This window comes from Nicotiana sylvestris, chromosome 6, assembly GCF_000393655.2.
Source record: "Nicotiana sylvestris chromosome 6, ASM39365v2, whole genome shotgun sequence".
NCBI lineage: Eukaryota > Viridiplantae > Streptophyta > Magnoliopsida > Solanales > Solanaceae > Nicotiana > Nicotiana sylvestris.
In genome coordinates this window covers 205885853-205957941 of record NC_091062.1, presented here as the reverse complement: position 1 = coordinate 205957941, position 72089 = coordinate 205885853, and the positions used below count along the sequence as shown (strand labels likewise).

The following is a 72089-nucleotide window of genomic DNA, read 5'->3' as shown; positions in this document are numbered from 1 at the left end:
CAGTGACATCGCACCTGCGGTCACCAAATCCGCAGGTGCGGAAACAACAGAGGCAACAAATTTTCTGCTGCAAAACCCCAAGTCCGGCTTCCCGATAACCATCCGAAACCATCCCGAGGCCCCCGGGAACTCAGCCAAAAGCACAATCATATTTTATAACCTTATTCAAACTTAAACCAATCTTCAAAACACTTCCAACAACATCGAATCAACCAAAACACATCGGATTCAATCCTAAGTTTCCAAATTCTTCCGAATCACGATTTTGATCAAAAACCCAACCAAACCACGTTCGAATGATTTTAAATTTTGCACACACGTCACAAATGACACAACAGAGCTACTGTAATTTCCGAAATTCCATTCCGACCCCTAAATCAAAATCTCACTTATCAACTGGAAAACGCCAAAATCTCAATTTTGCCAATTCAAGCCTAAACCTTCCACGGACCTCCAAAATGCATTCCGATCACGCTCCTAAGTCTCAAATCACCTAATGGAGCTAACCAAATCATAAAAATTCCAATCTGAGATCATATACAAGCAAGTCAAAACTTGGTCAAACCTTTCAATTTTCAAGCTACAAATTGAGAACTGTTCTTCTAAATTCATTCCGATTACCTTGAAGACCAAAACCAACGATTTACATAAGTCATAATACATCACACCGGGCAAGTCATGCCCGAGAACTGGCGACCAAAGTGCAAAAACTCAAAACAACCGGTCGGGTCATTACATCCTCCCCCACTTAAACATATGTTCGTCCTCGAACGCGCCCAGAGTTGTTCCAAAAGCCAACCAATCGCTGAATAACCTTACCATGAATATATACCCGAGGGTGATCCCACGTCACCCTATCTCGTATAGGTCCGATGACACAATATAACTGAAATTTCACAGTCCAACCTAGCCCATTAACCTTGGAACCATATTTCCACTTCTGAAATCATCCACAAGATTAGAATCTCACATCTATACTCTGAATAAGTCCGAATCAGCTGTAATAACCCATACCTGCAACCTCAGGTGCAATTACATGATATACCACATAACTCAAACACTTGTAGCGATAACTTCTAATCACAGCAGCTGCAAACAACAACCGAATACCGGTAGGAAACCTCTTATCAACTAAAGTCTTATTCCAACACTTTCATATACTGCTAATGATAAATAAAACACGTAGTAAGCCATAACCGTTTTCTCATATCAACCATTCACGAAGCCCCTTCTCCTTTGGCAGAGACCATAGCAAATTTCTGAGCTGAACCTCTATATTGTCCTTCCAACATGCTTAAATCAAGTATGTTTGCAGTCATTAAAGATCCCGACGATCTCATCTAATCCAACCCAACTACTCTGGTGCCATTGACACATCAATACAGACTAAATCCACGACTTGTGTAATCCGTGCACCAATAAGCCATAATCCGAACTTACTCAATTCATGAAAATGACTCAAATGAAAGAGTTGTACCGCAAACTCACCAGTACCACCATAACACAAGGTTGAGAACTTGTCACACATTATAGAAACAGAACACGTGAATCTAACCCGCAAGGTCATACCTCTACATAACTTCGCTCCAATGCGCGACCTCATCCAAACACTGGTCCACATGAGACACCTTAAGTTACTATGCTCAAAATCGACAACCGTGCGCAATATGATATCTAAAACCAAAGTAATCATCATAACCACCGTGAGGCAATTACATAACACCACACAACCCGAAAGGACATAACCGATATGCCATCCACCGAGTAATACCCAGTGCTCTTCCCACTTGAATTCCGCTGAGAGGCCCTAATAACACCGTGCCACATGCTCCTATAATCAACAAATCCTAATGGCTCGCAATACGGAAAGGTAACTCATAGATCCCCCTGATTAATAATAGCTCGATAATAACCGAATCAACACATCCCTCACCAATGGCAACTCGAAGTCAACAAAGCCGTCTCGATGCAAAACACACATCCATATAGGTCTATCAATGAACCACACATCAACTCTAGTCACACACAACAAATAAAAAATCCTCCGAAGGTTCACAATGACTGAATCATAGAACATACTATCATTTGATTAACTTACCCATATCTTTGCCGTCTACAACTACGAGGTAACCTGTATATGAGAACTTTCAGTCTCCAAGTCCATGAAGCACACGAATTACCATATCTGATCCCAATTCCTCCGCTCGCATATATAGCATACCTCTAGTACTCAATCATTCTACGAGAGATACTCTAAAATTCTTCTGTGTTGTCAAGCAAACTCGAATATCAGCAGTTGATCTGACAAGAAGTGCTGCAATACTACCCAAGTACCATCAACTTGATCACATTGCCTTTTTTGAAACATATACCCTCGTCAAATCACCTTAATTAGCATTACCATTTCCTTAATCATCTGAAGCTCATTTCTCTAATTATCTAAAACCGCCCGTGCTGCCTAAGAATTGTGACCTTTCTTTCCGAACTGATCTGTGACCTTACACATGCAAATCTAAGTCTTGCACAACACACTGCCTATACCATACCGTCCTAAGGTAAATATGAGAACTTCATATCCATTCCGAGCTGCACGCAACTACGTACTCAACTAGCTAAGAACTTTTCTATTAAACCTCAGCTGGGAAAAAATCACTATACATCCCATGCGCTTCATGTCGTGGTAAAATACACACCTCTAACCGTGGTAAAATCATCGAGAACTTTCCGAATTCCATTCTCACAAAACAAAACCGTCAAAACTGAATCCTTCCAACTCAACCAAGCTACGCAGGCCACTAAAACCCAAGAGCATTGTCGCTAAACACCTGTATAAACTTATTACTTCATAAGCATCCAAAGAACTAATCATGTCCTTACCACACCGATTCGGGCCACTACTAAGCTATCCCATCTATCCGAGTTCACTTCTGACTTACCTTCAACTTGATACTCATTCTTGCCATAACATCACAATTTCTCAACCCAGACTTACCACACGAGACCCAAGCACAAAACCACACTGTCTAAGACTCATAAGCCACTGAATACTCTTTTAAATATTCCCAAAAGCACCACCTTCAAAATACTTTACTCTGAAGAGACTTCCTACGAATCTAAATCTGTTACCTTTACCTTCCTAATGTTGACACATAGAATCTCATAATTAATATAGAAAATACCACAAGTCTTGACATCTTCCAATGAAAACTCAGTTCCTAGCCACACATACAACTTGAAAATACCCAATTGTTACATGTAAAATCTTGAACACATTAGAACCATTCTCGAGAGTCATTCACTCTACTCAAACTGCAATTAGCCTGATCAAACGAACAAAACCACTCGTGCCTTAATAGCAACCTAACACCGCAGAGTGTAACCTCATCCTAGAACAACCAAGAAACTTCTTGCTCTATGCACCGAGCATCCATTACCAACAACAACCCAAGACATATTGTAATTCTCATACACCTATGACACATGACATAACCTTCGTCAAAACTTTTCCTTTACTCGAGCCATCCTCAGTCTAAATCTCCGTAAGCCATAACTGATTCACCAGTATGCCTCACACTGGAACCAACATAGCACATAATCGTGCAATCAACTCATCAATAGAGGACTCCCCCACTTGGCTCGAAGCCATAGACCAAAACACACACAATAACTCGTAACGCATATACTCTATTGCTGCCATAATACCATAGTGAGATTTAAACTCAATCCTTCATAAGCTCGTGAAACACAGACCATCTGGTACTTTGAATCTTCTACAATCTCGCATTCATCCTCGCAACATTCAAGCCCACTCTCTTAAGCATCACAAATTTAAATTTTTAACACTTATATTTCACTTGTAAATGAGATCTTCTAATAGACAACATGCGGATCACACAACCTTAGAACACTCCGCAGGAGATAACCCCACCTATTTGGCCTCAAACTAATATTTATGTATAACTTCCAGTGTCATAAACATTACGCAGTCACTTAATCTTCTTGAGTATGAACTCATACTGTAACATGAAATTTATTTCACTCCCAACTAGAACACATGAAAAGATTCTTCACACACTCATAACTCGGGGCTATACCTCAAATCGAGATGAAAATAAAGCACCAAATAGTTCTTCTATCCTCCCGTAGACCCTTCTCGTCACTCCCAAATCATATGAATATATCTTGTAGTCACATCACCCTCATCATGTAACTATCCAGTCATTACCGCTACCAACAGGGCACTACCGAATGTATAAGTTCAAAAATACTTACTCACATAATCAGCACCTTGGTGCTCAAGCTATAGGCAAAAATCCGGCCCCGAGTCCTCCAGACTTGCCCAACATCAACAAACAGAGATCACATATTTCCCCTCGATCAAAAATCCGACCCCGAGTTCTTTTAAATGCACATCTGATACCGAGCGTTCATGCGCACATACGAACGCATGGAAGGAATTCCAAGGTTCATTTTCAAGATGAATCAAGGACGCACGATAAGAATTCAAGAATATGAAGTTTTTCCTAAAGGTTTTGCAGCCTCCCGAGGATAAGTACAGACGTCTCTGTACTGATCTGTGAGACCCTACTAAACCTGCTCATGACTCGTGAGACCTATGTAACTTAGGCTCTGATACCAACTTGTCACGACCCCAAACCAGATCCGGTAGTGATGGCGCCTCTCGTGAAGATAAGGCCAGCCGACACAATTCCCAAATCAACCATTTTCCATTAAAAGTTGTTTTTATACCATTTATAACTCAATAATCTCATAATGAACATTTAAAAGAAAAATGTGGAATAATTACACAAGCCTGACATCGGGGTGTCACTAGTCATGAGCATCTACCAAAGTCTGAATACAACAAGAGTCCAAAAAATGTACTAAATACAGTAATAAAATAAGAGGTAGGAAGCAGTGTTGCGAACGTCGTGCAACCACCTTTCTAACTCTAATGACTCCGCGTCTGAGCAATCAACACCCGCTACCGGGTTCCGAAATACCTGAATATGCACACGAGGTGCAAGGAGTAATGTAAGTACTCCAACCCAGTAAGTAATAAGAGTAAATAAAGACTGAGGAGTAGGAAACGATGAATCCACATTTATGTTAAACTCCATAAGCACAACAGGCTTTCAAATTGGGATACGAGTCAATCGTCTCATTTTAAACCTAGTTTTCGGTAAAAATCATTTGAAAATGCCTCCCAAAAGTTTCAGTAGGGGTTCAATCCCATTTATAATAAAAGAGATGAAAACCATAATCGACCCCTCGGGCAAAACATAGTTTGCATACCGCCCCTCAAGCAAAACAGAAATTTCACAACCCTTTTCATAACTTAGAAATTTCAGTTTAAATGAAAGATTATTTAAAACGTTTGTTCAACATTTTCAATAGAGGCTCGATTTAATAATGAGTGAAAGTAGTAATCAAATCAACATGTTCAATAGAAACTCGCTTAAAGAGGAGTGAAAACAGTAAGTTCATAAACCAGCCCCTCAGACAAATTATCACTCATGTACATGTATATCTATGTAGCCCCTCGGGCGAGCCTCTCAGTCACTCGTGACTCAACTCTTACCAATCAGCGCTCACACTTAACACTCACACTCAATAGGTATCATATAGTAACCGCGGCGGCGTGCAGTCTGGTTCATATATCGCTGCGGCTTGCAGCACGATCCATATATATAGTCGACTGTGCTCACTGGGGTGTGCAGACTCCGAAGGGGCTCCTACAACCCAAGCGCTATATCGCTGCGGTGTGCATCTCGACCCAACATATCGCTGCGACGTGCAGCCCGATCCATATACATATCGCTGCGGCGTGCAGCCCGATCCATATATATATAATCCTCACAACTAGGCTCTCGGCCTCTCTCAGTCATTAACCTCACAATCAGATTCTCGGTCTATCTTAGTCATCAACCTCACAATCAGACCCTTGGTCTATCTCAGTCATCAACCTCTCGATCACTCGGACCATCAGTAAAACAGGGAACTCAGCCCAAACAGTTTTCACATTTTTAAGAAATAAAGTGATAAAATCAGGTTTAAACAATAAACAGGTAAAATATGACTGAGGATATGCTTTCAAAATAAATAGAGTGAGAAAAAATAGTGAAAGTGGCCCTAAGGGTCTCAGCAGGTCGGCACAAGGCCCCAAACATGGCATACAACCCAAAATATAATATAAATCTCTAGAACATAGAATATCATAAGATTTCAAATCAAATATGCGACTTAACAGTCGTACAGGACGGACCAAGTCACAATCCCCAATGGTGCACCACTCCACGCTCGTCATCTAGCGTGTGAGTCACCTCAAAGTAACACAACAATGTGTAATCCGGGGTTTTAAACCCTAAGGATAGTATTTACAATCATTACTTACATCGATCTGGTCCAAGCTCTAGCCTGCGATGCCTTTGCCCTCGAATCGACTTCCAGATGCTCCAAATCTAGCCACAATCAGAACATAACTATTAAAATATGAGGGAACAAAGTCCACTCAAAAATATCCAATTTGCATCAAAATCATGAAATTGCTTAAACTCGGCCCTCGGGCCCACGTCTCGGAACTCGATAACATTAACATCAATGGAATTCCCATCCTCTCACGAGTTCATACATATCAAATTTACCAAAATCCGACCTCATATGGTCACTCAAATTCTCAAAATCCACTCTCCAATTTCAAGCCCTAATTTCCAAACTCTTCCTCAAATTTTCCATTGCTTTTTCATGATTAAATAATGAAATAATCACCATAAACACAAGGTATACATCCCAAGTAGCTTACCTCTATGGAAACACTTGATCCCATCTTGAAATCACAGCTTGGAGCTCCACAATCGCACAAAAATGGTGAACAAAATGACTGAAAATTGCGAAGGGGCATTTTTATTCATTCTACCCAGCACTTCCGCACCTGCGATCACATAACCGCACCTGCGCTTCCGCTTCTACGGAAAAACACCCGTTTATGCGGATTCCACTTACTCCTTCAGATTCCGCATCTGCGACCCAGGTATCGCACTTGCGGCCTCGCAAATGCGGTCAAAGTCTCCGCTTCTGTGGCCAACACCACTTTTGTGGTCTCCATTACGCACCAGTGACATCGCACCTGCGGTTACCAAATCCGCAGGGGCGGAAACAACAGAGGCAGCAAATTTTTTGCTGTAAAACTCCAAGTTCGGCTTCCCGATAACCATCTGAAACCATCCCGAGGCCCCCGGGACCTTAGCCAAAAGCACAACCATATCCCATAACCTTATTCGAACTTATACCAATCTTCAAAACACTTCCAACAACATCGGATTCAACCAAAACACATCAGATTCAAGCCTAAGTTTCCAAATTCTTTTGAATCGGCCTTTTGATCAAAAACCCAACCAAACCACGTTTGAATGATCTGAAATTTTGCACACACATCACAAATGACACAACGGATCTACTGCAACTTCAGGAATTCCATTCCGACCCCTATATCAAAATCTCACCTATCAACCGAAAAACGCCAAATCTCAACTTCGCCAATTCAAGCCTAAACCTTCCACGGACCTCCAAAATGCATTCCGATCATGCTCTTAAGTCCCAAATCACCTAAAGGAGCTAACCAAATAATATAAATTCCAATTCAAGATCATTTACAAGCAAGTCAAAACTTGGTCAAACCTTTCAATTTTCAAGCTACAAATTGAGAATTGTTCTTCCAAATTCATTCTGATTACCTTGAAAACCAAAACCAACGATTTACATAAGTCATAATACATCACACAGGGCAAGTCATGCCCGAGAACTGGCGAGCAAAGTGCAAAAACTCAAAACGACCGGTCGGGTCGTTACAGGATAGTAGGTTGAAAACTTCGTTTGCCCAGATTATCTAGAGAATATTGAGAATGACCCAAAATTAGCTAGTGGACCGTTGACCCACTCCGAGTCCAAGAAAATTTAAGGGTGTAACATCCTGGCCGGTCGTTTTGAGAATTTAAGTTCCGTTCAGCGGCATAAGGTATTAAGCAGCTTCGTATTATGTGTTACAACTCGCGTGCATGGCCGAGTTCAGTTACCGGATATCATTATAATATTAATCTCAATTTTACTATATGCTTGACTTGAAACTTTCTAATTATATTTCTATATTGTGCTAGAATATTAGTTTAATTAATTATTATCACTTCTATCTATTTATTATCCAAAGTTAGTTGTATGTCAATTTTGTAATTCTTACGAAGCAAAATTAATATACGATAACTATTGTCAAATTCTGTTAACATATATTGATTTTGACAATATTTATCGTATATTAATTTTGACAGAGTACGAATTGCCTCGTGCTTCTATTGCCATGATACCTCGTGCTTCTTTTTATTCCTTTATTTGCTTTATCATGATATTTTTATTTTCTACAAAATACTATTAGAAATATAGAGAATTGATATATATATATATATATATATATATATATATATATATATAATTTATTTTTATGTATATAATATATGGATATTTTATATTCATCATTATAAAACTTGTTGGTATTTTTAGACGGGGGGCCTCAGGTGTGTTTCGGATGGGCTACGGGTCATTTTCTCCTATTTTTGAATTGGTGAATCTGTCATCTGGTTTCCTTCATCGCGTTCGCATAGTGTTATTTTGGAGGGTGAAATATTTCCTTTTCACATTCGCAATCATCCTCTGGCGTTCGCGAAGTTCTGCCACTTCCTTCTTCGTGTTCGCATTCCCAATCTCGCATTCGCGAAGTGAAAACCAAGTCCCGAGCACTGGTGATCATTTTCCTCTTCGTGTTCGCGTGTCCCTTACGCGTTCACGTAAGTTCCTGTCCTTTGTTCATCGCATTTGCGTCCTTTTGCTCGCCTTCGCGAAGGGTCTTCTGGGCAGCTTTTATTTTTCTTCTTCGCGAACGCGATTGTTCTTCCTTGTTCGCGATGCATAAACACCTGGGCAGCATAATATATCTTCCAAATTGAGGGTTAGGCCATTTGTATCATATCTTGACTTGTATAGCTCGGTTTAGTGATTCTTTGTGGGTTTTTCAAGCAAATCGATTGGGTAAGTATTCTTTACCTAGAATTTATTATATTCCATGAGTTTGTCTTTATTTTTATAATTTAATTAGTGTTTTGGGTTGAGGATTTTGAAGAAACTTTCATAAATGAAAATTGATGTTTTGAAGGACCAAATGGTATTAGAATTTGATAATTTTTATATGGTTGAACTAATATCGGAATGGGTGTTCGGATTTTGTGAAATTTGTCAGGTTCCGGGGTACGGACCGGGGGGGGTCAACTTTTGGGGTAATTTTTAGATTTTGATAAAAACCGAGGCTTTATGATCCGGAATAGTTTCTTATGAGTTTTATTTGTTCTTTGAAGTTATTTTGGTTAGATTTGGGTCGTCTGGAGGTCATCTCCCCTGAGAAGTTCATTTTGAGTATCAATTTGTCTTCTTTATGGTGTGTATCTTGTCTAACTTCATATGGAGGAACTACCCTTTAGGATTTTGAGTCTTCTATGCTAATTGTAGTCCGTGTACGCGAGGTGACGAGTACATGCTTGAGCTTATTTGTGGAAAGTTGGCCTTTTAGGGTCTTAGGTTCTTGTATTCACTGAGTATAAAGTTGTTTTGTTATGATTAAGTTTTCTTAATTGCTAGTTTCACTCTACCTGCTTTAATTAGGTTTAATTGCTTTATGATTCACTCTTATTGCTTATTTGACTTTTATTTGATTTAACTGAAGATTTTTACCTCTTCTATTGTCATGCTATCTTTTCGTTGCTTATCCTTAAGTGAATGTGTTGTATCTTCTTCGTAATTGCTCAACCTTAAAAAAATTTAGACACCCTATATCTTAGTTGCCATGTCCTTATTTGGAACTATTTGACTAGTGTTAGCTCCCTTGTTATTGAACGTATATTGTGGGATCGTTGTTACATATCAATTTCTCCCTTGTTGAGTCGTTCTTATTACACCTGGTATTCTCTATTGTGGTTATTCCTTGTGAGCTAGTTCTACTGTTTCTTTGTGATAGAAAGTTCTTGAGTCGATTTACTTGACGTACTCTTGTATTTATTGTCATTGTTGCTATGGTACTTGTTATTGAGATGCACGAGGTTTCTATCGTGTGGTTGTTATTGTGATGTACAAGGTTTCTGTCGTGCGATTGTTGTTATTGTGATGCACGAGGTTTCTGTCATGTAGGTGTTATTGGGTTGCACGCAGTTTCTGTTGTGCTATTGTTACTATTGATATTTGCACATGCGGCGTGACAAGGCGGAATATATATATATATATATGGGTTACGCATGTGGCGAGACAAGGCGGGAACATTATTATACACGTGTGGCGAGATAAGGTGGGCACTTATTTTATTATTACACACATGGCGAGACAAGGTGGGTTGTGTCAGGGATTGATTTGTGATGACTTGTGATGGCCCGGGGCATTCTTGTTATTGATATTTGTGTAGTAGTGCACTTACCTGTGTGAGATCTATTTCATGGGAAATTGTGGAAAAACATTCTATGTGATGTCCGTTTCTTTTTTTCTATACTTACTAGCTAGCATGAACTATGTTAGGACACTTGCACAAGCATACACGTAGTTGAACACTCTTATCGTTTAAAGATGGATCTTGATATTTTTGCGCATTAAATTGGTAAAGAGGGAACAAAATGCCATGTACTTAGGGTTCTGGAATTGGGACCCGTGAATTATGATATATTCTAAGGTTTGGTACCTCGTGAAGGTTATTGGCTAAAACCTAGTGTGAAAGCGGTCATTTTTTTTTGAGTTGTTACTTGCCTTCTCTTATACTGTGGTTACCAGATTTAAACTATGTTCCATCCATTCTACTGTATCATTATTATGGTGATCCGCTGTTGGTTGTTGTTTTCCTTTGTTATTGCAAATTTTCGTATCATTTTGGTCATCTATGCGTAGCCTTATATAGATATCGTACGTTGTTGCTTCTACCCTTATATTTGTTCAGGTTATTTAGTCTAGTAGGTGTCTTGACTGGTCCTCATCACTATTCCACTGAGGTTAGTCTTGATTCTTACTATGTACCGATGTGGTGTACTCATACTACACTTATGTACATTTTTGTGCAGATACATATTTTTAACCGTTAGTAGTTGTACGGATCATTTCTGTGAAGACTCAAGGTAAACTTGTTGCTGCGTTCGCAGTCATCAGAGTCACCTTCTAGTTTTTGTAGTGCACTGTTTATCCTTATTTCTGAATAGTTGTATGTAGAAGTTTTCTAGAAAACACTCTATAGAGCTTATGACTTGTACTATCGGTTTTGGGGTTGTAAATTTTAAAGAGATTTCTATTTAGATTGTTAGATGTTATTTAATTATTATTGTTGTTTCAATTAATGTTAGGCTTACCTAGTCCCTAAGTCTAGGTGCAATCACAACACCTAATAGAGAGAAAACTGGGTCATACATGTATGCTTTCGGTTTGTTATAGAGGAGCACCATCCGTATCTTATTACAGTTCTGCTTATTGAGGTGAGTTCCCCTATTTGTTGCTTTACCTATGGGTGAGTTCATGACTTAGTATTCTATTTAAGCGTTGCCCTTGTTGGGAGATTCTATGAGTGAGTGGTAGCCGTGTCTATCGTTTGTTTTTATCCATTATTGAGAGTTACGAGACTAGTAGCGAATTCTTGTTGTCCATTACGATAGTTTTGATGTGATTCCTAAATATTTTAGTTGCAAATTATGATTTAGATGTTCCACCGATGTGGGATCCAATATGTGTTGTAATTTTGTGACGGAACTGATCTAATGGAAGGTTTCAGCTGGTTTGATGTATATTCTTCTTGTGATTCAGAGTTGAGGGTGGGACCCTCGCGATTTCATATGATTTGATATGTTTGAACCGGACTGCGTGTTGTAGTGGAAGTTATATCAGGATGAGATCCTTGTGATTTTTTCATGTACTTTAATTCTTCCTTTTAAATTGATTCGTAGGATGGTACTAATAGAGAGTTGTGTCTGTCGGGATTGTTTGATATTTCTCTTATGTGTTTCTCCTTACATGTTCAGTCATTTTCGTTCTATGCTCCCTAAGTTTTAGCTTGCGGGGTGTGTGCCCGAAGGTGTTAGTTGTGACTTATTGATCTGGGCGTATAGTTATGAGGTCTTCGTGTTTCTTGCACATTTCTAGCGTTGTGGAAGTTTGAAACAGGGTTCTAATGGATATGAGGCTAACTACTGGTGCTGGATTAGATTTCGGGCAGCTATTGTGATCGAAAATGTTATTATAGGCCTATGGGTGGTGTGTCATGTTGTGTGGTTGTACCTTATGGGTGTAGGCATAAGTTGTTGCAACTGGTTGAGACTGATACCGGGTATGAATGTAAGAATCAGATCTTTTAGAGATGAATGGAAGGTGAGAATTTTGACTCTAAGGCTTTTTGGTATTAATGGAAGGCGTAAATTACAGTTGAGATGGTGTCGTTAGTCTTATATGGATTGGGGTGATGTGGGGTCACCTGCGGGTGTATGTTGGAAGTGTGCATTCAGTGATTTGATGACTTCGAGGCAAATCTTGGCACGTTCGAGGACGAACGTTTGTTTAAGAGGGGAAGGATGTAACGACTCGGATGGTTGTTTTTGGTTGAGTTGTTACTTGCCTTATCTTATGTTGTGGTCACCAGATTTAAATTATGTTCCGTTCATTCTACTGTATCATTATTATGGTGATCCACTGTTGGTTGTTGTTTTCCTTTCTTATTGCAAATTTCTGTATCATTTTGGTCATATATGCGTAGCCTTTATATAGATATCGTACTCTATTGTTTTTACTCTTATATTTGTTCAGGTTATTTAGTCCAGTAGGTGTCTTGACTGGTCCTCGTCACTACTCCATTGAGGTTAGTCTTGATACTTACTAGGTACCACTGTGGTGTACTCATACCACACTTTTACACATTTTTATGCAGATCCAGGTTTTTGATCGTTAGTAGTTGTACGGATCTTTGTTGCGGAGACTCAAGGTAAACCTGCTGCTGTGTTCGCAGGCTTCGGAGTCACCTTCTTGTTTTTGTATTGCATTGATTATCCTTATTTTTGAGCAATTGTATTTAGAAGTTTTTTAGCGAACACTCTGTAGAGCTTATGACTTGTACTGGCGGTTTTGGAGTTGTAAATTTTAAAGAGATTTTTATTTCGATTGTTAGATGTTATTTAATTATTGTTGCTATTTCAATTAAAGTTAGGCTTACATAGTCCCAAAGACTAAGCGCCATCACGACACCAACGGAGGGAAAATTGGGTCGTGACAAAGGGACGCACATGAAGGAGTTGCATGATCTTCAACAATTGACTAGAAGATGTGTGGAGAGTCACTTGGAGGATTCATGCAAAGAATACTATGTTTGGAGTTTTGAGAATTGAAGAATCCAAACCCCAAGTTAAACCGTGTGACACGGTTTCACCAACCATTGGCTACGGTTCGAGGGGCCTAAAGAGTTGAAGAAAATAAGCTTCTGGAATTCGTCACGGTTTAGCTATGCGTCACGGTTGAGGCTACGGTTTGGCCTGACGAGTTTATTTGGGACATTAACTTCGAAACTTTTCCTATTTTACCCATTGGCTATTTATGGCAGCGTAGGATTATTTCATTAGGAAATTAGCATATTTTGACGTAAGAAAACTCTTGAGAGAGATTTGGAACCTCTTAGTTCGAGTTCGACTTTTGATTACCTGTTTTCAAGACTTTGGTTCTTGAGGGTAATCTTCTTCTCCTTTCTTTATATCTAGGGTTTCTAATTTGTCGTTCTTGGGAGGCGATCAGATAATATTTCGATCGTTGCTTGAGACGTTCATTTAGGGTTCTAGATTTTCTTCTATATTTCGTTATTCAGATTACTTTGAGTATCTTAATCAAACCTATCATTAGTTTTGCTCTAATTATAGTTATTTTCATATTCCATTATTTATGTATCTCGGATCATATCAGTTGGTATCAGAGCGAAGGATCGGGTATTGTTCTAACAAACCTACATTTCCCAGTCATGAAATCAAGATCCGAATTAGTATAAATAAATAAAAAGCAAAAAAAGAATTGTTCTTGAGTTTAAAAAAAAACAGAAAAAAATTATTATTGAATTGTTCTTGTTGATTGTTAAGGGAAGACTACTTTTGGATAAGAAAGATTCATTGGGGATTCTTGTTTAAGAACGAGCTAGTGCTAGTTCGCATTAAATCGTTCTTAATATTTAAAACTAACTATTTTTTTCGTGCCAATTCGTTCGTGCTTTTCTCATTATTTTCGTAGAAATTTCTTGGCTCTCGTCCTTAGTTTTTAAAAATCTGTTCGTGATTATATAAACTCTACTCTTAAATTACTTTAAAAAAACTCATTCTTGGATAGGTGATTTGTGAGTTGAGCACGAACTTTGAGGATTTCCAAGGAGTGAGGCAGAGATTATATCCCAAATGTGAGATAAAACACAAGAGGTTGAGTGGGCTTGTTTGAATCAAAGTACAAGAGGTGTGCTATTATGGGATTCTCTTATTACTAATAAATTTTTTTTCCTATAAGCATTTTTTTGCAGATTCAAGCGATTGGTGTGAAAGAACGGTTTAATATAGCGATGAAGAATACTGGGATTCCTATGATGAAGATGATGGAGGAAGCAATTCATGCAATTCTTGTGGGGATTACGATGGGAGTATTGTTTGTCATGATTCAAGTGAAGACTCAAGTGATGACGAAACATAATACGTTCTTTATCATAATTCATATGGTTATGATTCGTACGAGTATGTTACTAACAAGTATGATAACCATCATGCTAGTCATGGAAGATATGGAGTTGAATCAAGGAACGTGAAATAAAAACATGAAAAAATAAGTTACAAGGGAAGTGAGGTAAGTTTGATCCTTGAAAACTATAAGATATCGATACCCTTCTTTGAAGGAATTCATGGTCTGAATGACTACCTTAATTGGGAGAGCAAGGTGGATGATGTCTTTGCATCTTATCCATGTCCAGAAAGTAAAAGGTTGGAGATGGTTACTAAATCACTTCACGGGAATGCTTCTTTGTGGTGGTACAACTGTGAAACTACCTTTAAAGGTATCTCCTGTCCATCCATTGAGACTTGGAATATAATAAAGTTTCATTTGAGAAGCAAGTTTGCACCTTTGAGTTTAAAAGATAAGGGGAACAAGAAGAATAAGGCTTATAATAAGGTAATATTTATTTCTTTTGATTGCCCAAGAACATCAAAGCATGGAAGCATTCCAAAAAGAGAGCTTCTAACGAGAGGTTCTTCTTCATGTTTAACTCCATCTGCAACAAACAAAATGAGAGGTTGAGAGGTTGAGAGGAGTAATGTGAGAGAGATGTCAAAAGAGAAAAATTCGAGTGAAAGTAGAGAAGAGAGTGTTGCGAAAATTTTTTTAAGTGAGAATGCTTCTTGTCTTCATTCTGACTTGTTAACACTTTCTTTGTCTAGTGTGTATTCCTCTAACGTGCAGGCTTTCAAGGATACCTTTGGTAAATTGGAGGAGACCATTCAAGATGCCACTATTTCAAGTGGTCAGGGAGAGCCAGAGGATACATCATTAAAGCATATCGCTTCATTGCTTCATTCTTAAGCGTAAGAATGAAGGTAAAGAAGAACTTCCGGAAATAACTCGAGGTATAATGACTAATCATAACTCCTTTTCACTGGGAGAATCTGATTCTCGTATAAATGCTTGTGTAGTTGTGATTCTTGTAAGCCTAGTGAATCTTTTGTTGAAAATCATGAAGTTTGTTGTGATGATTCACTAGTTGAGCTCAATAGTCAGGATATCAATCACCCCTATGAGTCTAAACTCTATGGTCTTATGTGGGGTGACCTTGTGAATATTCTATTTGAAAAATGAGGCAAAGTTGAATGTGCATCTTATTCTGAGAGGATTGATGCTTTAAGTGGAGACATCACTCAAAGTACTAATGGACATGACCTTGTTGATTAATTATTTCAACTTCATAGTAACAATTATGTTGTTGAAAGAACTTTCTTAATGAGTGAGTTTATACTTGTTGATTCTTCTTCTCATGAGAATAATATGCTGCAATGTGATGAGAGCATGGCAGAAGAAAAGTTGAATGAGAAATGCAAAGAGAGCTCGAGGGAGCATTAACATTCTTCATTTATTAATCCATTAGCTATTTCTTCTTTTAGTATTATTTCTCCATTTATATAGGAATTTGAAAAGGATTATGAGGAAAAGGATAATGATGAGAATGCTAGTGGTCAAGTTAAGGCGTATTATTATAAGACCTTATGGGATGAGGAAATAAAACAACAATTTACCAATAAGGAATGAGGCCCATGTAGATTTTGGTTACTTAGATACCACGGGGATTGAGTTGAAAAAAGAATATAGTGACTCAAGTTTAGAGGAGAATGTCAAGACTGAAGACTGCAAAAATTAAAACGAAGTAGACCATTTGACATTACTTATAGTGTTTATATCTTTACCTATTTAGTTTCTAATTTTGATGAGTCATTCTCTTAGTTTATACCAAGAGATCTATGTTGAAACTAGAGTTAGATCCTTTTGACGATTGACATGATATTTTTTTAGGACCTAGAGATTCTATCATTAGAAAGAGGGATTTGAGTAATTATCTCTTTAATGTTGTGATGACCCAAAAGGTCATTTTATATTTTAGAACTCGATTCTATATTCCGAGGCCTTCAAAACCTCATTTTATTCCTCCTCGATTTGCATGCACAGTTCAGGCGTATTTTTGGAAAGTGTTTATGTTGAAAGTTGATAAAAATAATAATTTTTGCCTTTAAAAGTTGATTTAGTTGACTTCGATCAACGTTTTGAGTAAACAGACCTGGACTCGTATTTTGACAATCCCAGTAGGTCCGTATCAAAATATGGGACCTGGCGTGTGCCCGGAATCAAATTCTGAGGTCCCTTGCTCAAGATATGAATTTTGGATGAAAATTGAAAGACTGAAAATTAAATGGTTTTAAGAATTTGGTTAATGTTTGATCTTGTTGATATCGGGCCCGTATTTTAGTTTCGGATCCCGGTACAGGTCTAAAATAATTTTTATACCTTATATGTGAAATTTGGTGAGAAAATAAACTGATTTGACGTGATTCGGACGTCCGGTTATGAAAATAGAAATTTCAAAGTGTTCTTAAAAATTTCATGTTATTTGGTGCTAAAATCGTAGTTCTAGGTATTATTTCGGTGATTTGATCGTACGAGCAAGTTTGTATGATGTTTTTAAGACTTGTGTGCATGTTTGGTTTGGAGTCCCGAGGGTTCGGGTGTGTTTCGGATAGGCCAAGGAATTAAAATTTGACTTAGAGCATTGTTGGTTCTGCAATTTCTGTGACTGGTGTCTGATCTTGCATTTGCGAGATTAGTTTTCGCATTTTCGAACATTCCCCATGTTGGAAGACTCGCAATTGCGAGCAAATTCTTCGCATTTACGAAGTGTACCTAGGCCAACACTAGTTCACATTTGCGATCAGGAGGTCGCATTTGCGGGAAGCCAGTGTTCGCATTTGCGGACAAATCTTCGCAATTGTGAAGTGGGAGATGGGCAACAGTGATCGCAAATGCGATCAATTGGTCGCATTCGCGGAGGGATCAGAGTTTGCATTTGCGAACTATTCGTCGCAAATGCGATGAGGACAGGAATGTGAAACCTTCGCATTTGCGATAGGTTCTTCCCATTTGCGGGGCTCGCATTTGCGAACCCCAGGTCACAAATGCGACACCTGCAACTGATCAAAACTAAAGTTTGATGAGAGGTTCAAGAAGTACAAGCCCCCTGTATTTAGTGGTCTAGCATCGGAGGATGCTCTGGGATTTCTTGATGAGTGTTACCGCATTCTCCGTACCATGGGTATCTTAGGATCGAGCGAGGTTTCTTTCACTACCTTCCAGTTTTGAGGAGCCGCCTATGAGTGGTGGCACACCTATGAGTTAGACAATCCAGATGAGACTGCTTCACTAACTTGGACTCAGTTTTCAAATCTATTCCTGAGAGAGTATATTCCTTAGAGCCTCAGGGACGCATGGCGCGCAGAGTTTGAGTATTTGCTCCAGGGTGCTATGACTGTCTCAGAGTATGCTGTCCTTTATACTAGTTTGGCTAGGCATGCACCAGCCTTGGTTTCCACTGTTCGCGAGAGGGTTCGCCGGTTTATTGAGGGCTTTATTCCCAGCATCAGATCTAGCATGGCTCATGTGTTGGAGATGGATATTTCTTATAAGCAGGTGGTGATCATTGCTAGGAGGATTGAGGGTATGCATGCTAGGGAGAGAGAGGAGAGGGAGGCCAAGAGGTCTCAAGAGTCGGGCCACTTCTCTGGTGCTCGTGCCCCAGCTGCAGGACGTCATGGTAGGGGTTATATGAGTCGCCCTGTTCATTTAGCTCTTCCAGTAGCCATTAGTGCTCCAGCTCCTCCTAGATCTCAGGAGCCTTATTATGCACCACCGGCATCTAGCGCGCATCCTGCGCGGGGTGCTTTCAGAGGTCAGTCCAGTAGACCTGGCCCTAGCTAGTCACAGACACCATGTCCTCCCAAAGCTTGTTTTGAGTGTGGTGACACACGTCATATGGTGAGGGATTGCCCCAGACTTGGGAGGGGTGCACCTCTAAATACTTCTCAGCCACAGCGTGCCCCACAAAGTTCTCAAGCTATGATTACAGCTCTAGTTGCTACCCCACCTGCTCAGCCAGCTAGAGGTAGAGGTCGCCCTAAAGGGGGAGGCCAGGCCAGATACTATGTCTTTCCTGCCCGTACCGAGGATGTTGCCTCCGATTCTGTCATCATAGGTATTATATTGGTTTGCCACATAGATGCATCGGTTCTATTCGATCCAGGCTCTACTTACTCTTATGTCTCTTCTTATTTTGCTCCGCATTTGGGTGTATCTCGGGATTCTTTGAGTTCCCCTGTTTATGTTTCTACTCCCGTGGGAGATTCTCTTGTTGTGGACCGCGTCTATCGGTCGTGTTTGGTTTCTCTTAGTGGTTTTGAGACCAGAGCCGATCTATCATTGCTCAGCATGGTTGATTTTTATATTATCTTGGGCATGTACTGGTTGTCGCCCCATTATGCTATTCTTGATTGTCACGCCAAAGTCGTGACGTTGGCTATGCTAGGTGTACCGCGTGTTGAGTGGAGGGGTACTTTAGATCGCACTCCTAGTAGAGTTATTTCTTTCCTTAAGGCTCAGCGTATGGTTGGGAAGGGGTGTGACACATATTTAGTGTATGTGAGAGATGTCAGTATTGATATCGCTTCAGTTGATTCAGTTCCAGTAGTACGGGATTATCCCGATGTGTTCCCAGCTGATCTCCCTGGCATGCCGCCTGATAGAGATATTGATTTTGGCATTGATCTGTTGCCGGGCACTTGTCACACCTCCTTTTTACTTAAAGTGACAATCGAAACGGGATTATTTATTTATTAAAATCAGAGTCGCCACTTGGGATAATTTTAGGGTGTCCCAAGTCACCGGTTCAAATCCCGAGTCGAGGAAAAGATTGACTTTGTATTACAGTCTGCGAACCAGAAATTCGGGTAAGGAATTCTGTTAACCCGGGAGAAGGTGCTAGGCATTCCCGAGTTCCGTGGTTCTAGCACGGTCGCTCAACTGTTATAATTGGCCTATTATATGATTTTAATACATGCTTTAACCTATAGTTCAATTTTAACTTATTAACCGCTTTTATTCATTTTTAGGAAGATTGCAACGTTATTAAAACATGTCTTGAACCACGTTACATAAATGCACCCGCAGTCCTCGACATATTTTATCTAACATTGTTGAGATTTGGATTTGGGTCACATAAATGCACACCCGAGTTTAGGAAGGTAAATTATTAAAATAACGCACCTAAAGCAACTACGCGTTAGCAATTTGCAAGGGCCATGGAAATTCGCTAAATGGCATGCCTCGATTCCTAAGGATAAAACATTAATCAAACAAGGGTCGTGCAATTGAAATTTTTGTTTGGCACGACACACCTCGATTTATCCTATCTAAAGGGTTTCTAAACTAACTTAGGAGGGCCATAAATTACTAGAATTATATAATATGGCGCACCTCAATTATTAGGATTTGGCTAGTTGATTAAAGGGCATAAGAAGTTCTTGAATCAAACTCACGAGACCAAATTTAACCAAATTGCAATGATGGAGAATCGGACCAGTCATTAGCGTGGATATGGGCCAGCGACGGCCATTAATGCGAAGGCACCAATTCACAGTAATCAAGAATACAGGCAGCAAAACTCATTCCCTTTTTATTTTCCAATTGCTTTCAAGGCTTTGGGCCCAAATTGAGCCCAAACTTAACAAAAGAAAAGGACAACAACGTGTATTCCCCAAGGATCGAGTCTCTAAGGAGCCAAATCATCCTAGGATCCAAGACTCTGCTTTTTTTTTTACAAAGCCCCACCGGATCCAATTAACAACAATCATTGACATAATCAGGAGTAACTTGAACTATTCGATATGCAAAATACATAAGAATTCTAAACATCTCATATTCAAATCCTCATGTCTCATTCAAATACAAGGCAACATTATTTGGCTTTATGTCTCATTCTAATTATTATACCACATCATAACTAAATATGCTGGACTTTAACCTTGAGCAACACCTTTCAATAGACTATCAAATCAACTAATACAAAACCAAACTTAATTATATGTCATTCAAACACTAGTCAACTATTCAAATCAGTTAAAGTATTATTACCATTGTCAACTAAGACACTTCTTTCACCCATAGCTATTTTCAACACAACTGATTCTAAACAAGAAAATCAAAATTACTCAAAACTTCAGTTTTATGCTGTGACAATCAGCTCATGCTCTATTTACAAGTCAAAACATTTTTAATGATAAACATCACAAACGTACATGAAATTGAAAGGAAACGACTAAGATTCAATGGGAACATCTATAGTTCTTGATCAATTTTCAGATTCCAAACTTCAAATACACTTAAGTGATGTCCATAGTGTTTGAGAATACCTGGAAAGCAAAATGACAAAAAAGGAAGAAGATCAACAATAGCAGGATAGTGTCAACAGCAGCAATGGAACATTAGTCTCTCAGTAGTTCAAAATCAGTTTTAAAAACCAAAATCAGACCATCTTCAACCCAGATAAGTACTTGTGATCTTTCAAGAATTATAGCTAAACAAGGGGAGTTAAGAAAACTAGAAATCAGGACTCACAGCACAAATTCAGCTCAGAATCAGTTTTAAAAAAAAAACAAATTAAACCAGCCTCGTCCCCATGTGAATCAAAGATTGCTTCAGATATTCAAAACCTCAAGAATTATAGAAAGAAATCCAATGGAGCAGTAATTTTCTATGAAATTCTTAGCCGTTCTTGAGTTTCAGATTTTTCTCTCCCTTTTTTCCCCAAAATCCGACTTCAATATCAATAAAGGGTGCCTTTATAGGCAAAGCATTAGGGCTGCAGAAATAAACTATGTTTTGCACTTAAAACCTTCTAGAGTTTTCATTTTTTCTCAAATACCCCTAGTTTAGAAATCAGAACTCAGAATAGTCCCCCTCCCCAGCTTCTAGGAAGCTTCCTAGTCTGTTACTGAGATTTCCTTACCCCTAAAATTTCCAAATTGCCCTTTTAAACTTTTGTTTTTACCTTTAAGAACCTAGACAAAACATGGGTCAAATTGACCCAATGGCTTAAGCCCCAAATGAATGGGTTGTTCTTTGCCAATGGGTCGACTTTGAACCCAAGGCCCAAACATAATCAAAACCCTATGTTGGCTATTCAGTGAAAAGTCAGAAAAATTACACAACTGAACAATTTCACAATGGACATTTTAGCTAAATGACTGACTCCCTTTTAAATTAGCTAATGAACTATAATTAAACTAAATTACCACATTTAACAAGGGCCAAGTATACGACTGGAAAAACAAATCAGAAATTAAACGAGCCATATACACAACTAAACAGTATTCACGAGAATATCTACAAGAAAATTGAAGAGCTCACGGAATAAGTACTACCACCATATGAACAGAGACACCTATATTCAGTATTTAAATACTTTACCAAATTCAAACCAAGAAATCAAAGTAAAGAAAAAGAAGAAAGGGAGAGGGACAAGTAAAAAAGAAAACGGACAGAGAAGAGAAGAAGCAGAAGGATACGAGCATGCGAACAAAATAGAAGATGGAGACGAAAGGGCAAAAACAAAAGTACCTAGATGGTCATACGAACAATGCTTGATAAACTTCAAACAACTCTGATTTGACTTGAAACCGGTATTAGCCGTGTGTTCTTTTGAGAACAAACGAGCAATACTCGTTTCAAGTCCAATCGTTCACAAGAACTCGAGGACTTGAGATATTTTCTTCTTCTTTGATTTCAGATTTGAAACAGGCCTGATTTAGCGAGGATTTTGGGAAAAATAATGGTGGCTTAGGATGCAAGGAGGGGTGATGGTTGCATGGCCAGATTGTGGTAGTGGTTGGAGCTATCTCACCGGTGAAAATGGAGGACTCGCTCAGAGGCGGCGCTAGGGTTATCTATGAGAGAGATGAGAGAGATGGACGGAGGGGGGGTCTGTTTGGACTAAGTTGTCTCTGTAGGTTTTAGGACAGATTTAACTAAAATAATAGAAGTAGTTTCCACCGTTGGATGAGCTAAGATGAAAGGCTTAGATTATTCCATGACCGGGAACTCTAAACGACACCGTTTTGGGTTTAAAGAAAGCTGGACCGGGTTATAGCATTGGTTTGGGCCTGTTTGAGCATGTATCGATTGGGCCTGAAGGGATCTGAATGGAATTGGTCCAAAACTTATTTCTTCATTTTCGTTTGAATTTTTTAGTTATTTTCAAACTCTTTTTGATTTTTTTTCAAATTAAAACTAAAATAAAACCTAAACTAATTCCTAAATCAAATTAAACCTACCACATTGACTTTATTATCTCTAACTAATAATTACCACAATTAATTAAAATCCAAATTAAAGGAAAAACTACCAAAACTCAAAAACTAAATTGAAAAGTGCAAAAATAAGTAATCTTTTGTGATCTTTTCCGTTTTTATGAAATAACTAATTTTCTAATTAATCTAACAAAATGTAAAATTAAATCCTATAGGCAAATGCAGCATATTTTGTATTTTTCATGAATTAAATAAAATAAACATGCACAGACAAATGCAAACAATAACAAAATGCTACGAAAATCCACAAAATTGCAAACAATGGAAAAGATTGTATTGTTTTGAATTTGTGGGAGTAATTCATATAGGAAAAAAATCACGTGCTCACAGCACTCAGCCCATTTCTATTCCTCTGTATCGTATGGCTCTTCCTGAGTTGAAGGATCAGTTATAGGAATTGCTTGATAAGGGTTTTATTCGGCCTAGTGTATCACCTTGGGGTGCTCCTGTCTTGTTTGTGAAGAAAAAGGATGGTTCTATACGTATGTGTATTGATTATTGCCAGTTGAACAAGGTTACAATGAAGAACCGTTATCCTTTGCCTCGTATTGATGATCTATTTGACCAGCTTCAGGGCACACGAGTGTTTTCTAAGATTGATTTGCGCTCATGTTACTATCAGTTGAAGATTCGGGAGCCAAATATCCCGAAGACTGCTTTCAGGACTCGGTATGGTCATTATGAATTCCTTGTTATGTCATTTGGGCTGACCAATGCCCCAGCAACCTTTATGCATTTGATACACAGTGTGTTCCGGCCGTATCTTGACTCGTTCGTCATTATCTTTATTGATGATATTCTGATGTATTCCTGGAGTCGGGAAGATCATGAGCAGCACCTGAGGACTGTGCTTCAGACTTTGAGAGAGAAGAAGTTATATGCTAAATTCTCGAAATGTGAGTTTTGGTTGGATTCAGTGGCATTCTTAGGCCACGTGGTATCGAGTGAGGGTATTCAGGTGGATCCGAAGAAGATAAAGGCCGTGCAGAGTTGGCCCAAACCATCCTCAGCTACCAAGATCTACAGTTTCCTTGGTTTGGCGGGCTACTACTATCGTTTTGTGGAGGGGTTTTCATTGATTGTGGCCCCTATGACCAGGTTGACCCAGAAGGGTGCTCTATTCCAGTGGACGGAGGAGTATGAGGCGAGCTTTCAGAAGCTCAAGACAGCTTTGACCACAACCCCAATTTTGATATTCCCTATAGGTTCGGGGTCTTATACGGTCTATTGTGATGCCTCGAGGGTTGGCCTCGAAGCGGTGTTGATGCAGGACTGTAGGGTGATTGCCTATGCGTCCAGACATTTGAAGATACATGAGAAGAACTACCCTGTTCACGACCTTGAGTTAGCTGCCATTGTTCACGCCCTGAAGATTTGGCGCCATTATTTATACGGGGTTACCTATGAGATTTATATTCACCATCAGAGCTTGCAGCACTTGTTCAAGCAAAAGGATCTAAATTTGCGCCAGAGGAGATGGTTAGAGTTGCTGAAGGACTATGATATCACTATTTTGTATCACCCGGGCAAGGCCAATGTGGTGGCCGATGATTTGAGTCGCCGGGCAGAGAGTTTGGAGAGTTTGGCTTATTTATCAGCATCAGAGAGGCCTATGGCGATGGATGTTCAAGCCTTAGCCAGCCAATTGTGAGATTGGATCTTTCGTAGCCCAGTCGGGTTCTAGCTTGCGTGGTTTCTTGGTCTTCCTTATTTGATCATATCAAGGAGCGACAGTATGATGACCCTCATTTGTTTGTCCTCAAGGATAGGGTTCAGCACGGTGATGCCAGAGATGTGACTATTGGTGATGATAGGGTATTGAGGATGCATGGTCGGATTTGTGTACCCAATGTTGATGGGCTTCGGGAGTTGATTCTGGAGGAGGCCCATAGCTCGCGATATTCCATTCATCCGAGTGTCGCGAAGATGTATCAGGATTTGAGGCAACACTACTGGTGGATGTGGATGAAGAACGATATAGTTGGATTTGTAGCTCGGTGCCTCAACTATCAGTAGGTGAAGTATAGAGACCGGGTGGGTTGCTTCAGCAGATAGAGATTCCGAAATGGAAGTGGGAGTGGATCACCATGGACTTTGTAGTTGGGCTCCCACGTACTTTGAGAAAGTTCGATACTATTTGGATGATTGTGGATCGACTGACCAAGTCCGCTCATTTTATTCCTTGTGTACTACCTATTCTTCGGAGCGGTTGGTGGAGATTTATATCCGGTATATTGTTCATTTGCATGGTATTCCAGTGTCCATCATCTCAGATAGGGGTACTTAGTTTACATCACGGTTCTGGAGGGCCGTTTAGCATGAGTTGGGTACTCGGGTGGAGTTGAGTACATCATTTCACCCTCAGCAGGACGGACAATCCGAGTGCACTATTTAGATTCTTGAGGATATGCTCCGTGCGTGTATGATTGAGTTTGGAGGGTCTTGGGATCAATTCTTGCCATTGGCGGAGTTTGCTTATAACAACAGCTATCAGTCCAGCATTCAGATGGCACCGTATAAGGCTTTATATGGGAGGCGGTATAGATCCCTGGTGGGTTGGTTTGAGTCGGGTGAGGCTAGAGTATTGGGCACAGACTTGGTACAGGATGCTTTAGAGAAGGTTAAGGTGATTCAGGATAGACTCCGTACAGCCCAGTCCAGGCAGAAGAGTTATACGGACCAGAAAGTTCGTGGTGTTTCCTATATGGTTGGAGAGCGGGTTCTGCTTTGAGTTTCGCCTATGAAGGGCGTCATGAGATTCGGGAAGAAAGGAAAGTTGAGTACGAGATTTGTTGGCCCTTTTGAGATATTGAGGCATGTTGGGAAGATTGCCTATGAGCTTGCCTTACCTCCCAGCTTGGCAGGAGTTCATCTGGTATATCATGTTCCGATACTCCGGAGGTATCACGGGGATCCGTCGCACGTGTTGGATTTCAGTTCAGTCCAGTTGGACAAGGATCTATCCTATGTTGAGGAGCGAGTGGCAATATTGGACAGGCAGGTTAGAAAGCTGAGGTCAAAGAACATTGCTTTGGTAAAGGTTCAGTGGCGGGGCCAGCCGGTCGAGGAGGTGACCTGGGAGACTGAGCAGGATATGCGCAGTCGTTACCCTCATCTTTTCACTACTTCAGGCATGTCTCTACGCTTGTTTGAGGATGAACGAATGTTTATATGTAGGAGGATGTGACAACCCAGACGGTCGTCTTAAGAATTAATACCCCGATCCCCTATTAACTTCTTCCCCCGAGTTTATTTCTGGTATTTTGATTTGCCCGGATGTTCAATTTTATGTTTCGGAGAGTTTTGGGACACTTAGTCCTTAAATGAGAGCTTAAGAGTTGGAAAGTTGACCGTAGTCAGAACAATGTGAAGACAGCCTCGGAATGAAAATTAGATGGTTTTGTTAGCTCCGTTGGGTGATTTTGGGGTTAGGAGCGTGTTCGGATTGTGTTTTGGAGGTACATAGCTAATTTAGGCTTGAAATGTCGAAAGTTGAATTTTGAAAGTTTCCGGTTTGAAGGTGAGATTTTGATCCGAGGGTCGGAATGGAATTTCGAGAGTTACAGTAGTTATGTTGCGTCATTTGGGATGTGTGTACAAAATTTCAGGTCATTCGGACGTGGTTTGGTTTTTGATCAAAAACGGAATTCGAAAGATTTTAGAAACTTAGGCTTGAATACGATGTGTTTTGGTTGTTTTGATGTTGTTTGAAGTGTTTTGAAGATTAGTACAAGTTTGAATAAAGTTTTAGGATATGTTGATGCCTTTGGTTGAGGTCCGGGGGCCTCGGGGTGATTTCGGATGGTTAACGAGAAGCTGAGGAAATGTTGCAGCTGCTATATTTTTGCTACTTCTGGTATTTTCGAATTTGCGGTTTGGGGACCGCAGAAGCGGCTAAGGAGACCGCAGAAGCAAATTTTGGTCTTTTCTTCAGGTTCCGCAGATGCGAAAGGAACACCGCAAAAGCGGTGGCGCATCTGCGAAAGGGTGATCGTAGATGCGGTTTCTGGTCATTTAATGAAAGTCGCAGATACGATGTAGTTTCCGTAGATGCGGTCTCAGGGCCGCAAATGCGGAAATCGCTGGGCAGAACATATAAATAGTTGCCTTCGCGAATTTGAGGGATTCTTTCACCATTTTCATCCGGGTTTGAAGCTTTTGAGAGTGATTTTGAGGAAAACAAAGGGGAATCGCTTGGAGGTAACATCCTTGACTTAATAACTCATTTTTATGTGATTAAAGACCTAATTAGTGGTGAGAAATTTGGGGAAAATGGGTAATTAGGGCTTGAGTTTAAGATGCCTTTAAATGAGGTTTTGAGGGGTCATTTGGACTCCGAATTCAGTGTTCTTGTTATGTATAGACTCGTGAGAGTATGAGGTTTCTAAAAATATAAATTTTACCCGATTCCGAGACATGGTCCCGAGGGGCATTTTGTTCATTTTATCTAATTTCGCGTATTAGCTTAGAATTAAATTGTAGAATCAGTTACTTGAAGTGTTATTTACATTATGAAATTGAATTGAATAGATTTGGGCCATTTTGGAGTCGAGTACTCATGGCAAGAGCGTGGTTTCGGATTAATTTTGAGCCGGTTCGAGGTAAGTTGCTTGTCTAACCTTGTGTGGGGGACCTTCCCCTTAGGATTGTTATGTGTGGTAATTGAAATGCCTTGTACGCGAGGTGATGAGTGCGTACTTGTGCTAATTGTTGGAAACCGATGTTCTTTAAGTAATTACTAGTATGTTTCCTTTCCTGTTTCTATTACTTGCACTATTACACATGTTGTTAGCTTAGGAAAGTATGTCTAAGTGACTTACTTGTTTTATTTGATTCAACCTACCTTACTTGAATTATGTGTTGCATGCTAGGCTAGAATCACTTATTGCCTTATATGAAATTTTGCCATTTTTGTATATCTTCTTGCTGCTGCTGTGTATTTATTTTGGGACTACGGATGTGGGATTCTGGTAGCTCCCTGTTGTCTGTTTACTTTGGGAATACAGGTTAGATTCTCGGTAGATCCCCCTGCATATTTACTTTGGGACTACGGGTTAGATTCCCGGTAGATCCCCATGCACAGTTATATGCAACTACGGGAATGCACCCGGTAGATTCCCCCAGTACTGGGTATTTACATTTGGGACTACGAAATAGGATTCCGGTAGATCCCCCCGCACTATGAGTTGGACTACGAGACGGGATCCCGGGAGCTCCACTAGATATGTACATATGGGACTACAGGACGGTATCCTGGGAGATCCCCGGTTGTTATTATTGGTACTGAACTGTATTTCCTTTCCATGTTTACCTTATTTTCTGTATAGTTGTTGTTGTTATGTACATCCTGTGTTATTTTACTGCCGTACTTATTTATACTGTTCTGTTCTATACTGTTGATCTTTATATTTTATTTGACTCAGTAGGGCCCTGACTTTCCTCGTCACTACCCAATCGAGGTTAGGCTTGACACTTACTGAGTACCGTTGTGGTGTACTCATGCCTCTTCTACGCATTTTTTTCATGTGCAGATCTAGGTACCGCGCTATTCTGGCCTACCATCCTTGAGGGAAGCGACTGCTCTAGAGACTTCGAGGTATATCTGCCGCGTCCGCAGACCGAGAAGTCCCTTTCTATTCCAGCTATTTAACATTGCCCTTCTATATTTTTCTTTCTTGTTAGATATTCTGGAGTTAGACTGTTAGATATTCCAAAGGCTTGTGTTTCCGTGGGTTTCCAGGTTTTGGGATAATGTACTTGGTTTTGAGAATGTTGTGTTCTATATGCCAAGCGACATTATAACTATTGTTCCATTTAGATACGTTTTGGTTATTTTCTTCCGCAAGTTTCATTTATGTTCCGCATATTTAGGCTTACCTAGTCGTAGAAACTAGGTGCCGTAACGACAGTTCACGGAGAGCGAACTGGGGTCGTGACATTTCCATGGTAGAAATTGGGGGTTTAGGTAGAATTAGGGGTTTTGGGGAAATTGGGATTTACACCTCAAATTGGGGTCGATTTTCAAAACTAATTACATATCCGAGTTCGAAGGTGAATGGGTGAACAGATTTTGGTCCGAACCTTGAGTTTTGACCAAGCGGGCCCGGGGTCGATTTTTGACTTTTTGGGGAAAAGTTTGGGAAACCTAAATTTATGTGTTGTAATTGATTTCTTTAGCAATATTTGATGTTATCAAGTTAATTATTTCTAGATACGAGTGGTTTGGAGGTGAAATCTAGAGGAAAAGCGGTAATTGAGCGGTGAGTGGCATGTGGATCGAGGTAAGTGTTGTGTCTAACTTTGACTCGAGGGATTAGGAACCCTTGACTTAATTGCTATGTGAAAATCCGTGTGAGTGGCGTATAGGCGAGGTGACGAGTACCTATGCACTGCTAATTTATCTTTTATGCCTGTTTACTTCCCGTTCTTCTTATATTGTCTTTTCCTGCCTTAACGGTTGCATGCTTTATTTGTAATTACATGCCTAAGTACTACTTGTTAGACATTATATCTTTTGTTGGAAGTGTTAGTATTTTGTAGCTTCGTTGTCTCTTAATATTTGTTTGAGCTGGTTATTGGAACTTTCAAGGCATATTATGGATTGCTCTCGCTGAGTAGTATTACTTGTGCAAAGTCTCATAGTATTTAATCTTTCTAATGCTTTGGTTTGAAGTTGAGCCTTGTGAAGAGTTATGTGATTGAATTGTGTAATTTCTGTACTTGCTGAGTAAATGATATCGATATGGTGGGATCGGGTTGCGCACCGCAACATGTGTAATAAGGTGGAATGTGGTGTGATAAGGATGAATTGTGATTCTAATTATTATGTACGGTGGGATCGGGTTGCGCGCCGCAATAGATGTAATAAGGGTGGATTGTGGTGAGATAAGGGTGAACTGTGATAATAATTATTGTGATATGGTGGGATCGAGTTTCATGCCGCAACAATCTTTATGCTTATGTTTTCCTTTGACTGTGTTAGCTGAATGGTGGTCTTAAACCATACTTAAGGATTGGTTATAGCTGAGTACTAGTAATATGTTTCGAGAACTGTATTCATTCCTTTCAAGTTACTGCTTTATTTTACCCTGTCTTTTTTCCTGCTTTTATTATACACTATATGCAGATTATATTATAATTTCCCCGTCGTAGCCTCGTCACTACATCGTCGAGGTTAGTCCCGGCACTTACCAGTACATGGGGTCGGTTGTACTGATGCTGCACTCTGCACTTTTTGTGCAAATATTTTTAGTAGGAAGTGGCTGATCGAGAGGTCGGTTGCAGATATTTTCAACTAGGAGACCCAAGGTAGTCATGTTGGTGTCTGCAGGCCTTGGTGTCCCTTTCTATGCTCCTACATTTACTATTTTTACTTCCCTTCGTAAATAGTTGTATCTTCTTTCGAACAAATATTTGTAGCAAATCTTTGCGTGTTTGTGGATTGTGATACTGGGTAGTAATAGCAATAATATTGGTAATAGTATATACACAAAAAGGCTATTCACTTACTTCTGCATTTATTTCTACTTGTTTTAGCTTATTTATTTTTAATCACTGAAACGCAAAGGAAATTGGTTAATAAAACTCTAATGTTGGCTTACCTAGCAAGTGTGATGTTGGCGCCATCACGATCCCGATGGTGGAAATTCCGGGTCGTGACAAATGCATTAGCTTCATCTAGTATATATCGTATGTATAATGCATCTAAGAGAGATTTTAATCCTATGTATCTGGGTTGGCATAAATTTTATAGGGATGACGATGTCCATATGCTTTCTAAGGGAGTATTTATACTTTGGAGGTGTAATTAGGTCAAGTGGATGCATGGACACAATCTTATCTTGCTTTTACCAAATGAGTGTTGTTTATCATGTAAGTTCTACATCGTGTTGTGGTTTTTCTGTGTTGTAGGCCAAGATTCGAGGACAGATAGTTTTTTAAAGAGGGGAGAATGATATGATCCTGGATAGTCCGAGCAAAATGGAGAATATTGAGAATGACCCCAAATTATCTAGTATACCGTTAAGCTGCTCCAAGTCCAAGAACATTTAAGGGATGCACGCTAAAGAGCTACATGATCTTCAACAATTGACTAGAAGATGTTTGGAGAGTCACTTGGAGGATTCATGCAAAGAATACTATGTTTGGGTCTTGAGAATTGAAGAATCCAGACCCCAAGTTAAACCGTGTGACACTGTTTCACCAATCGTTGGCTACAGTTCAAGAGAGGCCTGAAGAGCTCAAGAAAATAAGCTTCTGGAATTCGTCACGGTTCAGTTGTGCATCATGGTTGGGGTTATGGTTGAGGCTACGATTTGGCCTGGCGAGTTTTTTTGGGATATTAACTTTGAAACTTTTCCTATTTTACCCATTGGGTATTTATAACAACCTAGGGTTATTTCATTAGGAACTTAGCATATTTTGATGTAAGAAAACTCTTGAGAGAGATTTGGAACCTCTTAGTTCGAGTTCGGCTTTGGATTACCGATTTTCAAGACTTGAGTTCTTGAGGGTAATCTTCTTCTCCTTTCTTTATATCTAGGGTTTATAATTTGTCGTTCTTTGGAGGCGATCGGATAATATTTTGATTGTTACTTGAGACGTCCAATTAGGGTTCTATGTTTTCTTCTATACTTCATTATTCAGATTACTTTGATTATCTTAATCAAAACTATCATTAGTTTTGCTTTAATCATTATTATTTTCATATTCCGCTATTTGTAAATCTCGGATCGTATCATAGGGTTAAAAAATAATGATTGAATGTTGGTTAATATAACACAATCCAGTACAACTGAGCAACTATATTTTTCAGGAGAAAAAGTGGTTGAATATAAGGGTTGAAGGTATGGTTTCAAATACCAAGATAGGGGTTGAAGGTAGGGTTTTGATTTGCAAACTGGATTTTTTTATTTTTAGTAATGTCAAGATGTGAGTATTTTAGTTCATATTTTTGTACTAATCTTAATCTTATCAAGTCTTTGACTTCTATACTAGTTGCAAATAGTCACTTTTTAGTTTAGTCCGCTAAATGTAAAGCAAGTAACAATAAAATGAAGCATTTAACAATGACAATGATAATACCATATGTTTAAACTCATTACAAAGTCAATAAATTCAAAATGAATCTATCTCAAATCAAATTAAATAAGTTCCAAACTTAAATCATCTCAAACTAAACGGTCAAGTCTTCCACTTCTAAGTTTGTTTTTTAGATCATGCAAGCTACCCTGTGGTGGTATTGTTGCATCATCTTGTTGTAATTAGAGTAAAGAAGACTAACAAGCATAATCAATGTATTTATGTAAAAAAAATAATTAATCAAATTTGTTATATTTTACCTCAATTCCTTCCACTAGCCGAGTAGTTCCACCACTTCTACCACCACTTTTACCACAGCCTCTACCGCCACCTCTACCACCTCTTCTACCACCACTTCTACCACTACATTTACCCCACCTATTACCTCTAACTCCACTTCCACCACCCATTTGTGAACTTCTAAAGTATGAATCAATTCGCCCTCTATATCTATTCAACCTTGGACGTATACGAGAAGCTACGTATCTAGGATCTCTTATATTTCTTCCTTCACCCTCGCCCTCACCCTCGTGTATATCTTCCAATTCTTAGTCTGGAACTATCATATCATCATCCCAATTTAAAAGGTCATGCTCTAATATGTTCGAATCATACTTAATATATTGCCTCATCACTTTACTATCCAATGCAGTATCATAAACTCGTTCAAAATGCTTCAATAGTTCCATGTACAACATGTATTCAGAAGTCATATGTGGGTAACCTCCTAGAAAGAAATATTTCAAGTGTGTACGAACAACATATGTTCTCCACCGTTTCAATATATACCTCTCACTAACGTTTTCAATCTTCTTATGAGACAACACATTAAGTATATGGCAGCATACCTCTTGTTTCAAACCACTTGCATCTGTAACTTAGATATTCACCAATAGGTGTATATTCAATCGTGAAAACAAATGGATCTCTAGTGTTAAAACTCCTGAGCGAATAATCAATTATAATGTATTTTTCCACTCCAAGGGTTGCTTGATGATCTTAACGGGTGCTGATTTTAAATGGTATAGTTACCTTAACTGTACTTGAAAAAATTCAAACACTTTGCGAGTATAACGCACTTGAAGTTTTTCCTCCCATGCGAATTCAGACAACTATTTTGGTTCAAAGCACCTAGACCTATATTCAGCTTCCAATTCTTTCTCAAACTTAGCTCTTAGGGCTAACTCATATTGCTGAACAAACAACTTCAAATTGGTTTGGTGGGTGATAAATCCATCAAAGAAAGTATGCATTCCTTCATTTCTCTGTGTGGACAACATTCTAGCCCAAAAGTGATCATTTATGTATACCGGAACCCTTTTTTCCTTCTCCAAATAAAGCTTATAAAACCTATCCCTTCAATATAAGTTATATTTTGCAATATAATTAGTCCATCTTCTCTCAAACTCAACAACATTAATGTTATCAAGGACTAAAGCCTTAAATTCTGCCTTTGTAGTCTTACTATCAAGAACTCCGCTTAACTTCATGTCACGATCCCAAACCGGACCCGGTCGTGATGGTACCTCTCGTGAAGACAAGGTCAGCCGACACAATCCCCAAGTTCATTTCAAAAGTTTTAATAAGTCAATTTAAGCCCTTTTAGTTAATCAGGTATTACATAATGTAAGTTTAAAAGAACAGTGCGAAAATAGATACAACCCGACATTGGGGTGTCACAAGTCACGAGCATCTACTACCACTATCTGACAATATGAGACCAACATGGCCGGGAAAATCAATGAATATAACTAAGGGAGAATGTAGAGGGAGGAAAGCAGTGATGCGGACGTCGGGCAGCTACCTTGCTAAACTCTAAAGACTCTGCCTCTGATCAACCAATATTCACTACCGGGTGCAGAAATACCTGAATCTGCACACAAAGTGCAGGGAGTAAAGTGAGTACTCCAAATTAGTGAGTAAAAATCATAACTAAAGACTGAGTGATAAGAAATCACGAAAAGTACATCAACATGTTGTATATAAGTAGTACAAAACCAGTAAGAAAGCAATGAAGTTGTGAAATCTCTTAAAACATCTTAGCTCAGTTTAAACTTCGTTAAAAATGACTTTTCAATAGTTAAGCAATTAAATGCAAAGCAATTAGAACAGATAAGCACAGAAAATTCGCCCCTTGGACACAAATACACAATTAAACAGGTAAATGACATACAAATAAGACAGATAAGCACATAAAGGATTGCCCCTCGAGCACAATGTCAACAATACCAGCCCCTCGGCCTATATCTCACATCACAATGGATGCCCGCGCTCACTGGGGGTGTGCAGACTTCTGGAGGGGCCCCTTACGGCCCAAGCGCAATATCAAGCCATCTCGTGGCATCATCACTAAGCTCTCGGCCTCATATCAACAAGCCACCTCGTGGCATACAAACTCAGGCCCTTGGCCTCATAATCATAATTAGTGTATCACCGTTGCAGCATGCAGCCCGACCCAAAGGTATCCTCACAATACAGGCCCTTGGCCTTACTCAATTAAAATCACATAAGCCACTCGGGCAACAGTAAAACATGGTCCTCAGCCCAAAATATTATTTGAAATATCATTTAGTATGTTAAAATAGAGTAAACATGGCTGAGTTATGAAAACAATACATTATAGCATGACTCAGTATAAGTATAAAGTCAAAAACAGTGAGGAAATACCAATAACAATCCCTTAAGGGTTCAAATAGTTGGCACGAGGCCCAAATATGGCATTCAGCCCAAAACATGATGTTCACAAATAGATTTCAGTCAAATACGCGGTAAAATAGTCATTTGGGACAGACTAAGTCATAATCCCCAACAGTGCACGACCCCACACTCGTCATCAAGCATGTGGATCACCTCAATATAGCACAATAATGTGCAATCCGGGGTTTCATACCCTCAGAACATCATTTACAATCATTACTCACCTCGATCCGGTCCAAACTCTAGCTCGCGATGCCTTTGCGCTCACGAATCGACCTCTGGATGCTCTAAATCTAGCCACAATTAGAACATAACCATTAAAATATGCTAAGGGAACAAAGTCCACTCGAAATCATCCCATTTACATCGAAAAACCCGAAATTGCTCAAACCCGGCCTCTGGGCCCATATCTCGGAATCCGACAAAAATTACATCAATATAATCCTTATCCTCCCACGAGTCTACACATATCAAGAACATCAAAATCGGACCTCAAATGGCCCCTCAAATCCCCACTCAAAGTTCTCTTAATCTCAAGCCCTAATTACCCGTTTTTGCTACTGATTTTCCATGGATTTCAAGCTTACAAATGTTAAAATTCATTATAGAAACAAGTTTAGGGTCCAAAAACCTTACCTCCATGAAACCCTCTTGAATTCCCCCTTCAATTAGCTCTCCAAAGCTTTCTCCCGAATGAAACATGGTGAAAACCCACTAAAATTTGCGAAAGGTGAAATATATACATTCTGACCCAGGCATTTTCGCATCTGCGGCCATATTCTCACTTCTGCGGTACCGCTTCTGCAGTCAAGATCACCGCATTTGCGTTCCTCACTTAAGTCCCCATTTTCCGCATCTGTGATGAAATATACCGCACCTGCGCCTTCGCAGATGTGGTCCCACAACCGCTTCTGCGGTTCCTGCCAATTCACCAGCTTCCGCTTCTGCGACCACCCTTCCGCATATGCGGCATCGCACTTGCAGTCTCCAATCCGCAGGTGCGAAAATACTAGAAGCAGCAAAACATTTGTAGCTCGCCAAAAACTCCAACTCTCCGTCAACCATCCGAAACACCCCGAGGCCCATGAGACCTCAACCAAAAGCACAAACATAACCCATAACCTTATTCAAACTTGTACCAATCTTCAAAACACCTCAAACAACATCAAATCAACCAAAACACATCGGATTCAAGCCTAAGTTTCCAAAATCTTCCGAATTCCGCTTTTGATCAAAAACCCAACCAAACCACGTCCAAATGACTTGAAATTTTTTACACACATCCTAAATGACACAACAAAACTACTGCAACTTTTGGAATTCTATTCTGACCTCTATATCAAAATCTCATCTATCAACCGGGAAACGCCGAAATCTCAATTTCGCCAATTCAAGCCTAAACCTTCCACGGACTTCCAAAATGCATTCTGATCTCGTTCCTAAGTCCCAAATCACCTAACTAAGCTAACCAAATCATAAAAATTCCGATTCGAGATCATATACTTACAATTCAAATCTTGGTCAAACCTTTCAAATTTCAACCTTCAAATTGAGAGTTATTCTTCCAAATTCATTCCAATTACCCTGAAAACCAAAACCAAAACCAACGACTTATATGAGTCATAATATATCACACGGGGCAAGCCATGCCCGAGAACTGGCGAGCAAAGTGTAAAGGCTCATAACGACTGGTCGGGACGTTACACTTCATAGGCAACTTTGTGAATATATGTCATAAACAATATCTATGTACCGTATTTGACATTAATGCATTGATGGCAGCCTTCATACTATCACATTGTTCAGTCATGATAGTTAATAGATGAACATTGCTTAGAGACCCAAGCCATGTTGAGAGCACTATTTTTTAACTTGTTATATCCTCACTAGACATAAGAGCGCATCCCAAAAGTACAAACTGCATGCGCTGATTGACACCAACAAATGAAGCAAATGACATATTGTATCGATTCATAACGTATATGGTATCGATGCATATTACATCATGGAACTCCTCATATTCACCCTTAGAGTGTGAATGAACCCATACAATATTACGAAGTCGACCAAAACTATCCACATCTACAGAGTAGTAAAATTTCTTATCTTTTTGTTGCATGTTATTGAAGAACTTGAGTAATGATTGTGCGTCCTCTTCTTGTAATTGAAGCTTTTTACTCTTTAAAATATAATTTTTACAGTCCTTTGGTGTGCAACCCAAATTTTCAGGGCCACCAACAAGTACTTGAACAACTCTTATATTTTTTGAGGGTCTTAAGCCAACAATATATTTGGCTGTGAGAGCTCTCTTAAGAGACTTACTAAGCAATTTGTGTCCAGCCATCAATCGCGATAGTGTTGGTTAAAGTTGATGATTATGTCTTTTAACCACCTTTGAAACATGCTATGAGCCATTCTCCTCTAAAATGTCATTTACTCTAGTACGACAATTTCTCCTCTTGATAATATGCTTATTCCTTGGTTTCCTAGACCTATTACAACCATATTGCACATACCTTACAATATCACCATCTTTTTTATTTGATGTTTTTTTTATAATACAAAATCCTGATAATCTTGCATGTTCTTTGTAAAAAATCAAACATAACATCCTTATTACGGAACCACATTCCAGTAATTAAACTTATTACTAGATCTTCTTCATTGAACTCATTAGACATTTTCCTGTCCTCTCCACCTTCTCACTCTTCCTCTAAATAATGGTTGTCGTTATCATCATCATCAGCAGCATCGTCGACATGACCTTCTCCATCATTGAAGTTGTCGTTTGAATCAATGTTGACCCACTCATCTTCATTTCTCAAACTGTCGTCCGAATTCAACCCTAAAGATAAGTGTAATGCATTCCTTAGTTGCTTCGACCTAGTTTCTAGGTCGTTATTCAAGTTTAATGGCTCCGATCTAGTTTCTAGGTTGTTATTCAAGTTTAATGGCTCCGAACTGGGTTAGTATTCATGTTTAGGTTAATGGAATGGTAGTGAATTATGTGTTTAATGAAAGCTCTCTTATCATATGTGTATGGTATAACAAGGTTACTCGAATTTATATACCATATAAATTTTCGGAAAACAATATATGTATACATGCAAAGGCTTTTGATCTGTCTATTCATATAAATTTTATTTTAAAAAAAATACATAACAGTATACGTATACATACGAAGGCTTTTGATCTTCCCATGAGAGAATGATGATTTTATGGGATCAATATTTTGAGATCATCAATAGTTATTAGTTTGTTTGGGAGGAAAATATTTTAGAGGGAAAAATCATGGGGTTTAAGGTAATTATATGGGTGCTGCCATCGTTGGGCCATTACTAATATGGCCAAATATCAACTGTCGTAACTCTTCATCTCTTCACCCCCTTTGTTGGAATTTTGGTATAGCAAGTTTTGCAGTTTGATGACTAAGTGAGAAAGAGGCCACATAATATAACTACACATAGTAATTATTTCCACATTTGACAGTGGAATTTTGGGTACTAAAAAGGTAACATATAATGTAAATTCAAAATCCCAACTTATTTAGTATAACACCAAACACATATTTATATTATATCCCGTATATCTTATTTTTAGTCTAATGAACCAAACATCTTCCAATAAAAATAATTCACCAAATAATCCCGTTATTATTTAATCCATATACTTATTATTATAAAATTCTAGATAACTTGTTTACTACCAAACCACTCCTTAAAGCTTATCAGCTAAGCCAAATAGGCTATTATTATAAAGTAAAGACTAACATGTGTTCAAAATGACTAAATTCTAACATGTGAATAAAGAAAATTGAATTTTCTGTTTCAAAATTGTTTAGCATTCTTACAGCTTGTTTGGATGATTGTTACCTGTTGTACCGTTTTGTTACTTTAAATACAATATTTGTTTTGAATGTTACTTAAATTTTATTGTATCATATCGTTTAAATTTGTCGTTACGTAACGACGAAAAATGTCAATTTATGAAATGACCGATTTGGCGTGGTCGCGTCGTTTTCTTTTTTCTTTTTCCTCTCATCTTGCCCTTTTTATTATTTAATAGTCATATTTTATCTTTTACCCTACCTTTTTATATAATAACTAGTTTTTAGACACGTGCGATGCACGTGATTCTATATCGTCGATTGTTATAAATTTCATATAAAAAATGATACTAAGTCTTAAAATGTATACATGTTCCAAAAGCATTTTTTAAAGTTATATAAAATTATTTTTCCATCGAAAATACATTTAAATTTTTAAATAAGCTGATGTGATCAACCACATACATTTTCACCAATTGTGCGTGCGTGCTTATATAGCATCCTTCCATGCATCTCATCAATTTATTACTCTATGCAAATCGGCCAAAAAATTTACTCACCTGTATTAACTATGCACCAATGCTAATAAACAAATGACACAAAGTTGTCTTAATATTTTTACTAAACGAACATTTACCTCAATATTTAGTCAAATAAAATAAATTCAAACAAAATAAATTCTTTTAGGAATAACAATAGTAAGTTGTGCTCCACATTTTATTTTATTTATAGGATAGTATATTGCCTTATCTTGATGGGGCTCTTTAAAATATCTTAAGAAGACATGAAAAAAAATAAGAAAGTGCACATCAACTAATAAATAATATACTTAGAACAACAACTATTTATTGCTATGGCTATATTCAAAGTAAGTTAGAATGCAGATATCACTATAAATTTTAGGAATAAAGATTGCTCCCAAAATTTTGTATACTATAAAATTAAATAATCCTTCCTTCGACTTTATTTTCCTCTTATTTGCAGACCCACCCGATCGTCTACTATTTCAACATATTTCACATAAGATAGTAAATTTATGTGAGACATGTTAGAATGGTGACTCCCTTACTATTTGGAGAAATAATGATTCTTGAACTCTTTTGTCAACATCAAATTCCACTACTATCTTCCTCTAATTTTTATTTTTTCCCCCTAATTTTGGACTTTTCGGTCACTTCACATTCGAGTGTAGTTGGATAGGGTCTAAATCCATTTATAATTTTACCTTGTGATATCCATAAATATAAATTAAAAAGATAAAAGATTTAGTTGTCAACAATTAAGACACACTTGTTAACCTTCAAAGAAATTAACACACTTGTTAGACTTATACTTGAATATGAAAGTCTTTGTTGCCACTTAGAAGCAAATGAAAGATCAAAATGTGATATTAATCATAGTAAGAAAAAATTTAATTAATCTAAATTCAACAAAATAGAAAAGAAATTAAAGCCAAAAAGTCAAAATGTAAACATAGATCTCCCTCACCCACCCTCTTAATTTTTTCTCACCTGGAGAATTATATTACCCATATAATGTAAGATGAAAGAAATATGTATTGATCCACCAAATTTACTTCTTTAAGAGTTTTGTCCCATACCTGACAGAAAATAAGTAATGTAACAAACTAAGAATACATTTGAAAAGTCTCCTTAAAGAAAAGAAATAATATAGAATACTTACACAACAAAATTCAGCAGATCAGAACCATCAAAAAGTGTATGTAAACTAATTCACAGAATTCATGACTTTTTCTCTTCCTTTCTTCCCTAACTTCCAACTAGGGGTGTTTATGGTTCGGTTTGGATCGGTTTTTCCCTAAAAAGAAACCAAACCAAGTAAGTCGGTTTTTCAAATATTAGAACCAAATCAAACCAACTAAGTCGGTTTTTTCTCGATTCGGTTTATGTCGGTTTTTCGGTTTTTTCGGTTATTTATCGGTTTTTTCTTAAATATAAGACATACACTACCAAACACATATTTCGGCGACCCCATTTTTAACGTAACACTATTAAATCAACTACCCATCGAGAGATCTATTATTTACCAAGATATATTGATGATAATTGAATCAAATAGTGATGAATAATTTAAGGACTCAATTAAAAATATATAATTTTATATTGAAATAGATTCTTACACTTAACAAAGAAAACTACCAATCAAACTAGAATATAAAGGTAAAGAACTGTACTAAAAGTGCAAACGATTAACATTTACTATAAAAAATTTGAAACTTTGCATAAAAGTATACATATATATATAGGTGTAATTCTAAATTTAAAATAGCTACTCCTATATTTGGTTTGGTTCGTTTTTTTTATTAAAACCAAAACCAAACCAAATTTGATCAGTTTTTAAATTTCAAAACCAAAACCAAACCAAACCAAAAAGTATCGGTTTTTCTGATCGGTTTGATTTGGCTTTCGGCTTGATTCGATTTTTATGAACACCCCTACTTCCAACCATTCGTTCCCATTATATTTATGTTAGTATTAGCTTTAATAAATTGAATATGATTCTTTATTGAGTTATTCAATGCAAATAACTTTTCATATTCTTCAGAAATTTTATATCAAAGAAGAGGTTGTGGGTTAAATTTAGAGGGTAAATTGGTCATTTAATTTTTAAGGATATATAAGTAAAATAACTTCATCTGAAAGTCTTCATGCTTATAATATAGTATGATATTACCTCGTACCTTGCTTTCAGAATGTATTGTACTGTATCTTACAAACAATATATTCTATTCAAATATTGTATACATCAAAATGATACAGTACAATACATTATAATACAACATTATACGATATATTTTGAAATGGTACATGGCAACCATCCAATTTAGGAAACCAATGGGCTGCAAAATTTGAAATCTGAAATGTACGTAAAAATAGCACGGTATAGCCAGTTTTCGGATTGGTCATTCAAAAATAACCAGCGTTTTCGAAGTCAATGAAAATAGTCATTATTTTGTTGCAACAAAGACCGGTCCAGCATAATATACTGGAGTTCGGTGCACCTGTGTATGAACTCCAGCATATTATGCTGGACCGGTATACTTTGCTGACTCCAGTATAATATACTAGAGACTGGAGCACCGGTGCTCCAAACTCCAATATATTATACTAGACAATTATACTTGTTGGAACTCCAGTATATTATGCTGGAATTCTAGTGTACTTATGTTGGAACTCCATCATATTATGCTGGAGTTCCAGCATACTTATCCTGGAACTCCAGTATAATATGCTGGAGTTCAAGCATACTTATCCTGGAACTCCAGTATAATATGTTGGAGTTCAAGCATACTTATGTTGGAACTCCAATATAATATACTGACATATTTTTCGGGTTTTAAACAATATTTTCGCTCAGATTTATTTTTATATGAAAAGTGGCTAAATTTCGATTACTTTTGAAATTGTGCTATTTTTGAACGACTAGTTGTAAATCTGGCTATTTTTGAATTTCTCCCGAAATGTACACCTCAATAATTTGAAGCCCATGACGCCTAGGAATTTTTCAAGATCCCGTTAGCAGGAGAAGATGTTTCTAGAAGCTTTAGCATCTCAACAGTGTAGACGCATCGCATTCCTCACTCGCCCTACTAGTAGAAAGAAAGAAATACCCTCTCATTTCAGCATCCTCTGTTTTGCTACAAAAATAGAAGGACAAAACGGAGGAACCTACGTGGAATATTCCAGAAGCCGCCGTTACACCACCGGTCGAGCGATCCTTCCAACACCTCAGCCTCGTCGTCTCTAAGGTACGCTTTGATTACTAAATTTTACTCTTCCCTAACACAATCTCGCAGATCTGTGATTTGAATAAAATTTCGATTTTTCTTTGTCGATGCTTTAGATTTGAACATCCTATAACTCAATACGTAACATCCAACATATTACACATTTTCTTCATTAGGTAGATTTTACGAAGAGCTTTTTATTGTTCTATTTGCGGCATTTTTTAGTTTTGCATCTTGAGAGGTTGTTTGGTATATAAGACGAAGTATGAGAACTAAGCAGGATATTATCTATTTTAAATCAATGCCTTATTTAGCTTAAAGAGGGAGATATGTTGGGTATAGTAATATACACTAGCTCAGTCGTGATTGAAAGTCATCCTTGGCAATTGAGTTTATCTAATGAATGTTTTTTAGATCTGCTGAAAGTTAGGTTGACTTATCTTGTGATCTTTTATTCATCTTTCCCACCCCAATGTAACCGCTAATTTCAGCATATTTTATTAGTAAAACTAGCAATCGCACTAGAGAAAACTCGCAGTGAGAAGCTTTGTTGGTTTTCTATTTAAAGCAAAGCTCAGTTTTAGGATTAGTGGGCGCTATCATTTGAAGCGCATTATGTTTTTTTTTAGTGTGAGTAATTTGGTTTACATGCATTGAGTCCCGGTTTTATTTGGTGTCTTCTTGGTGCTGTTCAGGTAATTTATATTTCTGTTGGAAATTGAGCGAGGCAGCAAAGATGAGTGTGGTTGGTTTTGACTTTGGGAATGAGAGTGGTGTTGTTGCAGTGGCAAGGCAGAGAGGAATTGATGTTGTACTTAATGATGAATCGAAGAGGGAAACACCAGCTATTGTTTGCTTTGGTGAGAAGCAACGTTTTCTTGGGACAGCAGGTGCTGCATCAAGCATGATGAATCCGAAGAATACAATATCTCAGATAAAGAGGTTAATAGGACGGAAATTCTTAGATCCTGAGCTGCAAAGAGATCTTAAGGCATTGCCATTCTCGGTGACTGAAGGGCCTGATGGATATCCTTTGATCCATGCTCGTTATTTGGGGGAAATGAGATCTTTTACACCCACCCAAGTTCTTGGAATGGTGTTTTCAGATCTGAAGATTATAGCGGAGAAAAATCTTAATGCAGCAGTAGTTGATTGTTGTATTGGGATCCCTGTATATTTCACTGATCTTCAGAGAAGAGCTGTTATGGATGCAGCTACAATTGCTGGCTTGCACCCTCTCCGTCTAATCCATGAGACAACAGCAACTGCATTGGCTTATGGTATCTACAAGACAGATCTGCCAGAAAATGACCAACTAAATGTTGCTTTTGTTGACATTGGACATGCAAGCATGCAAGTTTGCATTGCAGGCTTCAAGAAAGGCCAGCTGAAGATATTGGCTCATTCATTTGACAGATCACTTGGAGGAAGGGATTTCGATGAAGCACTCTTCCAACATTTTGCTGCAAAATTCAAGGAAGAATACAAAATTGATGTTTTCCAAAATGCGAGGGCTTGTATTAGACTTCGAGCTGCTTGTGAAAAGTTGAAAAAGGTTCTTAGCGCAAACCCTGAGGCACCTTTGAGTATAGAGTGTTTAATGGATGAGAAGGATGTCAGAGGGTTCATCAAGAGAGAGGAATTTGAGCAGATCTGCATTCCAATATTGGAGAGAGTAAAAAAGCCATTGGAGAAAGCTCTTTTAGAAGCTGGACTTACTACTGATAATGTTCATTCTGTTGAGGTTGTTGGCTCAAGCTCGCGAGTGCCTGCGATGATGAGAATTCTGACCGAGTTCTTTGGGAAAGAACCAAGGAGGACCATGAATGCTAGTGAGTGTGTGGCGAAAGGATGCGCGCTACAATGTGCTATTCTCAGTCCTACCTTTAAAGTTCGAGAATTTCAGGTAACACAGCTTATCGCTGCTGCTTTCTTTGGATGATGCATATTTCCATGCTCATCTTGGTTTTAAGCGCTTTGAATTTCATAATGTCATTGGGTACAGCTATATTGTTTATGAAATTTCTTTAGTGACCGAGAAATCCGTCTGTCCCAACCCTTAAGGCCGACTGCAACCTTCGAAACTCGGGGATAATGGGCCTGCCCTTCTCCACTTAAAAACCAGGCTTAGTTCATATGGCACATGGCTTATATTGTTTATGAACAGCCCTTAAAAATTATTTATAGACTGTTGTAGTCGATCTTCTAAAGATCGAATTTGAGGCAGGTTGGTGTGGTGGCAATGCTGGACTTGAGGGAAAACTGATATTGACTTGAAACAAATATGATAGTAATTTTTTCTTTTGGATCGATTTTTCTCATTATTGCATTTACTTCAGGTACTGTGCTTTCTAGGAGTCTTTTAGCCCTGTTGGAGTCTCTTATGTCAGTAGGAATTATAGATAACTTCTAGTACTTCTTACTTTTATTTTGTAAAATGTTAGCGTGAGATGAATTTAAATGGAACATGGCCAGAGAGTCATACAGCCGACCCAACTTGTTTAGGACTGAGGCGTTGTCGGATCGACTGAGTGGAATTCAGTGGTGCACTTTCCTTGAAACAAATATGATAAATAGATAATGAATGGCAACGTATGAGGTAACACAAAATTGCCTTCTTGACTGAAAAAAAGGAACATAAGACTTCCTAGGATGGCTGAATTTCTAGTTGAAGCAAAGGTGGATTATATATTGAACTTGCTGGTCCTGCATTATCTGTTATTAGAAGATTATATTTGCACATCTAGCTTCAAACGGATTTATTTGGAGTCGATGCATGGGTTTAAGAGTTAAAAGATTTCGCTGGGTGATTGAAGGTCAATGAGAGCTTCCCTTTCCCAATTGCTTTGTCATGGAAGGGCTCTGCTCCAGATGCACAAAATGGAGCAGCAGAGAATCAACAGAGCACAGTTGTTTTCCCTAAGGGAAATCCGATACCAAGTGTGAAAGCTTTGACATTCTACAGATCTGGCACATTTACAACTGATGTACAATATGCTGATGTGAGCGAACTGCAGGCACCAGCAAAGATCAGTACTTACACGGTAATTTTAGTTATCACTTGTGAGATGCTTTATTTATAGATGAATCCTTCAATCGCCCCATTGATTTTCCTTGATGTTTGTTGATTGACAGATTGGACCATTCCAATCTACTAAGAGTGAACGGGCCAAATTAAAGGTTAAAGTACGGCTAAACCTTCATGGTATTGTCTCAGTTGAGTCAGCAACTGTAAGTCCTGGAAATCTTTGATTATTTATTTAAGAGTAGGGATGTTCATAGTCTCATGTTTCCATGGTCTTTGATTCAGCTTTTGGAAGAAGAAGAGGTTGAAGTCCCAATTGTAAAAGAGGAACCTATTAAAATGGATACAGATAACTTTTCAGCTGATGCTGCTCCTTCAACTACTGCTGAAACTGACGAAAACATGCAAGATGCTAAAGGAGCTGCAGATGCTTCAGGGGTTGAAAACGATGTTCCGGAATCTGGAGACAAACCTGTCGAAATGGCTACAGACACGAAGGTGACTTATTCTCTCTCATCTTAAATTGTTGTTGGTTGTTTAAGCTAGTTTGTACTATTAATTATCATGCTTGATAATTATTTGACATGTTATGCATTTATCAGATGCCAAATTTGTTGTCACTTGTCAGATATCAATGGTTTAATGTTTACCTCTATGTTTAATCCTTGAAATGTGCAGGCCAAATATGTCCTTTTTCTGATCTAAAATGAGGAATTTCTTTTAAAAATTTGGTTGAATATTTTGTGCAAAGGTTATCAGTAAATTTCTGAATTTATGGTTATTATTTCTTGCAGGCTGAAGTCCCAAAGAAGAAGGTGAAGAAGACAAATGTACCAGTGACTGAATTAGTTTATGGGGCATTGGCAGCTGCTGATGTACAGAAGGCTGTGGAGAAAGAATTTGAAATGGCTCTGCAGGACCGTGTCATGGAAGAGACAAAGGACAAGAAGAATGCTGTTGAGGCCTATGTTTATGATATGAGGAATAAGGTATGTGTTGGCCTTATAGTGTTTATATGGGGAGATTGGGTTGGATATTGATATGTATTGGCCTTATAGTTTTTGTCTCTTGTTGCCTCTTTGAGCCGAGGGTCTCCTGGAAACAGCCTCTCTACCCCTCGGGGTAGAGGTAAGGTCTGCGTACATATTACCCTCCCCAGACCCCACTTGTGGGATTACACTGGGTTGTTGTTGTTGTTGTTGGCCTTATAGTTTTTATATGAGAACATTGGGTTTGATATTGATTATGTTTCTCCTCCACAATATCTCTAGCTGCACGACAAATATCAAGAGTTTGTAGTGGATTCAGAAAGAGAACAATTTATTGCTAAACTTCAAGGGGTGGAAGACTGGTTGTATGAAGATGGGGAGGATGAGACCAAGGGTGTTTACATTGCGAAGCTTGAGGAACTTAAGAAGGTCTGTGTTTTTCTGTTTACCCAATTTTGTGCTTCCTCTTTTGCCTTTGAAACTGAATTATAAGATGCAATCTCAGCAAGGTGACCCAATTGAGCAAAGATACAAGGAGTACACAGAGAGGGGATCTGTAATAGATCAACTGGCTTATTGCATTAACAGTTATAGAGAGGCAGCAATGTCAAATGATCAAAAGTTTGATCACATTGATTTAGCAGACAAGCAGAAGGTGTGCCTGTCATCAGTGTTGTTTTTAGCTGTTATTTTCTTTTGCATGATCCTCTTCGTCCTGGCCTGCAGTATGGTCTCACGCAGTCACTCTTCTGTTTATCTTGCACTTTCTAGGTTCTTAATGAGTGCGTTGAAGCCGAGGCTTGGTTGAGAGAGAAAAAGCAGCAGCAGGATTCTCTTCCAAAGCATGCAAACCCTGTTCTTTTGTCGGCGGATGTTAGGAGGAAAGCAGAATCACTTGACAAGTATTATTCTTCTTCAAATTCCATCTAATAAATTCACTTTTGACCTATATGTGGTCTAATTCTGAAGTTTTTATTGATCACTGACTTTCTTGCTAGCTTTGTGTTAATTTTCTTAGATTTGTATTACTTAGCTAACTTTCTAATGCTTCTGCTATTATATCTGTCTGTACAGGGTTTGTAGGCCTATCATGATGAAACCTAAGCCAGCTAAGCCGGCACCTCCTGAAACACCTACACATGCACCTGCTGAAGGAGGTGAGCAACAGCATCAGGATGCGGAGAGTCCTAATCCACATTCCAACCATGACACCAATGCTGATGGTGCTGAAGTACCCCCAACTGCTGCCGAGCCAATGGACACGGACAAATCTGAGGCCAAATAAAGTGCTTCATGAGTTTGGTGGTTGGTTTGGTCTTCAAATACTTTATGCAGCCTAAGATGTGGTTTCATGTTATAACTGTTGGCTTTTGAGGCTTATCTTTGAAGGTTCTTAGCGGCAACACTATATTTCCTCAGTGAGATAGGTTCGGCCATCTTTATAGTTGGCTGGTCAGCAATTATACTATTCACAGGGTGACTTTTTTATAATCCTGTTTCTTCAGGGGTTTTTGAGGTAAGTTCGATTGCATTCCCAATTTTCTTGTTACTAAATTATTTTTCACCCGAGTCATGTCTGTCTTTTTTATAAGCAAGTATTGATGTGTATCCGGAACCAGGAACCTTGGCATTCTTTTGCGCTTTATTGTATTGGTATAATGGAGCCTACCTGTCAATTCAAGATGTCCAGTGTGCAATATCAAACGTGAATGAATGCATAGTTGAGATTAACTTAATACCAAGAGTAAGAACTGTTTTCTTTGTCAAAATCTCCCTCAATTACTTTTATTTTCCCTCGACCGTATGCAAAAATTTCATCACTCACCATGATTAGTCGAGTAAACCTTACTATAGTGCTTTCACGGAAGTAAAAAAGTATGTAAAGAGAAAATGAAAGAAAATCATTTCATTCTATGTACTTGGTGTAGAAAACACGAACGTGGAAAAAAGTGCACTGTCTGCCCTTTATAAATGATTTTTTGAAACTCCAGTTCGAGCTTTCTTTATTTCTCTAACTCGCAACAATCCTCATCACCTCATATCAGGGATATTGATTACTGCATCTAAAGTAACTTTAATGTAGTCTCTGAGACGGGCTGTTCTCCCGAAGCTTGGGGTGTATATAGGTCGGGTTGATTCAGGTTTTCTAATTATTAAATCAATTGTGTCGGATTATTAAATTTAAAGACCAAACCAAATCAATAAAAGTCGGATTTTTTAATTTCGGGGTTTTTTCGGGTTTCAATATATAAAATTTTCATATTATAAAACATAGAATTTGTGCTCCAAATATTTCTTTAATCCTAGTAAGACAGAACTATATAAGGTATGAGATGAGCCATGGTACTGTACTGAAATATTCAACAATAAAGATAATAAAATCGTATAATAAATATTATTAACAAGATGAAAAATGAACATAATCTAAAATTACTAAGTTGCTAAAATAAGTACGACTAATAAGTACTACTATTAGTCGGGGTGTTTTTTTCCAACGTCAAACCAAATCAAACCGAACCATATTTGAGATTTTTTTTTCCGATTTGACTCGAATTATCAATTTGGTGCGATTTATTGGTTCCTTTGTACACCTCTATCAGAAGGAATGTCGTTAATCGTTATACATACTTCATTGTGCATATTAAAGTGAACAGAGACCGTATCCACTTTATTATTGAAGTGGATATGCGTAAATATAAAACTGTACATCTCTATACTATATATTATTTCTACTGAAACGGCATAAAATTACATTGTTACGCTACATTAATATTGATTGACTTGCAAATCATTACCCCTGAGGATGTTATGCCCATGGGTGAACCTAGTGCGTTAACTCTGAGCTTGCATATGCGTCAGCCCCAAACACATAACATGTAGCACGTAAGTTTATTTCAAAAAATATTTTCTCAAGTCGAGGTTAAGCAACTTATCTCAGTCCAGACTAACTTTGGTCGTAAAAGTGAAAGCTTTGATTAGTTAAGTGAATTACGTCACATGAGTTCGTTTTAATTTAATAGCTTTGGTTCAAATCTTATAAGTATATCTTAAGAATCTAGTAAATTAGTACAAAAATTGATTTCGAACCAATAAATCAAATGGTTGTGGTAAAATCTCGATCTTGAACCTATAAAGTTCAAATACTGAACATGCATTCTCTTCAATCCTCATCATTTCGACGGCTTATAGCATATTTAACCAAGTTTCTCCAAGCCAAAAATATTATTTTTTTCGAAAAAAAATATTTTTTCCAAAGTTGAAGTGTTTGGTCAAGCTTTTAGACGGAAAAAAGTGCTTTTGAGTAGAAGCAGAAGCAGTTTTGGAGAAGCAGAAAAAAATAGCTTCTCTCCAAAAGTACTTTTTTGAAAAGCGCTTTTGAGAAAAATATACTTAGAAGCAGTTTTTAAAAAGTCTGGCCAAACACTAATTGTTGCTACACAAACTGCACTTTTTGGAAATAAGCTAATTTTTGCAGCTTGACCAAATACTAATTGTTACTACACAAACTACACTTTTTTAAAATAAGCTGATTTTTGCAGCTTGGTCAAACAAGCTATTATCATTAGGAAACTGCATCTTCTGCAGGTTCAATTCTCTGTGGAAGTCCATCCTTATTTTCTCCAATATTATTCTTAATCTTCCCATATGTTTCACTGCATATATGATTTGTAAATAGAAACTTCAAGTAATCTGGAAGAAGCTCCACTCTACACTTGGAACTCCCTCTTGAAAATCACTGGATTTTGAGTTAGAAGTAAAATGACAAAAAACAAAAGTATAATTAAAAATTGTATTGATTCGACCACAGTGGGAGTCGAACCCACGACCTTTTGATCCGAAGTCAAACGCGCTAATCCACTGCGCTATGCGGTCTTGGTGATATGCAGGCACCCTTGATTTATATCATGGCAATTTTTTGTTGATGTCAGTATTTCCAAATTAATTAAGTGGGCGTTTAGGCATAAGAATTGTAAAACTCCAAAAAAAGGTGAATTTTTTCTTCAACTGAAAATGGTATTTGAAAATAAGAGTTTTGTCTAGACATAAATATAATTTTGTGTTTTTTTTTTATTTTTATGAGTAATCTGGGTGAAAATTAAAAATTTTATGACCAAACACTGATTTTGAAAAAAAAATAAAAATAAAAATAAAATAAAATTCTTATGTCCAAACAGGCTCTAAGATGCATTGCATGAATTATTTGTGTTCTTTCTGCTTTATTTAAGTCGTTGATGTTGTGCTTTTATATATGAACACGTTCAACAATTTAGTACTTGCTGATTTATTTTGTTACTCCATTTCACCTCTTTAACTCGTGCTAAGAATGATAAAAATAAATTGATAAAAGTTTTTTTTGGGGCTATAGATTAGGTTGTAAACCAATTGGATATGTCCTCCCTGATAGACAAAAAAGACCAAATAGTTATATAACTATGATTTTTTTTTTACCAAAGTCATATAACTTTATTTTTTTACATAAAAATCATAAAATTTTTACTAGATCGCACAAAATCATAGTGAACGAAAAATACAATAATCTTTCAGTATTATTTTCTTATTCCATAATTTTTTGTCTAATAAATAATAATCCAATTAAACTAGGAGTGACCCAACCCGACCCGAGCCACCTACCTAATACCCATATATATTAATAAGTGTTTACTTTCGTATTATTTTAATATATTAGTATTATCACCCGCGCGAATGCGCAGGCACTAACTATGTAATATATTTGGGTTATTTGGATTATAGGTAAATAATCTTAAAACTTAAACTTTCTCTATTAAATATAAATAATCATTGGATATTAATTAAGAAACACTACATGAAAAGATTAACCATTTCTCAAATTTCCTAGATATAATTCAATTTTTCTTTTTTGATACCATTCTCGCCGGTGTCATTGGATCCTAAAATTAGTCGGAAGCAAAATAATAACTCATATTTATGGCAAAACAATCAAAGGTTGAGACTATGAAGGACTCTTTGGATACGACTTGGCTCTTTTACTACTACTTGAACTCTTATTTTGTGTGTTGATTGTCGCACCTCCTTTTCACCGCGCCTGCGAGGCGCGTGGGGAGTTTTCTCCAGTTAAAGGACAGTCGAAACGGGATTTATTTAATTATTTCAGAGTCGCCACCTGGGAATTTTAAGGCGTCCCAAGTCACCAATTTTTAATCCCTGAATCGAGGAGAATATGACTCTGTTTATTATTCTGCGAACCAGAAATTCTGAGTAAGGAATTCTGTTAATCCGGAAGAAGGTGTTAGGCATTTCCGAATTCCGTGGTTCTAGCACGGTCGCTTAACTGTTTTTATTATTGGCTTAATTATCTTGATTTTATTAAATATATTGATGTTATCTGATTTTACTACCGCTTATACTTATTGTGATTGAGAAACCTTCTTTGAATCGAATTACGCGTACGTATATTCGTGTTATAAATTAAAAAGATGCGGAATTGTGTCACGCGTACGTGTACACAATAACTTTTGATAATATATTTATTAAGCAATCATTTTTCGAGATTGTGTTGAATCAAGAATATTTGTTTTTCTTAAATATTGAACCGCACATCGCGGGTTTTTATGAAATTAATTTAACGCCTTTGGAAAAATCCTTTTATTAAATATTCGCTCGAAAATGCGCGTACGCATAATCCGAATTTTTGCTTTTAAAAATATAATCAGGGTACGCGAACGTATCCCTAATTGCGCAAAATATTTGTAATGATATCAGGGATTTTTCTACAAATTGTTTATTATATTATGAGAAATCTTCATTTAAGATACCCTTTAATTCTTGAAAAAGAATTCACAATTTATTGAATGTTGCCCGTTGATTAGAATTCCCGCGTATAATTTATATTCGTTCCAACTATTCAAATTCAAAGAACAGAAATAAAAAAAATGATTAATACTACTTTTGACAAATATAACATATATATATATGTCAAAGGATGAATAGTATACGAAATTAACAAACATGATTTATGGAGGGAAAGAAGTATATTTTTTTTTTTGAACAATTTTCATTATTTAATTTGTGCAAATCCTATTTCTAGTTGTCATTTGATATAAAATATAGCAATTTGTATATTTCCTCTTATTCTCATATTACTTATTTTTAGTCCAAAGTTATAATTGTTTGGTTAATTTATAACGATAATCAAACTGATGAGAAATGAGTTATTATTCGAATTGATTCAATTCGAATTGTATTACATACAACATAGTTGTGCGCCTAAACATTCATAATATTCTCAACATCATGACGAGCTATACCAACTCACCTTACCCATATGATTATAAATATACCCGTCATCATGCCATATAATAACTTATATCAATCTAAACAAAATCATATTTTTTACAAGATATACTACTGACGTAACTTCTTAATATTTCCGTTCTACTTTACATTTGGCTAAAGGTATTATGGGATGTAATCAATGGCCCATTTTTATGCCATACTCCTTGTTTTGACAACTCACATATACCTATACTAATGAGATTTCGAAATGGATAACATTATTATAAATCTTATACGAATTTCAAATAAGGTAAATAACTTATAGCCATCGTATTGAATTCCATTAATTAACCAACACAAAATAAAACTGAAATTTAAACTAAATGGCTTAGATGAGCAGAAAGCAGAATCATAACTCCAAATTTCATTTATTTGCCGTGTTGAAGCTTTTCACAACATGAGTTTAAAAGGATATGTACCTGGAAATGGATGTAGAAGAAGTAAGTTTCAGCAGTTGCAGCAGTAACAAAAACAGTGAAATACCAGTATTCCCACAGATTTGAGCAATAATAAGATCCGAAGAAAACAGATGCACAGTACAGTTATTTTTTAAAAGACACCTCAGATGTTAACTGAATCAGTGGAACCAAGTAAGGTTGAACAGATTCAACAAAAGAACAATATTTCAGATTTCAATTTCTTTTCAGTTTCAAATTCCCATTTTTTCTGATTTTTCTGTTTCTGCTGCTGTATATCTGTGTGTGTGTGTGACTGTTCTTTTTGTTCCTTTTCTGTTTCTTCTTCCTCTCCTAAAATCTCTCAAACTCTCTTCTTCTGAAAACTGATCCCTATCTCTGAAAAGCTTTCTGTGTATGTGTACCTCTGTGTGTATATTCCCTAATGCCTTAAAAATCAGATTTTTCTCTCTCAATTTCCTCTTCCAATCTCCTAAAAATCTCTGCCTTTTTCTGAAACTCCCTCTAGGTGTATTTCTTCTTAGGATCTCTCTCAAAATCTCATCTAATTCTCCTTCTTTTGTCTGTCCAGCTCATGTATTTATACAGGGCTGGTTGCACCCTTTTAATGCTGGATGGACCCTTTATCCCTTTAAAAATCAGAAAGTTTTTCCCATTAAAACTACTTTGGATACTTTAAACCTTATTGAGTGCCATTATCCTGATTTTCAGCAGCCCATTACCCTTTGTTTCCCACTATCCTATTAAATTAAAACCATTAACAAACCACTTTCAACCCACTATTATGTCACATTACCCTTACTGTTTTATCCCAGAAAATGCCAGATTTCCTGCTGTAATTACTGTTATTACTGCCTTAAATACAAAATCATAACAGACTTTACAAAACAGATTTAAAAATCTGTTCAAACTTGATTATCAACCTGATTTAAAACAGCTATAACCAATTCTCTTAAGTTTGGACTGAATCCTAACTAAGAATGTAACTCCTAACACAATGGTATCTAACCAACATTTGTGAACTTGAATTCAAATATTACAACACTATTATACTGAATTCAGCCTAATAATTCAATTGCATTGGACTAAAAGCAAACACACACAAGAGCATTGTCAATATACTGACAATGTCCTGTTCAGAAAACAATATATACACAATATTCATTTGATGGATTTTAGTGAACTATAAACAAAGATGACTTAATTAACGAGTATTAATTAAACTGATTATCAAATAAGAAACAACTGACTACAACAAAATAATCCATCCGAAACAGGTTGATTCAGTCAATATTTTCAGAAACAAGATTCACAATACAACTAATCGACGAACTTAATCGAGTCGATTACACACATTGTAACTAAGCACAACCAACAGAAACAATTCTCATTTAAAATTAAGTAGACGGGTAGGAGACAGTATGACAATAAAAGAATGGGAAAATTACACAGACTAAAACAAACGTAAAAATACACGTATAATACACAAAATAAATAGAAAAAATACCTTTTATTCCGACTCGAACTCAACTTGGATTTGGACTTTGTTTGAAATCAAACAGACCTTAGTCGAAGTATTTTCTACTGAAAATACTTTGACTAAGGTCAATTAAACCTCAATCTTTGTCTGAAGTGAAAAAAATTCCAAGATTGGAAATTTTTAGGGTTTCAGGTTCTTGGATCTTAAATCCGAACATTTCCGGGCAGATTCGAAGGGAACCAAACATGATACAAGGGTGAGGGTAGCCTAGGGGTCATTTGGTGTTAGTTTGAAACGGATCTGAGTTTGTTCTTGTTTGGTCCGAATCTTCAAAAGAAGATTCGAGAAGTTCAGAACTGATTCGAGCCAAACTAACTTCAGATCCATAACAAGGCATGCTAGGGGGTACTATGGTGTTAACTAGGGGTTGTTTGGTTTAGATCTAAACTTGGCTCGAATCTTCATTTGAAGATTCGAGAACCTTCAGGAAGATTCGAGCCCAACGGATAACATATTTGGATAGAGGAGGTTCAGGGGGTTCTAGGGTGTTATTTTGGTGACCGGCGGTGTTGATGCCGCCGGGTTTCAGGCGGTGGGGAATAGGGGCGGCTAGGGTTAAGGGGTGGGTCTGAGGAAGGTGACGATGAACAATAGAGAGGGGGGTTTAGTTAGGGGGGCCGGGGTAGGGGTCTGGAACTTATATAGGGGAGGGGTGGATTGATCTTGACCGTTAGATCAATCAGAATGAGCGGCCCGGATTTATTCACTTAACCAAACGGTGTCGTTTGGTTTTAGTTGGGGAAAGGGTCAGCCCGGGGTTGAAATGGATCGGGTTTGAGTGAATATTTTAAGACCGTGAGATCAAAATGAATGAACGGTTCAGATCTAGTTGCCCTAAACGTCGTCGTTTTGTTTATGCACGGGCTGAACTGGACCGTTTGATTGCAATGAATCAACGGCTCTGATTGGAAATACCTCATGCGACGTCGTTTAATCTGGTTTGAATTGGACCGGACAGGGGATGTTGGATTGGGCTGTGGGGGGATAAATTGATTTGGGCCTGGATTTTAATCCAGGTCCAAATTTTTACAACTTGTATATATTTTTTATTTTCTGATTTTATTAATTAATAAAATCCTAAAAAATAAAAACAAAAATTATCATTACAATAATATTAACTATAAAATAATTTTAACTTCACAAAAATATATTAATTACTCTATAACAATTATTTAACACATAGACAAAACATCAATCACACAGTGAAATATTTAAAATAGAACTATCGCATATTTTTGTGATTTTATTTAAATTATCTTTTAAATGCATAATTAAATCCTATATGCATGCAACATGTATTTTATTTTATTTTTCATTTTATTATGACAAAGTAAACATTTACGGACATAACACAAATATTTAACACCACGCAAATTCAAAAATTACACAGTAAAAGAAATTTATTTTATTTTTTGATTTATTTTGGAGTAGTTTTCGTTAAGGCAAAAATCACGTGCTCACAGCTGCCCCTCTTTGTGCGGAAACTCGAAGAATTTTCGTGCAAAGATAAAGTGAGCGGATACGAGCGATTTTTGCCCGTTCAAATACTCCGTGGGAAGCATTTTTTGAAAGATTTGACCGAACCTCTGCTTCAAAGGTTTCCTACATATCCTTGGCTATAAAGGAATCAGGTCAATGTAGTTCGGGAAGTTTTGGGTAGCTGGGACTACCGTGGGACTGTGATGTTACTGCTGCTTCGTGCTGTTTTTACTGCTTGCTGACCTCCTTATTACACCTTACTTTAAAGGAAATACAAAAAACTAAACTAGACTATGGTACATGAATTATAAAAATCTTATCTAGATCATGCCCTTGCGTTTCTTGTTGTCTTGATATCTTGGCGACTCTTGGGCATTTGGCTTATTCCGTATTCCTTTTGGAACTCTTGTTGTTTCTTGCTGGAGATTCTGTTGGACTCCTCTGCTTTATTGATTCTAAGTGTGCTCTTTTTTTTTCATATGAGCGGGCTTTTGATTTCAACATTTCGATTTCATTCCCTCGTTCTTCAGGTGGGTGCCTTGATTGCTTCTTTTCTTTCTTCATCCTCATTCTCCAGGTGGACGCCTGACTTCTTCAATTCTTCATCCTCATTCTCCAGGTGGACGCCTGACTTCTTTAATTCTCATCCTCATTCTCCAGGTGGACGCCTGACTTCTTTAATTTCTTTATCCTCATTCTCCAGGTGGACGCCTGACTTCTTTAATTTCTTTATCCTCATTCTCCAGGTGGACGCCTGACTTCTTTTTAATTCTTCATCCTCATTCTCCAGGTGGACGCCTGACTTCTTTAATTCTCATCCTCATTCTCCAGGTGGACGCCTGACTTCTTTTTAATTCTTTATCCTCATTCTCCAGGTGGACGCCTGACTTCTTCAATTCTTCATCCTCATTCTCCAGGTGGACGCCTGACTTCTTTAATTCTCATCCTCATTCTCTAGGTGGACGCCTGACTTCTTTAATTTCTTTATCCTCATTCTCCAGGTGGACGCCTGACTTCTTCTTAATTCTTTATCCTCATTTTCCAGGTGGACGCCTGACTTCTTCAATTCTTCATCCTCATTCTCCAGGTGGACGCCTGACTTCTTCTTTTCTTCTTTATCCTCATTCTCCAGGTGGACGCCTGACTTCTTTAATTCTTCATCCTCATTCTCCAGGTGGACGCCTGACTTCTTCTTTTCTTCTTTATCCTCATTCTCCAGGTGGATGCCTGACTTCTTTAATTCTTCATCCTCATTCTCCAGGTGGACGCCTGACTTCTTTAATTCTCATCCTCATTCTCCAGGTGGACGCCTGACTTCTTCTTAATTCTTTATCCTCATTCTCCAGGTGGACGCCTGACTTCTTTAATTTCTTTATCCTCATTCTCCAGGTGGACGCCTGACTTCTTTAATTCTTCATCCTCATTCTCCAGGTGGACGCCTGACTTCTTCTTTTCTTCTTTATCTTCATTCTCCAGGTGGACGTCTGACTTCTTTGATTCTTCATCCTCATTCTCCAGGTGGACGCCTGACTTCTTTAATTCTCATCCTCATTCTCCAGGTGGACGCCTGACTTCTTCTTAATTCTTTATCCTCATTCTCCAGGTGGACGCCTGACTTCTTTAATTTCTTTATCCTCATTCTCCAGGTGGACGCCTGACTTCTTTAATTTCTTTATCCTCATTCTCCAGGTGGACGCCTGACTTCTTTTTCTCATCCTCATTCTCCAGGTGGACGCCTGACTTCTTTTTAATTCTTTATCCTCATTCTCCAGGTGGACGCCTGACTTCTTCAATTCTTCATCCTCATTCTCCAGGTGGACGCCTGACTTCTTTTTAATTCTTTATCCTCATTCTCCAGGTGGACGCCTGACTTCTTCTTTTCTCATCCTCATTCTTCAGGTGGACGCCTGACTTCTTCAATTCTCATCCTCATTCTCCAGGTGGACGCCTGACTTCTTCTTTTCTTCACCGGGTATTTCCTGACATAAATATTATACTTGCCCCTGTTTTAAATCAAAGAAAACTTCGTTAGTTTTAAGCAGGGTGGTTGGCTGTGGTATTCTTGCCGATGGTGATGCTTCTCTTCGCCTCTCTTTATTGCCTTGGAATGGTTGAAAAGACTGTTTTGTCTTTGTAATTGATTCTCGACTATAGGATTTCCCTCTGTATGTTTTCCTTCAAAACCTTTTTAATTGTAATCATATGTCCCTTCTGACTTTGCTGATCCAGTTTTGATTTCACCTTTCTTAACCCATATTTTATCTCCCACCTTTCGTGGCTACATTTGTAACCTTGAATCTTGGTAGTATACATTGACATTCCTTCTTATTTGTTTGGAATAAAACTTATCTCAAAGCTTTTAGAAAGTAAGATTATTAGTAACGAAATACGTTGATTTCGACAATCATAGAATGAAAAGAAAAATCCAAGTTTGGACGACTGGTGGAGAAAGAATAAAAACTTATCTGATTGGAGTTACTGGCACCAATGATCACGGTATGCATTTCGGATTAATCAACCCAGTCTTTTAATCAATCTCCTTTCAATTGTCTCATTTTTGTTTTTGCCAAAATTCCCATAATCCAACCTCATTTTTCATTTCACAGACCTGTTGGGCTTGCAATGTCTTAAAGAGTTTTCACTGATAAACTTTCCTCATTTGTTCATTTTTTCACTTCCTTTTCGCCTTATGGTGCCTACAAAGGTTTTCACCAATAAGACTCTCTCATTTTATTTTTCTCTCAACTTCCGTCGCCTTACGGTGCCTGTGTGGGTTTTCACCTATAAGACTCTCTCATTTTTACTTTCTTTTCTCGTTTGTACCAGAGTATTATGAACCATCTTCATTTGCTTGTCTCAGCATTTTTCTAAGATTGGTCGAAAGGTCTTTCTGGTATGAGGTTAGAAATGGAAAAGCTAAACAATTTTGGTATGTGTTTAAATTACAACTCTTGGAATCTTTTTCTTATTCCCAATACAATTCTTGCCCCAGTTCTTTGATTGGGGTCGCTTGATGTTTCTTTTTGTGCACATTTTATATATATTGTGCACCCTATGACCGAGCCGTGAGGCGCCTATGTATCCTTCTTTGAGGAATCAGGTCAAACGTAGTTCACTAAATAATAGTGATGTTTTTTTTTAATAGATTATTTCATACTTGATTTTTTTATTGATTCCAAGAGAGGGTAGGAAAGAAACAAGTATGGCTCAAAGGGGAAGCAAATGGTATAGTGTTTGGATAGCAGAATAAATTGCCTTTGTCATTCCAATCTTCGAAACAATGCTAAATACAAACACTCAAAAAGTTATGCATAATATCTCTTTACCGCGTCAGAATTGATCGCCATATCTATGCATTTGCCTTCAATGTCTGTTAAGCATAGTGCACCATTCGATAATACTCTGGTCACAATGAATGGTCCTTGCCAATTCGGGGCAAATTTGCCCTTTGCCTCGATCTGATGTGGAAGAATATGTTTCAGCACATGCTGACCTACTTCAAATTTCCGGGGACGTACCTTTTTGTTGTATGCTCTTTCTATTCTTCTTTGATATAATTGACCATGGCATACTGCGGTCAATCGTTTTTCATCAATCAAGTTTAACTGTTCTAGACGGGTTTTGACCCATTCATCATCATCAATCTTTGCTTCGGCGATGATCCGAAGGGAAGGAATCTCAACTTCTGCAGGAATTACTGCTTCAGTGCCATATACCAACAAATAAGGAGTTGCTCCTACTGAAGTGCGAACAGTAGTGCGGTATCCCAATAATGCAAATGGTAATTTTTCATGCCATTGTTTTGATCCTTCTATCATTTTCCGAAGTATCTTCTTTATGTTTTTGTTGGCTGCTTCTACTGCTCCATTTGCCTTGGGCCGATATGGGGTAGAGTTGCGATGTGTAATCTTAAACTGTTGACACACTTCCTTCATTAAGTTGCTGTTAAGATTAGCACCGTTATCTGTGATGATCACCTTTGGGATTCCGAATCGACATATGATATTTGAGTGGACAAAATCGACCACAGCTTTCTTGGTCACTGATTTGAATGTCTTGGCCTCAACCCATTTGGTAAAATAATCAATAGCCACCAAAATGAACCTGTGCCCATTGGATGCTGCCGGCTCAATTGGTCCAATCACATCCATGCCCCAGGCAACGAATGGCCATGGTGCCGATATTGTGTGCAACTCGGATGGTGGAGAATGAATCAAATCTCCGTGTATTTGGCATTGATGACACTTGCGCACAAAACTGATACAATCTCGCTCCATGGTAAGCCAATAGTAACCGGCTCGGAGGATTTTCTTTGCCAATACATATCCACTCATGTGGGGTCCGCAAACTCCTGAATGTACTTCAGACATGACAGCTGCAGCTTGTCTGGCATCTATGCATCTTAATAATCCAAGATCTAGTGTTCTTTTATACAAAACTCCTCCGCTTAAGAAGAATCCATTTGCTAATCGCCTAATGGTCCTCTTTTGATCTCCTATGGATTGTGCGGGATATATCCCCATTCTGATATACTCCTTGCTGTCGTGGAACCATGGTTCACCATCAAATTCTTCTTCAATCATATTGCAATAAGCGTGCTGATCGTGAACTTGAATATGTATTGGATCTACATAAACTTTGTCCGGATGGTGCAACATTGATGCTAGGGTAGCCAATGCATCGACAACTTCATTATTGATTCTTGGAATATGTTGGAATTCCACTGATTGAAACCGCTGACAAAGATCATGTAGACATTGTCGGTATGGGATGAGCTTCAAGTCTCGGGTTTCCCATTCTCCTTGAATTTGATGTACCAAAAGATCCGAATCTCCCATGACTAAGATTTCTCGGATACCCATGTCTGCAGCTAGCCTTAACCCCAAAATGCAAGCTTCATATTCAGCCATATTATTGGTGCAATAAAATCGCAATTGAGCCGTAACAGGATAGTGATGCCCTGTTTCAGAAATGATTACAGCTCCTATTCCGACTCCTTTCATGTTAGCGGCTCCATCAAAGAAAAGTTTCCAGCCAGGTTTTTCAATTTGTTCCACCTCGTCGATATGCATTGTTTCTTCATCAGGAAAATAAGTCTTCAACGGCTCATATTCCTCATCGACCGGGTTTTCGGCTAAATGATCGGCCAGTGCTTGAGCCTTCATTGCAGTTCGAGTCACATAGATGATGTCGAATTCCGTGAGCAATATCTTGCCACTTTGCAAGTCTTCCCGTTGGCATAGGCTTTTGAAAAATGTATTTCAATGGATCCAACCGAGAAATGAGGTAAGTAGTGTAGGATGACAAATAGTGTTTCAATTTTTGAGCTACCCATGTTAGGGCGCAACATGTCTTTTCTAGATGAGTATACTTAACCTCATAAGCTGTGAACTTCTTGCTAAGGTAGTAGATGGCCTGTTCTTTTCTGCCAGTGAGGTCATGTTGCCCCAATACACAACCAAATGAATTTTCCAAAACCGTCAAGTAAAGAATCAAAGGTCTTCCTGGCTCTGGCGGGACCAACACGGGTGGGTTTGACAAGTACCCTTTTATTTTATCGAACGCTTCTTGACACTCATCGGTCCATTTGACTGCAGCATCCTTTTTTAACAATTTGAAAATTGGCTCACAGGTTGTTGTGAGCTGAGCAATAAACCTGCTGATGTAATTTAACTTCCCCAACAAACTCATTACTTCAGTTTTGTTTTTTGGAGGTGGCAGTTCTTGGATGGCTTTAATCTTTGACGGATCTAGCTCGATGCCTCGTCGACTGACTATGAATCCCAACAACTTTCCGGATGGAACTCCAAATGCGCATTTGGCAGGGTTAAGCTTGAGGTTGTACCTGCTAAGTCTTAAGAAGAACTTCCTCAAATCCCCAACGTGGTTGGCCTGATGTTTTGATTTTATAATCACATCATCCACGTACACCTCAATTTCCTTGTGTATCATATCATGAAACACTGTGGTCATTGCTCTCATATAGGTTGCTCCGGCGTTCTTTAGACCGAATGGCATTACCCGGTAGCAATAAGTTCCCCATGGTGTGATGAATGCCGTCTTTTCTGCATCTTCTTCATCCATTAGAATTTGATGATACCCGGCATAACAATCCACGAAAGACCCTATATCATGCTTGGCACAATTGTCGATCAAAATATGGATATTGGGTAATGGGAAATTATCCTTTGGACTTGCTTTGTTGAGATTGCGATAGTCGACGCATACTCTAATTTTGCCATCTTTCTTTGGTACAGGAACGACATTAGCCAACCAAACAGGATATCGAGTGACTCGAATGACCTTTGCTTCCAATTGTTTGGTGATTTCTTCCTTAATTCTCATACTCATATCAGGCTTGAATTTTCTCAGCCTCTGTTTGACAGGAGGCACCGTTGGATCGGTGGGCAATTTGTGGACCACTAAATCAGTGCTCAAGCCCGGCATGTCGTCATACGACCATGCAAAAACATCTTTGAATTCTATGAGTGCTTTAATTAACTCTTCTCGGATCTTTGGTTCGAGATGGACACTTATTTTAGTTTCCCGGACATTACTCGTGTCCCCTATATTGACGTCCTCGGTATCACTCAAGTTAGGTTTGATTTTTTCCTCAAAGTGAATTAACTCTTTACTAATCTCTTCAAAAACCTCATCTTCATCATATTCTGATTCATAATCACAATATATTTCTTGAATTAATATTTCGGAACCAGATTGATTTTTAAGACTGGGCTGAGGATTCCTCATGCATGCCATATCACTAGAGCCAACGTAAAAGGAACTGTACAGGAAAGAAGAAAAAGAAAAGAAAACTATCAGGAATGATAATAAAAAGAAAACTGCTTTTTATTGGATGATGAAAGATAACAAGGTTTGCACACTTCAAACAAACTGTAAGATAAGCTTTGGGATTACAACCCTGAAGTAACCCAAACAAACTGAAAGAAAATCAAAATAAACTACCAAGACTCCTTTCGAATTGGGAGAGGAGTGGCTTTCCAATTATTGAGCTTTGTTTCTGGCCCAACGAATTGAACTTCTGCGTTGCTACACCCTTCTCCGCTTTCCAACATATTCACATCACTAAACAATTTCTCGAACCTTTCAATTAATTCCTCCTCAGGATTGACCCGGGATTTAGGAATTGTTGTTATCGGGCGATTTTTAGCACCGGTCTTGACAAAAGACTTTGACAGATGTGGGACTGGTTTTGGAAGAACCCATGCTTGGTGTTTCAGCTTCCTAGCCCTTATCACGTCATTGGCAGTGGGTATGAACCCCAAACCGAATGTTCCCCAGTTCTCGGGGAGAGATACTGGTTGTATAATTCCTTGCAAAGATAAACCCAGACCTTTGCCGGGTATAAAGCCATTCTTTAACATTTCATAAGCTACCATGACTGATGCAGAGGATATCTTTGGATTTGGAAGGTATTTCCCCTCTGGAATTTTCTCTATCGACACTGTGTCGGTCACTTGGTATACCCATGGTCCCTGGTCATTTTCTGTTCCCTCGACCGGTACAATGGTACTGCTGTGAGCATTTAAACTTTCTTCTCCATACACGACTACTTCTTGATGATCCCATTCAAACTTGACAGCCTGATGTAGTGTTGACGGGACTGCTTTAGCAGCATGGATCCATGGTCGACCCAATAACAAGTTGTAAGAAACAGATATGTCCAACACTTGGAATTCCATTGTGAATTCAACTGGCCCTATAGTTAGTTCCAACACTATGTCGCCAAATGAATCTCTGCTTCCACCGTCAAACCCTCGTACGCAGATACTATTCTTCTGGATCCTTTCCTCTTTAATTTTTAATTTGTTTAAAGTGGAGAGAGGGCATATGTTTGCACTTGACCCATTGTCGACCAATACCCGGGTTACTACGGAGTTTTCACATTTCACGGTGAGGTAAAGAGCTCTGTTGTGCTCGGTACCTTCCACAGGTAATTCATCATCAGCAAATGTAATTCTGTTTGTCTCAAAGATTCTGTTGGCTATTTTTCCCAAATGATTTACAGAGATCTTTTCAGGAACATGAGCTTCATTCAGGATTTTCATCAACGCCAGACGGTGTTCCTCTGAATGGATCAGTAATGACAACAATGAAATTTGAGCGGGGGTCTTCTTTAATTGATCCACAACAGAATAATCATGGAGTTTCATTTTTCTTAAAAACTCCTCCGCCTCTTCTTCCGTCACAGCTCTCTTTGTTGGCATTGGATTGTTTTTAGTTTTTCTCAGCTCTTCGGGAGTAAAACATCTTCCCGAACGAGTCAAGCCTTGCACCTCACACACTTCTTCCTTGATTTCTTTTCCCTTGTACATTACAGTCACTCGTTCGTAGTTCCATGGGATGGCTTTGTTGTTGATGACCGGCAGCTGGATTACAGGTGCAATAATAACCCGATCTGTATGGGCTCCTTCCACGAATACAATGGGTTTGTTAGCAACCCCTGGTACTATCACTTTCGGCCTTTCTTGTTTTGCGGCAACTTTGCTCGATGATCCCTCATCGACTATCATAGACAGTTCATCACCATTTTTGTTCTGCTTAGACACCGGCTTCTCCTCCATTAACTGCTTATCTGGCTTGGTTTCATGAGACTTGATCATCATGACAGTTTGTGACGGCTTCTTTGTCTTCCCATCAGCTTGTATGATTTCTATCATATTAGCCTCTTGATGGGCTGGCATTGGATTTCTATTGATATTTGGGGCTTCGGGGGTTTGAACCTCGATTTTATTAGTATCAATCAGCTCTTGTATTGCATTTTTCAAATGCCAACATTTCTCCGTATCATGGCCTGGTGCACCGGAGCAATATTCACAGCTAATGGTGTAATCCAGATTCTTTGGAGGAGGATTGGGTAGCTTGGATTGTATTGGTCTCAGCATGTCTAGCTGTCTCAGCCTGTGGAACAGACTAGTGTAAGACTCTCCCAATGGAGTGTAAGTTTTCTTTTTCTGTTCCCTTTCTCCCCTGAATGCTGGCCTAGGCCTGAAACCTGGTCCGGGATAGGCTCGTGGGTAAGTATTTGGTGTGACAGGAGCACGCCAATTGGTGTGAACAGGTGGCTGATTGTATGCTTGAGCATGGTTAATGGAAAAATGAGGCTCTGAAGGGTGATAGTAGTGTTGGGATGAATCATGATGGTAAGCTGATTGGCGAGGTCGTGGTTGATTATAGTAAAGCGGTGAACCTCTGGGTCCCGACCAAATTCTTGAATCAACTACGGCTGCTTCCTCCCTCTTCTTTCTTCCGATTCCTCCTACCCCGCCTTGAATAGCTTGAGTAGTTGCCTTAATTGCTGAATAGCTCATGATTTTATTTGTCTTGAGGCCTTCTTCCACCATACCTCCCATCTTTACTACTTCGTTGAATGATTTCCCAACCGCTGAAACCAAATGGGCATAGTAAGTCGGTTCCAAGGCTTGGAGGAAGTAGTCTACCATTTCGCTCTCCTTCATAGGAGGATCTACTCTTGCTGCCTGTTCTCTCCACCGAAAACCATACTCTCTGAAACTCTCATTGTGTTTCTTCTCAAATTTGGTCAAAGATAATCTATCTGGGATGATTTCCAGATTGTATTGGAAATGGTATGCGAATGCCTGTGCCAGGTCATCCCAGGTGTACCATCTCCCATGGTCCTGGCGTGTATACCACTCCAAAGCTGATCCGTTTAGACTTTGACTGAAGTAAGCCATCAATAATTCATCCTTTCCCCCAGCTCCTCGCATCTTGCTACAGAAACCCCTTAAGTGGGCTACTGGGTCGCCGTGCCCGCTGTATAGGTCAAATTTGGGCATCTTGAAGCCAACTGGCAATTGTACATTAGGGAATAAGCATAAATCTTTGTATGCTACACTGACTTGCCCACCTAATCCCCGCATGTCTCGGAACGATTGTTCTAGACTTTTGACCTTCCTGAACATCTCTTCTTGTTCAGCATTTTTGGCTGGCTTGTCAATTTCGGTTGGGAGATCAAACCGAGGAGCAGTTGAATTGATTTCGGAGGCTTTGAAGGTGGGCTCCGGGGGGTAATATTGGTTGTCTTGGGCCTGGAATGTAGGCTCACTAGGAGATTTGTGAAATGTAGCAGGGGGAGGTGCTACGAAAACAGGAGTCATAGGTGGAGGAAAGTACGGAACTGGCTTTGGAGGTGGAGACTGTGGTGTCTGAGAGGTGGTGCCTCGGTAGTGCTGATAAATGGGGAAACTTGGGGATAATTCAGTGGTGATATTATCCTGAGTTTGGGTCATTGATGGAGCAGGGTTATTTGGGTAAGATGGGGGTAACTGTCCTGTAGACCAAGCTTGGTACATCTCAGCCATTTGCTGCTTGAGCTTAAACATCTCTTCTTTCATTTTCCCGACATCCATCTCTTCTATCTCCATACCTGTGTCAACATCTGGGATAGACATACTTTCGGGTATTGGTCCTTTTGATCTTGTGTGATAGTGATAATATGCCAGTATACTCTTTAGAGAAACTAACTGCTTGAATTCTGAAAATGAACAAATTTGTTAGTTTTGAGAGTTTAACACATATATAATCACACGTTGAGATGCAATGCTCCTAGACAAATAATCCCTTTCTATTATGCATTTGCTCGGCTGCTTGTGTCGTCCCAGCTTTCTTGAAATTTTTATTGTTATTCAATTTTATTTATTATATATATATCTTTTATCGTGGTGGTCGAATCTGAGAGATTGCCTACGTATCATGCTCTTACATGAATCAGACCTTGCGTAGTTTGGACACAAAGGCAATCATTTTTATTCATTACACAAAGATGGAATTACATTTGAAAACTTTAAGAAAATGGCTTGAAAATACACACACTTAAATCAAAATAAAAGATACAATTCATAACATCTCACAACATGCCCACTTTCCATTTTTGTTGTCAAATATTGGATTATCTGCTCAATGTGGGGCTTGACCTGGATGGCCTCCCAGCGTACGATACATCCTTTCCAACTCCATTGCTAGATGACGAGCAAAAGTGGGCGCATGCTCAGTAAATCTTTCATAATCCATTCCTTGGCAGTTTACATAACTTTGAGATGTGAAGACTGCCAGGTCGTGGATTTGTGCCCTGAAACCTTGGAGACGTTGGTCTTGGTCTTGCAATTGCTGCTGACGAGTGGTGGCTATATCTCTGACACGGTTCTCACGATCTAGAGCTGATTCTAACAAAGCTCGGAGTCTGGCCTGCTCTAATCTTGCTTGCGCTCTTTCCCTGTCGAGGTCTGCTTGTTGGTGTTCTCTGTTGCATCTTCTTGCCTCTTCTAGTTGTGCACGAAGCTGGTCTTCTGATCGCATCCAATAGTCTTTTTCCTTCTTGAATTGTGCCTTGTCTTTTTCGGATTGCCTATCTTGGCGTTCCTTGTTAGATCTGGCTTCTTCGTTTAATTGTTGGATCTTTTCTTTTGCTTTGCTCAATGCCCTTTCATTTTCCGCAAGAATGAAATCATAATCTTGCATTCTTTCAAAGAGATTGGCGATGGTTTTTTGATCCTTCCAGCTCCTCTTTGGCGTTTCAGAAACTCTTTTCATTTTTTGGAATCGAGCATGAAGATTTTCATTCTCACAAGCTAGACTCTTTTTCTCGCCTTCGGCTTCTTGTTCTTGCAAATCTTTCTCCAAACTGAGGCTTCTTAGATTTTCTTTTAGGGCATGGATAGTTGCTTTGTACCCTTTTTCTTTTTCTCCCCAGATCAACCGCTCTTGAATTTTATCATTGAAGTTTTGAACATGGGGTCTTTTTGTTGGCCTTTTTAGCTCAGGTTCTGGTACATCATCCACGCGAGACCGTTTTTCGAACCACCTTGCATATCCAGCTATCTCCTCTAATGTAGGAGTAAGCTCGAAGTCAGAGAAACGAAAAACATTGTGAGCAGGGTCCCAAAAGGTTACTAATGCCGCAATCAGATCATCACGGGGTTTAACTTTCATAATGTCCATGAGATTTCCCAAATGCTTGACGACCCATTTTTGACCGTCTTCGTCTAAATCATACTACCACATTTGAAGCTGACATAGAAATTCTTCCGTACTTGTGGATGAGGGGCTTTGTGTGGTGCTCATTTCGTATCTGAAATTTAATTTTAATAAAGTCAAAATTGATTTTGAAAATTTATACTAAAAAAATAATTTTCGAATTTTTTTTTATTAAATACCTTTATTTCAAGATTTAAAACTTTTTTTTTCGAAATTTTTAAAACAACCCATTTTATTCCTCTCTTCTTACCATGATTTCATTTAAACTGGTCGACAAGCATGTTCGAGGCAAATGAATGCACAAGTAACAAGTAGGATGCCTTATGATGGTCTTTTTATTTTGGGTCCACCCGTCCTAGACAGACCCAACCCCTGTGTTGAGTCTCCAAGGCCAAATGCATATGATGCAAATATTCGTTCCTACTAGGGATCCGGTACATGGCTGAGTTATTCTAAGTGTAAAACCTTAGGTTGATTGTTCTAAACCTGGCTTACCCAAACGGACAGTTTGAGCCGAAGCGGGGGCAACGTACCGGGAGCACGAAAGTCTACCCGGCCTAGTTACTTGTCCCAACTCCGTCTTATTTGGTATGACTTTAACAGAAAGGTGGGTCACGCGCACGTGTACACCATAAATTCAGAAGACTCAGAAAGAAGGGGGTTTCGTAGCAGTTGTATATATTCACAATTCAAATAATATTAAAGCGGTAAAAAAAACATTTAGCATATTAGCATATAAACAGTTGAAAATCATATAGTAAATAAAGCCAATTAACACAGATATTTTAAGCTCGAATTCTTTAAACCCTGAACCAGAGATTCTGGGTTCGGTCCCCAGCAGAGTCGCCAGAGCTGTCGCACCTCCTTTTCACCGCGCCCGCGAGGCGCGTGGGGAGTTTTCTCCAGTTAAAGGACAGTCGAAATGGGATTTATTTAATTATTTTAGAGTCGCCACCTGGGAATTTTAAGGCGTCCCAAGTCACCAATTTTTAATCCCTGAATCGAGGAGAATATGACTCTGTTTATTATTCTGCGAACCAGAAATCCTGAGTAAGGAATTCTGTTAATCCGGAAGAAGGTGTTAGGCATTTCCGAATTCCGTGGTTCTAGCACGGTCGCTTAACTGTTTTTATTATTGGCTTAATTATCTTGATTTTATTAAATATATTGATGTTATCTGATTTTACTACCGCTTATACTTATTGTGATTGAGAAACCTTCTTTGAATCGAATTACGCGTACGTATATTCGTGTTATAAATTAAAAGATGCGGAATTGTGTCACGCGTACGTGTACACAATAACTTTTGATAATATATTTATTAAGCAATCATTTTTCGAGATTGTGTTGAATCAAGAATATTTGTTTTTCTTAAATATTGAACCGCACATCGCGGGTTTTTATGAAATTAATTTAACGCCTTTGGAAAAATCCTTTTATTAAATATTCGCTCGAAAATGCGCGTACGCATAATCCGAATTTTTGCTTTTAAAAATATAATCAGGGTACGCGAACGTATCCCTAATTGCGCAAAATATTTGTAATGATATCAGGGATTTTTCTACAGATTGTTTATTATATTATGAGAAATCTTCATTTAAGATACCCTTTAATTCTTGAAAAAGAATTCACAATTTATTGAATGTTGCCCGTTGATTAGAATTCCCGCGTATAATTTATATTCGTTCCAACTATTCAAATTCAAAGAACAGAAATAAAAAAAAATGATTAATACTACCTTTGACAAATATAACACATATATATATGTCAAAGGATGAATAGTATACGAAATTAACAAACGTGATTTATGGAGGGAAAGAAGTATATTTTTTTTTTGAACAATTTTCATTATTTAATTTGTGCAAATCCTATTTCTAGTTGTCATTTGATATAAAGTATAGCAATTTGTATATTTCCTCTTATTCTCATATTACTTATTTTTAGTCCAAAGTTATAATTGTTTGGTTAATTTATAACGATAAATAATCAAACTGATGAGAAAGGAGTTATTATTCGAATTGATTCAATTCGAATTGTATTACATACAACATAGTTGTGCGCCTAAACATTCATAATATTCTCAACATCATGACGAGCTATACCAACTCACCTTACCCATATGATTATAAATATACTCGTCATCATGCCATATAATAACTTATATCAATCTAAACAAAATCATATTTTTTACAAGATATACTACTGACGTAACTTCTTAATATTTCCGTTCTACTTTACATTTGGCTAAAGGTATTATGGGATGTAATCAATGGCCCATTTTTATGCCATACTCCCTATTTTGACAACTCACATATACCTATACTAATGAGATTTCGAAATGGATAACATTATTACAAATCTTATACGAATTTCAAATAAGGTAAATAACTTATAGCCATCGTATTGAATTCCATTAATTAACCAACACAAAATAAAACTGAAATTTAAACTAAATGGCTTAGATGAGCAGAAAGCAGAATCATAACTCCAAATTTCATTTATTTGCCGTGTTGAAGCTTTTCACAACATGAGTTTAAAAGGATATGTACCTGGAAATGGAGGTAGAAGAAGTAAGTTTCAGCAGTTGCAGCAGTAACAAAAACAGCGAAATACCAGTATTCCCACAGATTTGAGCAATAATAAGATCCGAAGAAAACAGATGCACAGTACAGTTATTTTTTAAAAGACACCTCAGATGTTAACTGAATCAGTGGAACCAAGTAAGGTTGAACAGATTCAACAAAATAGCAATATTTCAGATTTCAATTTCTTTTCAGTTTCAAATTCCCATTTTTTCTGATTTTTCTGTTTCTGCTGCTGTATATCTGTGTGTGTGTGTGACTGTTCTTTTTGTTCCTTTTCTGTTTCTTCTTCCTCTCCTAAAATCTCTCAAACTCTCTTCTTCTGAAAACTGATCCCTATCTCTGAAAAGCTTTCTGTGTATGTGTACCTCTGTGTGTATATTCCCTAATGCCTTAAAAATCAGATTTTTCTCTCTCAATTTCCTCTTCCAATCTCCTAAAAATCTCTGCCTTTTTCTGAAACTCCCTCTAGGTGTATTTCTTCTTAGGATCTCTCTCAAAATCTCATCTAATTCTCCTTCTTTTGTCTGTCCAGCTCCTGTATTTATACAGGGCTGGTTGCACCCTTTTAATGCTGGATGGACCCTTTATCCCTTTAAAAATCAGAAAGTTTTTCCCATTAAAACTACTTTTGAATACTTTAAACCTTATTGAGTGTCATTATCCTGATTTTCAGCAGCCCATTACCCCTTGTTTCCCACTATCCTATTAAATTAAAACCATTAACAAACCACTTTCAACCCACTATTATGTCACATTACCCTTACTGTTTTATCCCAGAAAATGTCCCAGATTTCCTGCTGTAATTACTGTTATTACTGCCTTAAATACAAAATCATAACAGACTTTACAAAACAGATTTAAAAATCTGTTCAAACTTGATTATCAACCTGATTTAAAACAGCTATAACCAATTCTCTTAAGTTTGGACTGAATCCTAACTAAGAATGTAACTCCTAACACAATGGTATCTAACCAACATTTGTGAACTTGAATTCAAATATTACAACACTATTATACTGAATTCAGCCTAATAATTCAATTGCATTGGACTAAAAGCAAACACACACAAGAGCATTGTCAATATACTGACAATGTCCTGTTCAGAAAACAATATATACACAATATTCATTTGATGGATTTTAGTGAACTATAAACAAAGATGACTTAATTAACGAGTATTAATTAAACTGATTATCAAATAAGAAACAACTGACTACAACAAAATAATCCATCCGAAACAGGTTGATTCAGTCAATATTTTCAGAAACAAGATTCACAATACAACTAATCGACGAACTTAATCGAGTCGATTACACACATTGTAACTAAGCACAACCAACAGAAACAATTCT

The 72089-nt window shown here is 38.1% G+C and overlaps 2 protein-coding genes and 1 non-coding gene across 3 annotated transcripts; 1 reads left to right on the top strand and 2 right to left on the bottom strand.

Moving 5' to 3' along the window:
- Positions 1 to 36666: 36666 nt before the first annotated feature.
- Positions 36667 to 37143, bottom strand: LOC138871966 (protein FAR1-RELATED SEQUENCE 2-like). Its single transcript, XM_070149893.1, has one exon. The coding sequence runs from the start codon at positions 37141 to 37143 to the stop codon at positions 36667 to 36669; it is 477 nt and encodes a 158-aa protein (XP_070005994.1).
- Positions 37144 to 42176: 5033 nt separating this feature from the next.
- LOC104247155 (heat shock 70 kDa protein 15-like) lies at positions 42177 to 48070 on the top strand. The gene is made up of 10 exons (XM_009803112.2): positions 42177 to 42394; positions 43069 to 44279; positions 45190 to 45417; positions 45509 to 45604; positions 45684 to 45896; positions 46193 to 46387; positions 46670 to 46816; positions 46893 to 47042; positions 47159 to 47289; positions 47462 to 48070. The coding sequence occupies exons 2-10, from the start codon at positions 43110 to 43112 to the stop codon at positions 47670 to 47672; spliced, it is 2541 nt and encodes an 846-aa protein (XP_009801414.1). The 5' UTR covers positions 42177 to 42394; positions 43069 to 43109; the 3' UTR covers positions 47673 to 48070.
- A 2116-nt stretch (positions 48071 to 50186) lies between these two features.
- TRNAR-UCG (transfer RNA arginine (anticodon UCG)) lies at positions 50187 to 50260 on the bottom strand. Its single transcript has one exon. It is a non-coding gene; the product is annotated as a tRNA-Arg (tRNA).
- Between the last annotated feature and the right edge of the window lie 21829 nt (positions 50261 to 72089).

Bases quoted from the DNA above. Each gene is read 5' to 3' on its own strand.
- LOC138871966 (XM_070149893.1), bottom strand. From the start codon at position 37,143: ATGGCTGGACACAAATTGCTTAGTAAGTCTCTTAAGAGAGCTCTCACA.
- LOC104247155 (XM_009803112.2), top strand. From the start codon at position 43,110: ATGAGTGTGGTTGGTTTTGACTTTGGGAATGAGAGTGGTGTTGTTGCA. The intron at 44,280-45,189 runs GTAACACAGCTT...GGGTGATTGAAG, and splicing joins TTAAAGTTCGAGAATTTCAG to GTCAATGAGAGCTTCCCTTT. The intron at 47,043-47,158 runs GTGTGCCTGTCA...TGCACTTTCTAG, and splicing joins ATTTAGCAGACAAGCAGAAG to GTTCTTAATGAGTGCGTTGA.